Source organism: Hypanus sabinus, chromosome 17 (assembly GCF_030144855.1).
Source record: "Hypanus sabinus isolate sHypSab1 chromosome 17, sHypSab1.hap1, whole genome shotgun sequence".
Taxonomy (NCBI): domain Eukaryota; kingdom Metazoa; phylum Chordata; class Chondrichthyes; order Myliobatiformes; family Dasyatidae; genus Hypanus; species Hypanus sabinus.
The window spans coordinates 53,283,573-53,355,661 of NC_082722.1; the positions used below are offsets into that span (position 1 = coordinate 53,283,573).

Consider the following 72,089-nt stretch of genomic DNA (forward strand, 5'->3'; position numbering starts at 1 on the left):
TGAACCACAATGCAATTGGTCACCATTGGTACAGCTCCTACTCTCATCCTCACAGGAAGCAAGAATCTCAGACCTGTTAGAAAAGCTCAAGGGCTGAGACTCCTCCAGCACCACCTCTTGGATACCCATACCTGCCCAACTCGTAGTCACACCCTAGTGTCCCCGATCACAGACTGAATCAGAAGTAGTTAATCTAAGGAGTATGACTGCCTCCTGAAAGAGTGTACAGATAACTCCCCCCACCCCCCAGCCGGTGCTCAGGTTCTAGGTCATCAGCTTTGAGCCCGGGTTCATCGAGTAACCAAAACATGCTGAAGGTGGGGTCACCAGGAACCACATATATAACAAATATATTATAATAAATATATTTTTATATATAAAAAAAATCTCACCTGTTCTTATCTGGTACTCACCTGTGCCTCCTCACCAGAGCCTCAAATTCCCACTCCTACAATGACCCACTCCCAGACTGGTCACTTCAAAAGGAACTTTAACACAACCTTTCCTGAAATCTGAAACTAGAAGCCAGACGGTAGGTGTTGACCAAAGCACATGTAGGGTAATGCCACTGTCCAAACTGAATATAGTTCGAGTTGTAATTCTGCACAAGTGTTCAAATGGACTGGAAAATATGCACTCTTAAATACAACTAACTGAACAATTACAACCATCGGCAGCTTTTTAAACTTTTATTTAGTAATGTTTAAACATATAATCAACAGAATAATGTACACCATCTACACTTTCTTGTCAAGTTTGACACTAATAAGGCCTTCAAAGCTTCATTTGTCAAGAATAATCAGAATATACTGTAGGAAATCAAATTAATCAATGTATTACAAGGAGAAATCACGCGTAGTCTTATTAAAAGAACTTTTATAATAATTCATTGTTTATTCTCTATTCAGCACTTCCACTCAACAGTAGATGTTAAACAAATGAACCTGCCACCTGACTGTTGGTTAGCTACTCAATGTTTGAAGGCTATTTTACAACCTTGTACACATCAATCATTGATGCATGCATGCACAAATTAACTCTGGAAAATCAGAGTTCATTAATATTTTTGCTTCATCCATTCTATTGGCAGTTATAAGAGACCATTCCAGTTGGAAAGAAAATATACAAGTTAAACAGTCATCATTTCAAACTGGTATGAAGGATGAGTATGTTGCCTGAGAAGAATTTCAATGACTTGATGAACAAAATATGCATGACTGTGCAGGAAGTAGAAAATTTGGGACACAAATTGACAGGTCAAACTTGGAACAATTATCAGTTTATACACAGAGACCATCTCAGCCCACATCATTTATTGGATTTTGCTGTAGTGACCCATTCCAATCATCAATTAGTGGAATTACTGAGAAGTACAGGAGAAAGAAAAAGAGTCTGGGGGTCCAACAGTCACTCTTAAGCTTCTAGAAGGTAATGCATTTTCTTCACCTTATCTTCAGTAATCTTGCTGCATTGCATATTTCTCAATGAAAAAAACAGGCATAGGACAGTGAACTCCCAGTAAGTGTCACCGCTGCCAAAGACAAGTTGCTAATAATGAGTTACTTCACCAAAGATTACCCCACTAAGATTGAGAAACTGATTGTAAAACTGAATGAATATTACATTCTTAGACAAGCCTAGCTGGGGCAGAGGGATAAACCGCTGTAATCTTTCCAGATTTTTTAGCATTGGGTGGCCTCAACAGAAATGTAGTCCACCTTCAGAGCATTAAGTGATGAAGTAATATACATTTTAAGGAATTAACTGATAAGTAAAACAATGACTTGATGGTTTTGTACATTTATTCTATATAGTAGCATAAAAAGAGAATGGCATTTGAATAACTGTTGATAGGTCAGTTATTAGACTTCAGTACTCCACTCAAAATTAGTACATACTCCTGCAGTAAAAGTTTTCTCAGACCAAGGACGATTTAAAGTGACCAAAAAAATATAATCTGTGCAATGTGAATCAGAAAATATATTAGATTTTATTGATTAAGGAAGCTTTATTATGTTCAGAAATGCACTTACTGTTTGTTAAGAATTACTTCATGGACATAAAGTATGATTATTTCAAATGCTGAAAATCCCAAATTCAATTTTTAAAAGGCTGAGATAAAACAAGTGAAAGAACATTTATAATGGATTAAGTTCAAGATAGACTAAATTATACAAGGATTACCCACCCATAAATAGAAACCACATTGTTGGGTTTTTTTTGGAGCACACAAGATACTGCATAAATAACTACATGAAAAGTATTTACAATATTACCAAATGGTACTGACAACTCATTTTGTCAGGATAAGCATTTTGCTTTCTCCAACGCAATTTGACATGACAGGGTCAAATGTCAGCTGTCAATACGATGTACGCTGTTTTCACATGCCCTCAACAGTCCTGCTCAAGTGTATGAGAGAGAGAGAAGCATTCAACCAAGTATAGAAGATGTGAAGCCACAGCCAAAACTGGATTTAAACCATTGCACTCCATTTAGTTTAATAACTCCCCCATAAATACAAACATCATCCGATAGAATAATATCTGAAAGCAGTATTGCATCAACTCAAAAAAAGCCAAAAATGTTTTCAAGGAGTGTTAATATTCCAGCATACACAGCATCTGGTTCCATTATAAAGCTTTCAGGTTCTAGCAGAGAAACATTGGTGAATTTAGAATTAATCTGAAAAGTAAATAATATAATCATCAATACAGTTAGGTTTTTTTCTTCAAGTCCTCAAATCTACGAGAGAGATCATCAAAATCAATGTCTTCTGAAGCTGTAGAGGTGCCACCCACAGATGTTGCAGGTAAGGTGTCCGGCACAGAGGGCAACTCTGGTAGTGTTGAGTTATCAAAAATAAAGTCGCTTGGGCCAGGAGCAGCAGGTCCGTGCATCTTCCGAGGTGCAGCAACTGGTGCTGAAGGACCTAAACAATGGTGACAAAAATATGTAGAATGTAACTTCACCTCTGCTGATGTTAATCACAGAAACATTTCTATTTCAAAAACTATAAAGACAAATATATCTATTGCTTACCAGGAAGCTTGGAAGAAGGCAAATGAGTGTCAGCACTGTTAGCATCACCAATCTATTAAACAAAATCAATTATCACTAATTTTGTCAAGTCAAATTTTAACAGCATTAAAATCACTGCCAATTGCATGCTGTGAGGTAGGCAACAGGGAAGCACATGCCTAGCTAGCAGCTGTGATCTGCATCAGTACGTCTGGAATGAGAAATTAATTTTAACATGACATGCTTTGAGTCTTACTCGAGTGCTCATATTAAGTGGCTGGTGATATTTTAAGCCAAGTTACGTATGATTTTGTTGACAGAAGCACAGATCCAAATCACCTGTTAAATATTTTCTAATCTACCATCCGAAGAAATTAGTCCATAATATTTCACCTTGAATTAATGGTTCTACAGATGGTAGCGGAATCTACATAAAATGCAAGTTGCAAGCCTTGCACACTTCGTAGTTGCAGATGATTGAAGTTCCAACTTCAACAATCATCTTAAGTTTCATCTTCTATTTTAACCTTCAAACAGCATCCCAAAGCCTACATTCTTTAAGAACACATCTCCTCAGACTCTAGCTCATGCACACCTCAGCGTTTCTCATCTACCATCTCATCAGCGAAAGGCCAAGACAGAAGCCAGTGTTCACTGACACAATCCTTCAACTTAAGAAATAGAAAAGGACAGAACCATATCTTTAAAAAAATGAAGAAGCATCAACAAACTTGATTAGGCAAAGGGATTTGGGTCTATGAACAGATTGACTAATCATGGTTTGCAATGTTTTTGAATGTATCCAACTGCTAGAAAAAAAAATCTATTATTTTGGACAGCCTGTTAAACCAAAACCCAGCATGCAAATACAATTCCATTATAATTAGAGGCAAATTTATCCAAGCAATTCACATTGATAGATCTACACAATGAAAGCAAGGACCAAAGTCCTTGGATTGCTGCTGTAACTAAAATACAGACACCATGTTCTCTGTTCAAGCAACTTCAATAACATTCAAAATTCTCCTCAAAGTTAACAAAACAAATGTATTTGCTCTTAATATAAATTGCTCTAGGCATGGTTCTTGTCCAATGAGTTCCAGTGCTGATTTTTCAATATTGTTGTACTCTCCACCCATCTACCAATTCCAAATAAAATAATTAACCTTTAACCAAATATCTTTTAATGGCAACAAAAGCCTTGTAAAATCCTCCTTCTGACCTAGCAAAGCCTCAAAACAATAGCTTTCAACCAAACTTTCACTTACTTCCCTAATACATTTTAACAGGTTTTCCCACATTACTGGCAAGATGTCAAAATCATTAACAAAATTAGCAAATTCCAGGCAACATATGGAATTACGAAGGGTCATTAAACATCCAGTCAACATTTTCCTTCTAACTTCATTTATAAATACAGTGGAATCCGGCTAACTGGGACACATTGGGATCAGTACAATTTTCCCAATTCAGTGGCTGTCTCAATTAGCCAATTTCATGGAAATAGATAAAAAAGGTATAAAAGAGACAAAATGAGTAACAAATTATATATTTAAATGAAACACTACCAATAGTTCTACAGTACTATAAAACGGCACATTAGTTTGATAGCTACTGACAGAGGAATTCACCCAATGTGCACAATGAACAATATCAGCACAGGCACAATAGACATTAGACAATAGGTGCAGGAGTAGGCCATTCGGCCCTTCGAGCCAGCGCCACCATTCAATGTGATCATGGCTGATCATCCACAATCAGTACCCCGTTCCTGCCTTCTCCCCATATCCCTTGACTCCATTATCTTTAAGAGCTCCATCTAACTCTTTCTTGAAAGCATCCAGAGAATTGGCCTCCACTGCCTTCTGAGGCAGAGCATTCCATAAATCCACAACTCCCTGGGTGAAAAACTTTTTCCTGAACTCCATTCTAAATGGCCTACCCCTTATTCTTAAACTGTGGCCTCTGGCTCTGGACTTTGCCAACATCGGGAACATGTTTCCTGCCCCTAGCGTGTCCAATCCCTTAATAATCTTATATGTTTCAATCAGATCCCCTCTCATGCTTCTAAATTCCAGTGTATACAAGCCCAGTTGCACCAATCTTTCAACATATGACAGTCCCGCCATTCCGGAAATTAACCTCGTGAACCTATGCTGCACTCCATCAATAGCAAAAATGTCCTTCCTCAAATTTGGAGGCAAAAACGGAACACAATACTCCAGGTGTAGTCTCACCAGGGCCCTGTACAACTGCAGAAGGACCTCTTTGCTCCTATACTTAACTCCCCTTGTTATGAAGGCCAACGTGCCATTAGCTTTCTTCACTGCCTGCTGTACCTGCATGCTACTTTCAGTGACTGATGAACAAGGACACATAGATCTCATTGTACTTCCCCTTTTCCTAACTTGACACCATTCAGATAGTAATCTGGCCTCCTGTTCTTGCCACCAAAGTGGGTAACCTCACATTTATCTACATTAAACTGTATCTGCCATGCATCTGCCCACTCATCCAACCTGTCCACGTCACCCTGCTTTCTCCTAACATCCTCCTCACATTTCACACTGCCACCCAGCTTTGTGTCATTTGCAAATTTGCTAATGTTACTTTTAATCTCTTCATCTAAATCATTAATGTATATTGTAAATAGCTGCGGTCCCAGCACTGAGCCTTGCAGCACCCCACTAGTCACTGCCTGCCATTCTGAAAAAGACCCGTTAATCCCTACTCTTTGTTTCCTGCCTGCCAATCAATTTTCTATCCATGTTAGTACCCTACCCCCAATACCATGTGCTCTAATTTTGCCCACTAATCTCCTATGTGGGGCCTTATCAAAGGTTTTCTGAAAGTCCAGGTACACTACATCCACTGGCTCTCCCTTGTCCATTTTCATAGTTACATCCTCAAAAAATTCCAGAAGATTAGTCAATAATGACTTCCCCTTCATAAATCCACACTGACTCGGACCGATCCTGTACTGCTCTCCAAATGTGCCGCTATTACATCTTTTTATAATTGACTCCAGCATCTTCCCCACCACCTAGTGAAGATAATGGACTGCCTTCATACAATGCTATTGATGATTGTATCCTACAAATCTTCATTTCATTGTAACATTCAAGATGATTGTTACTGCCTTCAAATTCTTCATAGTTCTTAATTTGTTGAAGTACTGAAATTGTTTCATTTTCAATCCTGGCCATTTCTGGCATCTCCAAGCCTGAATGCTTGAAACCAAAGTGAGCAAAATAGTTCCAAATTGCCTTATTGCTTACTTCTTGCCAACTAGTGACAAAAGTCACTTTTTTTTTAAAAAACACAAGTGAGTGAGACCAATGCTAGTTAAAACCTGTTTGGCAAGACTCCTGCCCCAAGTAAGTGGCATTGTGTCTAGAGTGCCCCAAATAAATGAAGGGAACCCAGCAACTTTCTTGAATAGTTTGGCTCTTTAAAAGTTGTCCCAAATAAACGACTGCCTTGATTAACTAATGGCCCAGTTAACCAGAATCCACTGTATATGAAATTGCTATGATTCAAAAGACAATTCACGTGACAGCAAATTTAAAAAAAAAACTGCCTCACTGAATTCTTCTGCAGTCTTTGCTGTCCCAGACTTCAGCACCTGCGGCATCTTAAGCTCTATGGTACACAACAGTGCCCACACACCAAGCCTCCTCCAATCTCCTCCTAGACAGCTGTTTTGCCTTCATATTCTATCCTCCTGCCAAATTATTTGGTGGGAGGCCAGAACTGAGAGTATTCTACCAATCTCCAAAGCATGCTAATGCAGAAAGCTGACTCATGTCACCATTTACCTACTTCAGTGCTAAGTAACTGTACTTTTTGAATGTTGATGTTAAGAACAGTAAAAATATGAATGTAGCCATATAGATTCCTAAGTTTCACTAGTAAAACAATTTACTTCTGTATAAACATAAGCTTACAGAAAACCTAGAAGTCAAATATTACCAAGAAAACAAAGCTCCAAGATTTTCTTAAATCATTCAAATCAGAAATTTCTATGAATAAAGTACCATTGTTTCTAAGCATTCTGAATGCACAGACATCTCCACGAAATAAATTTATAAATATTACTTTTGATTTATACATGAGGAAATCACCACTTTGAGGCAAAAAAGCAAGCCAGTCTGAGTGGTAAAATGATTCGCAATTTTCAGTTATGTGTATAGGTAAATAATCTAATTTGAAGTACTAGAGAGGCCACTTGCAAACAAATTGTCAGAAATTGAGCGCGGACATGAAGTCATGCTGACAAGCATTTTAAGTTTCTCTTAAGCACAACAGAAAGGGTAATAACGCCGTAACATCATGCAAGGTTAATAGTTCAAACATCATGTATGACAGGCAATGGTTATTAAAAGGGTTAATGCGTGACTGAAAGCACAGGCACAATTGAAACATCTTTCCTGAATATCCACTCTTCCTATTGTCCGCACTGGAGTCTATCCTTGCCAAAGAACCTCAGCAACTTACAGTTTCATATGTTGGTGGCTGTGTTGGAATTGGAGGTGGATTGCCTCCAAAGTTTGTTGGCTGGAAGTTGTTGAATGGCTGATAAGTGTCTACTGGAAGACCATTAAAATTATCCTAGGAGAAACAAAAAGAGAGGATTCACCCAAATGCTAAGCATCTACTGCTAACCTGTTAGACCAACATTTAATGTATCGATCAAGTCAAACAGGATTGCAAATGAGAAAAGCAGTAACCAGAACTAGGCGATCTCACAGCCAATGGAGTTCTCTAACATCCAGTCAGTAATAAGGTGCAAGCAACTAAACAAATGAGAGAAAGAAGAGATGCCAAGAAAATTTGCATTTGGAACTGCAGCACAGCTCAAAAGGAGCACTAAAGAAAAAGAACAGAGACCAGAGTAGGATGTGCTCAGGATCATTCAGGAGGCCGAAGATACTAGAGATGAGACTTTGAAGATGTGGTCACGCCCAGAATACAGGCTTTGGACAGTAGGTGGATAACTACCAAGAGATCGGTGCAGGGTGCACCCGAGGCCACTCCCCTCAGCAACATGTATACCCGTTGGGATACTGCTGGGGGGGGGGGGGGTGGGCAGGGAGGGGAGAATGACCCATCAGATCATGGCAGCAGCTGCCAGGCTGGCTCTAAACCTCGAGAGGAAGGGTAAAATCAGGCAGTGCAGTAGTTACAGGGGACTCAATAGTTAGGGGACAGAAAGGAGATTCAGGTTGGTATGTTGCCTCCCGGGTGCTAGGGTTCATGAAGTATCAGAGAAACTGAAGGATATTCTGCAGAGGGAGCGGAAACAGCCTGAGGTTGTGGTACATAAGGGGAAGTCCTTCACAGTGAGTACAGAGTTAGGAAAGTGACTGAAAAGGTCTTCCAAGGTTGTAATCTCCAGATTACTCCCTGTGCCACAGGCTAATGCAGGCAAGATGGGATGACAGCATGGATAAATGAGTGGCTGTGGAGATGGCACAGGGGACAGGGTTTCAAATTCTTGGATCATTGTAACCTGTTCCAGGGAAAGTTGCACTTGAAATGGAGGGGAACCAACCTCCTGGCCAGAAGTTTGTTAATGCGACTTGAGAGAGGGAAAAGAATGGATGATTAATGTACCAGCTTTTCAAAGTTTTAGAAAAGATAGAGGAGGTAAAAGAGGGGCTAGAAAACTACTAATCAGGGATAATATCACAACCCCAGAGGAGACACAATGGAGGGGTCAGACACTGAGTCAATTTGGGTGGAACTCAGAAACAGGAAGGGTGCAACTACACTGATGGATTGTACTACATACCTCCTAATAACCACTGGGACATTGAGGAACAGATATGTAATCAGATTAAGGAAATGTGTAAAAATAGTAGGATTCCTGTCATGGGGGATTAACTTCCCGAATATAAACTGGGACTTTCTCAGTGTAAGGGGTTTAGATGGGGTTGACTTTGTTAAGTGTATCCAGGAAGGTTTCTGAAATCAATATGTGGATGGTCTAATGATAGGAGGGGCCATATTGAACCCGATGTTGGGTAATGAACCTGGTCAGGTGACTGACCTTTCAATGGGTGAACAGTTAGGGAACAGCGGCCACAACTTCTTATTTTTCAGGATAACTATAGATAGGGATAGGTATGGTCCTTGTGGAAGAGTTTAAAATTGGAGTAGGACAAATTATGAGGTCATTAGACAAGAACTAAGAAGCATTAATTGGGAATACCTTTTCTCTGCTAAGTTCACATCAGACATGTGGAGGGTGTTTAAAGATAATTTGCACAGAGTACAGGAAAGGTAGGTTCCTGTTAGAAGGAAGAACAGGGATGGAAAGATAAGAGAAACTTGGATGTCCAGAGAGGTGATGATCTTAGTCAAGAAGAAAAAGGATAAATAGGTATGTTAGCTTCTGAAGTCAGGATCAAATGAAGCACATGAGGAGTATAAAGAAGCCAGAAAAGAATTAAAGGAGGGAATTAGTAAAATCAGGAGAGGCCATGAAAAGTCCCTGGCAAGTCTGATTAAGGTGAATCCCTAGGCATTCTATACATACATCAAGAACAAGAGGATGACTAGGGAGAAGGGACCACTCGAGGATAAAGAGGGAACATTTGCTTGGGTACAGAGAATGTGAGTGAGGTACTTAATGAGTACTTTGCTTCAGTATGGAAAAGGATATGGAGGACCAGGAGATCAGTGCTGAGTTATAAATATGTTAGGACATTTAGGGATCAAGGAGGAAGAATCGTTGGGCCTCATAAGATTAAGGTGGACATCCCCAGAGCCTGATAGGATTTACCCCAGATTATTGACGGAGGCAAGAGAGGATATTGCTGAGCCCTTGACCAGTGTCTTCAAATCCTCTCTAGCCACAGGCACCCAGAGGACTGGCGAGTGGTTAACGTTGTACCTCTATTTACAAAGGGAACAAAGGAAAATCCTGGGAACTATATACCACCAAATCCCACGTCAATTGTAGCGAAATTGCTGGAGAAAATTCTTAAGGCTAGGCTAGATGAGCATCTGGAAACCCATGGCTTAATTAGGGAGAGACAACGTGGTTTTGAGAGTGGCAGGTCATGCCATACCAGCTTATTTGAGTTTTTTTGACAGTGGATGCTGTCTACATGGATTTTAGTAAGTCATTTGACAAAGTCCCTCATAGGAGGCTAATCCACAGGGTTAAGATGCATGGGATCCGCAACGAATTGACTAGTTGGATTCAGAAATTGCTTGTGCATGGAAGACAGAGGGTAGTGGTTGAAGGTCAAATTATTCAGATTGGAGGCCTGGAATAAGCGGAGTTCTGTAGGGATCTGTACTGGGACCCCTGCTGTTTGTGATGTATATAAATGAACTGGATGAAAATGTAGACGGGTGGGTTAGTAAATTTGCAGATGATACCAAGATTGGTGGAGATGATACTAAGATTGGTGGAGTTGTGGATAGTGTAGAAGACTGGCAAAGATTACAGGACAATACAGATTAGTTGCAGGTATGGGCTGAGAAGTGGCAGGTGGAGCTTATCCCAGATAAATGTGGCAGGGTAAATGCAAGGAGACAGTACACTGCTAGGGGCAAAGTCCTGAACAATGTTGCTGAGCAGGCTGCAAGTACCACTGACCCAACAGAGGTGCCAGGCAGTGAACTACTTCAACAAGAGCAAGTCTTAAAACATATCCTTGACATTCAATGGTATTATCATCACCAAGACTCTTTTAATTAATATAGGGGATTCACTACTGATCAGGATCTTAACTGGACTAATCACAATAACATGGCCACTAGAGCAGATCACAGGCTCAGTATCCCAAGAAAAATTCAGTTCCTCACACTCTCTTCCAACCATCAATATGACACATCCGGGGTGCCTGGATGAGTGGGCACAGCACAAACTCCTGGGAACCCTGGCACAATCAGAGTAAAGTAGTCTACTTGAAAGGCACCGCATCAGTCACACTGAACATCTGTTCCCTCTATCACCAACGTGCTGTGGCTGAGGTTATTGTGAGTAAGTAATGATAGTGCAAAGAGAATACAGCAGAAGGTGCATAGGAAACATGTCAGACACCAATATCACTGGTCCTTTATTTTCACTGGATCCAGATCCTGGAACCAGCTCTGTAATAGCACATCTTCACTGGAATAACTGCAGAAGTTCCAGGAGGCAGCTCACCACCACACCAAAAAAGGAATAGGCAATAACTATTATTGGCCTGGCCTCACCTCAAACTCAGAAATCAATGAAATAACAAGACTTTAATAATTCAACACTGTATACTTCAAAACTAGCTTGGTAAGGGAATTACCTTTCCAGAAAAATGTGCCTCTTCAATTTTCATCAATCCTGTGCCAAAACTGTAGCTCAGAATTTTAAAAAGGCATAAAAATTGCAAGATATGCTTGATAAATATTTTTGATATGCATTTCGGATACTTTCAGCAAATTTAAATTGGATTAAGCTCATTTAAAATTATTACTCTACGTGCCTGATTACCTTGCAGTTTTTTTTTTGCAAGAACTGTGGCATCCAATTTAATTAGAAATTAGACCCAATTTAATTAATTTCTTGGCAACATACACAAAATGCTGAAGGAACTCAGCAGGCCAGACAACATCTATGGAAAAAGAGTAAAATGTTAACATTTCGGGCAGAGACCTTTCATCGGGACTGGGGGAAAAAAAGATAAGAAGTCAGAGTAAGAAGGTGGGGGAGGGGGAGGAAGAAGTACAAGGTGGCAGATGATAAGTGAAACCGGAAGAGGGGAAGGGGTGAAGTAAAGAGCTGGGAAGTTGATTGGTGAAAGAGATAAATGCTAGAAAAGAGTGAATCTGATAGGAGAGGGTAGAAAACCATGGAAGAAAGGGATGGGGGTGAGCACTGGAGGGAGGTGTTGGGCAAGAGCTATGGAGGAAAACTGGAATGGGGAATGGTGAAGGAGAGCGGGGCGTGGGGGGCAAATACCGGAAGTTTGAGAAATCAATATTCATGCCATCTCATTGGAGGCTACCCAGGCGGAATACAAGAAATCTTTACAAGTAATTAGATAGTTATTGTTAATATTCAGCTAACATTTGGGGTCCTTATAATTCATTCTAATCATGCATCGACTCTATCATGAGAACACAACTTGAATCACAAAGAGACAATAGGATGCAATGTTCTGGATTTGTGTGTGTTGCTTGGATTTCCAGCATCTACAGATTTTCTTGTGTTTGTCAATAATTTCTTGTTCATCTAATTCATTCTCATTGTCAAGATAGTGGGAGTTAATGGTATACAATGTCCAGGATAGAAGACAAACAGGTTGGAGATTCAGGAGTTTTAAGCTAATCGCATTTATCAAGTTGTCAGTTTGAGTAACAGAAGCATTAATTCAAGGGAAATTAAAGCTCTAACATGTCAAATGATTAACCTTCATTATCTAGATTTACAACTACAAAACCTAGCTCAGACAAAGTGAAAGAACAAATAGTTCACAACTGTGGAAACAATATCATTTATGAAGCAGTGATGTTTCATTAATTAACAAGAATTCAGAAGCTTACACTTCATCTAAACAAAAGCTCCACAGTGTTCACACCGCCACATGCATCTGAAGAAAATCTTTACAAGCTGTAATTAGATATCCTCCAAGAGGACAACCTTGCCGTAGGGTTTGGAGGTTTGAGTAACTTAATGGCCTTGAGAGCTAAGCTGGCTGGGCCTTGTGCTTTGGCTCGTGGTAAGGTCACCCGTGCAAACAGGTCAAAGGGTAGAGATCAGACTATGAGTGGTCCACTGGTCTTCCAGGTTCAGAGTTCAGCTCAGGGCTAACAACCTTGACTGGTCAAAAAACAGTTGTTACAAGAACATTAATGAAGAATCCTTCCACACAGACTGAGATGGAAGACCTACATTGCTGCCCTAAATGCCAGCTGTATAACAGGCAGTAAGTAATTAGATACAGTTATTGTTAATATTCATCTAAACTCTGGGGTCTTTATAATTCATTCCAAATATGTATCAACCCTATCATTAGAACACAACTTGAAATGGTTTAGAACCACAGAGATAATAGGAGGTAATGTTCTAGATTTGAATGATCAAAATCACAACTGATACCTTGTTGGTTAGTTTTCTACTCTATCTCATGCAAAACTCTGCTGCTGAATATCTTCAATCACAATACGATTTGCTTTTCTAGCCCACGTTGTTAATAAACATAATTCATTTTTCGTAAGTTCTTCATTGTCTTATTTTTTTTTAGCATCTCTGCCTCTTTTTTAACAATGAATGGTCATGTTATCTGTCCAGGTGCTATTTTAATGCACTGCATGCAGTATTGCAGAAATTTAAATGAGGAATTAAAATCTGATATATTCACTGTTTAAAAATAAAATACTTACTGGTCCCTTTCTTGGAGGGTATGAAAATGGTACAGATGGTGTAGGCATTGCCATTGGCATAAAGCCTGGATTGGGCGCTGTAAATCCTCCACCACCACCTTCACCAGGTCCACCCTTCTTGTCTCCATTATCAACATCAATCAAATCTGCTTCAACCCCTACTGGAGCTTCACCCTTGAAATAAAAAAGCACCTTTAAGTGGTGATTCAGTATACAATTTCATTCAAAAAAGGCTTTCTGAAACATTACCAATTTAAAGGTATTGTACCCCAGCAGAGAAAAAAATATAATACTATATTTGTTAGACTGGTGCAATTTGGTACCCATACATCTTGGAAAGCATTCAGAATGCTATCAGAGATAACTGAACAATATCAGACAACCGCAAAGACTTCAGAAGTACTCTGAAAATGAAAAAATACTGGAAACTCAACACCTACTGAAAGTGAAATAAGAGTTACACTTTACATCAAAGACTCTTAATCAGAAGTGGAGAACAGAAAGAGACAGTATAGGGGAGTGACAGCCAATGTGAAAGGGAATATCTCTGATGAGATGAGGCCAGGATTGCCATGGTGATAATTTGTTGGTTAAGACACTGTGCCACACAAAATGCTAAGGTTAATACGAAGTAAACAATTAAAGGGTTAAACTTGATTCAAAAATAAACTACATCACATTGATGACAACTTACTTTTCCAATCATTAATCAACTGGATATATCTAAGCTGAAGCTTCAGTTTTGATTACAGTTTAAGAATACCTGACATGGAGACCCCAACATATGAATGTGCTCCTGTAACATTACTCAACTTAGAAGTCTGTTAAAAAAATCTGTAAAGTGAAGATGCTTTCGAAAGTAAAGAAATGAGAAGCATCTAAATATTAAAATAATTACTATAAAGAGCGGTAAACAGTAAAAACCTAGATCAAATCAGTATTTGGTGTGACCGCCCTTAGCCTTTAAAACTGCCTCAATTCTCTTAGGTACACTGCTGTTTAATTCTTTTCTTTGGAGGCCATACCAGCTGTTGCAGAACTCCTTGTTCTTCTTTTTGCTGAAGAATGTTCTTTATGACCTTGACCGTGTGTCGGGGATCACTGAAGATGGGACCCTCCCTGATGGTATTGCCTAATGGATATAATCTATTTATACCTTGTGTTGAGGATTCCATTAATTCCGACCAGGTCACTAATTCCAATCTCAGAAATGCAGCCCCAAACCTGCAGGGAATCTCCACCTTGTTTCACTGTTGGCCGCAGACACTCATCCTATGACACTCATTCCAGCTCTTCTACAGACAAACTAACTCCTGTTTGAGGCAAAAATTTTAAACTTTTGACTCGTCAGACAGAGCACTTGCTGCCATTGTTCAGCAAGTCCTTGTGTTTTGTGAATGGATGAGTCTCCTGGCTTTGTTTTCACTTCGGGGGACCTGCTTATTGGCAGCAGCACTTCCACAAAGGCCATTTCTGACAAGACATCTCCAGACTGTAAAGAGGTGTACTTGGATTCAGTGATTTCTGAGAGTTCAGAGCTGTTAGCTGTGCTGGACTTCTTCTGATTTAGAAGGGATGTCAGCTTGACGTCTCTCTCATCTGCTGCACTCAGTTTCTGTGGCTGACTACTGTGTTTTTAGTCCTCAGCCTTGCCTGTTTCTTTGTGCTTCTTCAGAAGAGTTTGAAAACTCCTGCCTGCTCTGAAATTTCCACTTGGGAAGAAACCGTGCTGATGCAGAATGACCACCTTGTGTCTTGTTGCTGTGCTCATTCTTTCCATGGTGTTAAAATTGATGATTTGAAGGTTATACTGTCACATCTGCCAAACCCTCACCTTTTAGTTTGGGTTGTCCTTCACCCAGTTTGATTTCTTCTACACCAGTTTCTGTTTCAGTTAATCAGTTTAGTTCATTCAACTATTATCATTGATCATTAGCACCTGTTTGTTGGCTTTTTACAAAGCTATCAAGTTTTTATATGAAAAATGGCCTGTAACTTAATAAGTTACTTTCTTTAATGAAATGCAAAAAATTCTCTAACATTTCATATTTTGGAAAATAACTGTTTGATTTGCTCTCCTCTACTGACACACTAATGCATAAGACAAAAAATATCTAACAAAATTTATTTAAAAATCTATGACGCTTGCATGTGTATGCATAGTACTGTACACACTGCACGTGTACTGTGCACTTTCTCTGTGCACTGGGTGCTGGTCTTTTTTTAAAAATTGGGTTATTCTGGGTTTCTTGCTTTGTGGCTGCCTGTAAGCAAACAAATCTCAAGGCTGGATAATTTAGGCATACTTTGATAATAAATGTACTTTGAACATATACTCATTCCTATGAACTGCAGAATTACCTTACCCTCTATTATTGTTGATTGTTCTCGTCAGTCATTTGATACTAATCAGTGGAATAACTGAGGTGATATGGTTTCCAACTTACAGATAAAAGAATGTCTGTAAAACTGAACCCATAGGGACATCCCAAATGCTTTACAAGAGACAGCATTTGCAGCAGATAAACTTTATATATACATACCATGACAACTGCATCAGGCTCGTAGGGAACATTGTAGTTCTTTGCTATCTCAATTAAATATCTCTCCACTAGGATTTTGGGTGGTGCTTCAACACTTAGTTTGAGCATAAGCTGAAAGGGAATGCAGCTAGTATTAGAAAACCATGCAACGAGAATGAAAGCATAGAAATTACAAATAACTATAACAACACATTAGAAACTACTAACTCAGGACAGAAACTAGTTACTATCCATCATGTAATTCAACTATACACAAACTGGTTGAGTTACTGAGTACTAGAGGGTACAGGTTTGAGATGATGGGGGAGAAATTTGATAGGAACCTGAGGGACAACTTTTCCAGCCAGAGAACAGTCAGTGTATGGAATGAACTGCCAGAGGCAATGGTTGAGACAAGTACATGAACATTTAAAAAGTATTTAGATAAGTAATGGATAGGAAAGATTTCGAGGGTTATCAGCCAAACACGAACAAGTGGGACTAGCTTAATGGGAATGATGGTCTGCACAGACCAGAGTGCCTGGCTTCCGTGCTGTATGACTTTATTTAGGGGCAGCACATTAGTGTAACACTATTACAGCACTAGCAACCCAGGTTCAATTCTGCTGCCATCTGTAAGGAGCTTGTACATTCTACCGGTGACAGCATGGGTTTCTTCCAGGTGTTCTAGTCTCTTCACATACAGGCTAGAAATTTAATTGGTCACAGGTGTGCAACTGGGCAGAGTGGGCTCGCTGGGCCCGAAGGGCCTGCTATTGCCCTTTATCTCTAAATAAAATAAATCTGTGGTGTCTTAATTTTAACTGCTTCTTATTTGTCAGGTTGTAAACAAAGAGAGGACTAAGCATTCTGGTACAATGCTATTTTGGAGTTCCATTCTGTTACACAGATGTATGTTCAGATGCTCCTTCAAGTGGACTCTAAAGATCTCAGGGACCAATATTGAACAATGGCAGAATTCAAGAACAACGTCCTGGTCACTAAAAACTGATTGCTGTATGTGCTCATTTGGGGCATTGTATTTTTTAGGTTGTTGGTGTGAGTAAATTAGTCTTCCTATATTATATCAATGACAATCCAAAACTGTACTGGCAGGTCATGCTCATAAAAGGCATGAATTAGTATTTTCTTCCTATAACATTCTAATTCCAACTTAGAGAGGCTAGTGCTCTTGACACTCCCTTTTTACAGCAATGAAACATTTAAAAAAAAAATCACACTGCATTTACCCTCTCATTCACAGTCCCGATTTGGTTTGTTCTGCAAAGTTTTCCATACTCCTTGCTGTATTTGGCACAGAGCTGATCCGAAACCTACAAGAGAAAAAGCGATTATGAAATATCGCTATGGACCCAAGCTCCAGTAAAGCAGGAAAATGAGGTATCCTGGACTATACAGATCAAGAAGCAAATGGAACAGTAGTTGTTTTCATTTTGAACTATCTATACTTTTGTAAAATATGGAATGATTTTATAATCATAACTTTGTAGAAAATAGTTTATTTACACTAGTTAATTCACATTGGGAGATTGCTTGAGGTTTCCACAGTGAAGATATATTAAAGAGTACAAGGTACAATTTCAAATATTCCAGACATAGGTTGAGATCCCTTTCCAAAAAGATTTAGTAGTATGATCATTATATTTCAATAAAGAGACTTCAGAGTAATAAAGAAATTACAATTTTACATTCTCCTAAAGTCTACCTTCTTCCACAGATAATTCTATCCTGGAATATTTGTATATTTCAGTATGGGAAAAGTTTGAACAATAACCTGCCAAGCTCAAAAGATTTGCTGTAGAAGCCAAGAATGGAAAACTAAAATTTAAAATATTGTTTCTACCTAAAATGCAATAATCAGTATTTGATGAGAAAACATAAATACCACCTTGCAAAGATTTGAGAACCATTCACCAAAGCAGACATATAGTTTTGTGGATAAGTTAAACCATTAGTGAAGAGATATGAGACAGCAAGATATCCGGTTGAAATATTGGTGAGCAACTACTGCACTTCACTTGGAGAGAAATCTGAAATGGAACTAGTTCTTAAACACTGTAATAAGCTGTTGAAAAGTTTTGCGTGGATTGGAATTACAGATTTTGTCAAATAGTAAATATTGGAAGTGTTTTCTACAAAAGCTTAAAATGAGAAGTAAAAGCTATATGCAGCTGAGTTGTATTTGCTAATGCTAATACATTTATCTAGATAAGCTAACATCAATCAAATCTAAAACATCAAATTTAAAAAGAAATTAAGAAGCACAAATCCAGCAGCACAAATATTTCACTCTGAACTCAGGCATGTGAAATACACACAAATACAGAGGACTAAACTGCAGTTGCACTATCTCCATTTGCTGTTACTTACTATTTTCAACTCTATTACATCTGTTGGCAACCTTGGGGCAGCCCAGATTATTGTTGAGACTGCCTCTGCCAGGCCTGCGTCCAGTTCCCTGAATGAAAAAGTGGGTAGACGGAAATTGTAAATCTGTAATCCACTAAGAGAAATAATACTTACAGTTCTGAGTTCAACCACTTCATTCTGAAGCCGTGGGGCAGCCCAAATCAGAGTGGATATTGACTCACTGAGACCTGTGTCAAGTTCTCTAAACACACACACAGAAGAAGAGAATGTAGATTACAAATAAAACATCATGTATTGTATATATTGGGCTCACCAGTTCAGCTAATTAATGCTTCAGATTTTTTTTTCAGTTACAAGTCACAATGTCAGTAAAGTCAATCCTGAGAAAACTACATTTAGATCTCAGTCTGATGAAGCATACACTTACCTCAAATCCACTGAACGAAGGGAATGCTTAGGACCTACTCTTACATCTACAAGTGTATGAACCAGTCTACCTAGAATAACCGTAGGGAGCTATAACAGAACTACTTAATCAACGTGCAATGTTTTTCACTGGGATTCAGGTTGCAAGATCATGGAAATATTAGAATAAAGTAATCCAAGATGTATTTGACAACTAACATTACTGATGCCATTATTGGTGTAGATCATTTGTTTAATTGTTAGTCGTAATAAGCATAGGCATCTAAAATATTTGATATCAAAGTTTGTCACTCCTTCCCTGACTTTGCAATTACATCCACAGAAGAATGCTCGAAGTTTAGGACAATAGGTAATTGCCATTCACCTCAAAAAACCTCTTTCCACTGCATGGACTTCTTTTCTAGCTCTGGATATCACTCCAGCCTAAGCTGCAGAAAATCCAACAACAGTGATATCAGGCATACCAAATTTGAATGCCTCAAAATTCTCATGGGTGTGAGAAACTTTTTTTTAAACTTCTTAGAGTGAAGATGCATTTGGACATGGATGACTTCAGAAAATTGAAATATTATACAAAATGATTTCAATAACCTTATTTCAATATCATGGACATTTCAAAAAGAAAATTCTGATGAAGGAGCCTGTAGTAATATATTTACTGTACTCTTTCCATGAATATTGCCTAATCTGTTGAGTTTTCCCAGCAATTTTCTGTTTATATTCTGAAGGATTTTTTTAAGCTCCACATTCAAAGTGCTACTTACTCAGCTTTTATAGATGAATCAAAAATTGAAATCAGAGATTTCATTTCCTTCTGCAAGTACTTTGATATTGCATCATGAAGCTAGCAGGCTATCACTGGCAACAACTCCTGGATTTCTAATTTCAAAGGGTTTAATTATGGCCGAGCAGACTTCAGAAGTTATTGTCTATTTCTCAGTCTGACAGCAAACCCTGAAGATTTCAATGTTACGCAAATTATGTACTTTAGAAAAAACAGTAGCTCAAAAAGGTGCAGAAAAGATTTACCAGAAAGGATCCATAAATGATGGATTTGACCTAAAAAGTTTAAACTAATTTGGACAGAAATAGTTCATAGTGGAGTGGCATTAATTGTGGTATGAAAATGTTCACTACAATCGTTGTTATGACAACCAGGGGACCCAGGTGGGCAGAAGCTTGTTATTTAATATCATCACAAACAGGAGAAAATTTGCAGATGCTGGAAATCCAAAGCAACAAACACAAAACGCAAGAGGAACTCAGCAGGCCAGGCAGCATCTATGGAAAAGAGTAAACAGTCGCTGCTTCAGCCCAAAATGTCGGCTGTTTACCCTTTTCCATAGATGCTGCCTGGCTTGCTGAGTTCCTCCTGCTTTTTGTGTATGTTATTTAATATCTTGTTTGTTCCCCTCTTACAAATTTAAAGCTGCTGCAATTTTTCTGTTACTCAAGTTCTCCATACTGGCTTTGTAAACTTAATTTCCCATTTCTGGAACACACTCATTACAAACAATAATATGCTAAAATGTGCACAAGACTGAGACAACAAGTGTCATGTTTACATACTTCATCGACTGGATCATGCCAAATCTTGCAAGCAATAAATCACAGTACAGCTCCAGAATTTCCATGGCTTCCACCAAGTAGTCCTCCCGAATGATATGCTCAACACGGATTCGAGCCCGTTCATCCTTCCCAGCTGCAAGATAATCTGCGATTTCCTTCCTGGCTTTTTGAGCTAATTCAGCTAAGAGAATAATTAAACAATATCAAATAGAGCAATGTTTTTAAAGAATGCAACAATTTGCATAATATTTATTATTTTGTATGGTATGTAAGGAACGCACAATATAGTGTTAAAGAGCTGGATAATTATGCAGCAAGTCAGAAACACAAAGGCTTTGATACTCCAGCTCCACCAACTATACAAAACGTTTATTTAAATTAAGTATTATGATTATGAAGATAAAGTTTATTACAAATGAATTCATAAAATTTGTCATAATTTAATTAAAATCACCTACTTTTCTTTTTCTCCAGCAGCTTAAGCCTATTGATAACAAGTCGCAGGTTCACCCGCAAACGTTCAGGTCTAAATCCCGATCGCAGCATGATTCTATCACTAAAATTGAATCAATCTAGCAAAAATATAAAGAGAGGCACAAGTCACAAAAAGTTTCCTAAGTTCCTTTATCTAGTTTTAATCTGAGTTATTTCTATGAAAACAATTTATATTAAATGTAGTTACAACATTCATATAAACACGAGAAATTCTGCTGATGCTGGAAATCCAATGCAACACACAAAATGCTGGAGGAATTCAGTAGGTCAGCAGCATCTATGGAAATGAATGAACAGCGGACATTTTGGGCCAAGACCCTTCATCCGAACTGGAGAGGAAGGGGGAAGATGCTAGAATAAAAAGGTGGGAGTGGGGAAGGAGGACTAGCTAGGTGACAGGTGAAGCCACATGGGTGGGAAAGATAAAGGGCTAGAGAAGAATGAATCTGATACAAGAGGAGAATGGACCATAGGAGAAAGAGAAGGGACATCAGAAGGAGGTGATAGGCCGGTGAGAAGAGGATAGTAGCCAGAGCAATTGATAGAAGAAGAGGAAAAGGGGAGCAATGTTATTCTAATGGAAGCAGAAATCAATATTCATGCCATTGGGTTGGAGGCTACATGGAATATGAGGTGTTGCTCGTCCAACCTGAGAGTGATCTCATGGTGGCACAAGAAGTGGCCATGGATCAATATGTCGGAACAGGAATGAGAATAGGAATTAAAATGACTGGAACCAGGAAATTCTGCTGTTGGCAAATGGAGCAGAGCTGTTCGACAAAGTGATCTCACCAATGTACAGGAGGCAGCACTGGAAGCACAAGACAGCCCCAACAAATTCGCAGGTGGCGTGTTGCCCTGTTTGGTGCCCTGAATGGAGGTGAGGGAGGAGATGATGGACAAGTATAGCACTTGCAGGGATAAGTGCCAGGAGAGAGATTAGTGGAGAGGGAAGAATGAACAATGGAATCACAAAGGAAGTGATTCCTGCAGAAAGTGAAGAGTGGGGGTTGGTGTGGGAGTAAATATGTTTTTGGTGGTAGGATCTCTTTGAAGATGGTGGAAGTTGCAAAGAATGACTTGTTGGATGTGGAGGCTCTTGGGATGGTAGGTTAGGACTCCAAAAATTTTAGCCTCATTGAGACAGCGCGGATGTCCAGGTAACGGAGGAGATTTGAGTGTTGGCAGCATCAATGGCGGAGGAAGGAAAACCCCATTCTTTGAAGAAGGAGAATATTTCTGATGTCCTGGAAAGAAAACCCACATTCTGGGAACAGATGCAGTGGAGACAAAGGAAGTGAGAAAAGGGAATTGCATTTTTACAGGAGACAGGGTGTGAAGAGATATAGTCAAGACAACCATGGGAATCAGTAGGTTTATAAATGATGTCGGTCAACAGTTTGTCTCCAGAGATGGAGAGATATCGAGAAAGGGAAGGGAGGTATCAGAGATGAACCAAGTGAATTTAAGGACAGGGTGGAAGTTGATGAATTTGACGAACTCAGCACGTGTACGTAAAGTAACAGTCCATGATGTGTGAAGGATGAGTTGCAGAACATTACCAAGGAAGGCTTAGAACACAGACTGTTCTACATAGAAAAGTAAAACATTTTTGTTACGTTCCTGTGCTGTTTATTCTATTTCCTTGCTGGAAAAACTAATCAAATACTATGCTGCAAGCATTGCATATGACTAACTTTGTCACCTTTTCTAACTCTGCTGAACCATTTTTGCCTTTAAACATGCTTATTATCACCATCCTCTTCAGTCTTTGCCACATTGCTCTAAGTTTAACAATATTCATAATAGCAGCAAATTCTTCACCCTCCCACGAATTTTACCCACTTTTGGAGGACGAAATGTATGCTACCACCCTTTTAAACATTCTAAAGTACACAGAAAGCACAAAGTTGCAATTATACAGAAAAATACAAAATGGGAGAAGGGAAAAAAAAGTCCATGCACCTTCCCAGATTACAGTGGGGTACAGTTCCTTGAAATGTTACAAGTCTGAGATGAAGCCACAAACGAATTCCTCACACAGACAGGATGCCTACAGTCCCATAGCAGTCAGCAAATCAATCCCACTGGCCTCCACTTATTTACACGGCTGAATAAACTGGGCGTTCATAAGCTGAGGAAGACGTACAATTTTAATCATGCAGGTGTCTATTTTATCTACCTTCATCTTGGGATCCACTTGTATTTCCACAATCTACTGAATCTATTATTAAGCACTAACAATGTCACTATTTCAAACACTAACTCTTATTCTGCATTCAACAATGTTATTGGCATCTGTGCTATTGATTGCATGATTTTAACTACTATTGCCACCAATAATGATTCCAGCTAAGATCCTGTCTGAGCAGCACATTGGACTAGTGGTAGGATACAACTTTTTTAATGATCGCTTTGTCTTTAGTCAATCAAGGTTGATGCAAATTTTCTGCTCGCTGTAATTTAGTAACATCAATGTCTAACCAATAATTTAATACAATTTAAATTCCTTGGAATTACATTGTGAAGTTAGGGCATATGCCAGAAACCAATCTTTGAAAGGCATTTCTATGGCAGGTGGTAAAGGAACTAATAGCAAAGCCTCTGCCACCCAATTTCATCAAATTACTTATCAATTGATTGTTCATATAAATGATAAATGTGCTTGCCATGCAATCCCTTTGAAAACAATAACATGATGATACAACAGCCTATCAAATAATTCCCGAAGAGCTATTACATATACAAGGCAATTTCTGTTTATGATGGCCCATGTTGTGTAGTCACCAGACACACACTGAAGCTAGTGGATACAGAAGTGTTTTATTCAACAAAATCGAGCAGCAAACACTGTTGGAAGAGGAGGCTTGTTCAACCAATATTATATGACATTTTACATGCTAAAGATCAAAGGTAAAAACTGGACAATTCTATATAGTTACAATGTATGTACAATGCTTCTTTTCAGTTTCATATAGTTTTCATACACCTTCTTTACACCCATACTCCAGACACCCAAAATTAATGCTAATCAGCAATGTCTGGTTTTGAATCAACTGGCGTCCACAGCTCCAGGTAAACCATTGTTCAGGGCTGCATTTTAAACTTAATCTACAATCCATGTTCATGTCTGAAGAATGGCTGCCGTTGAACTTAGTATTTGCTTTATACCCTAACTCCAGAAAACAGCCCACAGCTCCACGTGAATGATTAAGGGATTTAGTGCTTTGCTGTCTTCAAGGGACTTCAGTGAGGTCTGGAGCAGTGTGCGAACTGCAGATGGGGCACAACCCCGCAATCAATTCCATTGCTTCTCTTTGATTGAGGCATCAAGCTGACGAGGAGAATGGAGGATGGGTGGATGTTTGGTACTGCCTGCCTGCATTTGGCCAGTCTTCCTCTTGCTCTTGCTGGTTGCTGTCAGGGGAAAGTGCAGGATCCACATTGCGCGGATTTATCAGCGAGGCTATGGTCTTGTTTTGGGAGACTTTGAGCTTCATGTTGCACGTGTTTCTGGATTTTGGTTACCGTTTTTTTTTGCCATTTTCAAATGGTTTGATTGGGGCAACTGACGCAGACTTGGGCGCCTTCAGTGAATGAATGGCCCTGCAGTGCAGCACTCAGTTGAACGAGACAGAATGCTACTGAACTCCTGGTTTGATGTTTGATATTCTGTGTTGCTCGCTTGCTCTTTGCACAATTTGTTCTCTTTTCGCATGTTGGGTGCCTAATGTTTTCTTGAATGGGTTCCATGGCATTTCTTTGTTTCGTGGCCGCCCACAGAGGCACAGAGGGGATGGGGGGGGGGGGAGAGAGACACAAATCTCAGAGTTGCATGCTTGATAAATGCATGCTTGAAAAAATACCCAGTATGGACAGTTAACCATGTGCATCCACATGGCTTAGTGGATGTACATGATATCAGATGTCTACAAGATGCACAGATGACTTCTGACCACTAAACTCTATATCAGAACAAAGTAGCTCTTTCTCTTTATAACTGCATAACCACCATACAACTTTAGCCACTGTTATTACAAAGGTGGGGAAAACAGCAAAGTCCTACAAGCAGGAATGAAATACCTTTCCCGTAAACTAAGATTACAAAAGTAGTTTGTAATCTTCTGATGAAGATTACAAATCTCCTCCTGATGAAGGGTTTCGGCCTGAAATGTCGTCACTACCTCCTCCCACAGATGCTATCTGGCCTGCTGAGTTCTGCCAGCATTTTGTGTTTTTTACAAAAGTAGTTGTAATTTTTGTAATGCTGGCAACTTGAAATACAAAATAAAGACCACCAGATCAGCCACTGTCTGTGGAAGGTTCTGCAGTTAAAACTTTTATTAGAACTGGAGAAGTTTTCAGGTGAAAACAAGTGGGAGAGGTGAAAAGAATACAGGAATATCCGCGATAGAGTGGGAACCAAAATCTGGATGACGTCATCTAAGGTGAACGCTTACTAATGATGACCTTGCATTACAATTGGCATGTTTCAAACAAATAGGATGACTGATTATATCAAAATGCTGAATTCAATATTGAGCTCCAAAAGCTGAAAGCATGCCTGGACAGTGCTACTCCTCACAATATTAGCTTCATCCCCATCTACAACTTTACATCTCATTTTAAAGGCTGTGCCAAGCTATATTTTGTGCTCAGGTCTCTTTGATGAAAGAAACGCGTACACAAAGCTCCCTACCGTTAGAAATTTACCATTATAAGTAAACAATTCTGCGAAGTCTCAACTTAAAACCTCCACTTTAAAGACAATCTCTACTCTAACAAAGGAATGAGAAGTTTCGCAAGCTGAATCGGGACAAACACCAAATCGAGCTTCAAAGTTGGATTGTTTACTCTCGTAAGTTTATCACTTATTCTGGAAGAGTGAAACATCAAACTCGGCGCAATGTTCAAACTTTACACAAAAGCGATAGGCTTCCTTGATTTCCGATGTTAGGCCTCAGAGGCCATGGAAGTACCGAAACACGGAAGTGGGTTCAGAAACATAAACAAACCGCAGTCAATAAAGCCGTCGAAAATGCGCTATCGGGGCCCAGTGCCCTTTTAATCGGGTCAGGGAACGGCATCGTACGCGGGTACTGAGACCCCCGCATCCCCTCACCGCCATGCCAGTCTCACCTCTCCGTCTCGGCGATACGATACCGCCGCCGCCGAAACTCCCGGTGACGTCACCTGTCACAGGCGCACTCAGCGGAAATGACGTCCGGAATCCCGTGACAGCGCCGGATTATTGTTGTTGCTAGGACACCAGCAATTGTCAAAGATCAGCATTTGTGGAGATTCCGCTTTGTTTTTTGTAAGTCTCGACTGGAGCGAACATTGTCGCGTAACAGCATTGATTTGGTCGAGTAGGAGAAGAGCGTGAATGAAATATGATGCACCACACCAAATAACTTCCTAGTTACCCGTTTTACCTTTCGGGCCGAGACCTTTCATCAGGACCGGGGAAAAAAAGATGAGACGATCCTGATGAAGGGTTCCTGCCTGAAACGTCGACTGTTTCCATAGGTGCTGCCTGGTCTGCTGAGTTTCTCCAGCATTTTGTCTGTGTTGCCTTGGATTTTCAACATCCGCAGATTTTCTCTTGTTTGAAATTCTTGAAAACCCCTTGCTGAAATTTTGAAGTGGAATTTAAAGTGGAATCATTTAGTTTTCCTGGTTAAACCGCAAGTCCAGAAATTGTCTACAACCCTGTCACCTTACTTTCATGGGGAAGTTCTCAAGAAACACATGGAGTCAAAATTCACTTACAAAATTCATGTCGAAATCGCTCTAATTGAGCAAAAAGTTCATTGGAATTGAAATTGCACCCCAGCTGAGCTGGTAAGTCCAAATAGTCCACATATTGGTTTGAAATATGGAAATAAATGGGTTTGACTGGGAATCCACGTGGTCTTTCTTTTTCCAATATTTCAACTCCTGCCAAAGTATTCACCCAAATTAACACTTGCCTCACAATAATATTTCAAGAGCAATTAAACATGTACTTGAAGAAGTCAATCTGCAAACTTAAGGGCAGAAAAACTGGGCTCTGGCGCTTATTTGATTGCTCTTTCACAGAGCCTGGACAAACAGAACAGACCAAATAGCTAATATTATTCTACATATTTATATTATTCATTGTGCTGCTCTTAAGATTCCATTCCACTCTCAATTTAACCTTTGCCCTTATGATTTTTATGCTACTTTGAATCTGAAGTAACACTCAATTCATTCTCATTTACATTTGTGTACTAAGGAATGACAAACAACTTTGAATATTGAGGAGGGTGATAGATTTCCAAGTCACACTGATCTACAGCTTGGAGGAAGGAGTACATGAAAGTGGGGGTGGTGCCATGCACCTTCTGTCTGTGTCCCTGGTAGTAGAGGTAGTGAGTTTTGAGCGGTTCAAATAGCATGGGTGAGTAATTGCAATGTGCTTTGTAGATGGTTCACACTGCAGCCACTGTGCTGCAGTTATAGAGAGAATGGATATAGAGAGGGTGGATCATGGGATTACAGTCAACCTGGCTGCCCTGTTGTAAATGTTGAACATCTTGAGAGTTGTTGGTGCTGCACTCACCAAGGCAAAGGGGGAGTTTCAATCAGGTCCTGACTTGTGATTCCAGATGTAGATCATTCATAATAGCATTCCCAACCTCTGACCTGCTCTTGCTGCCACGGTATTTATGAGATGGGTCCAGCTGAGGATGTTGATTGTGGGGTCCCAGTGACAGCAATGCCATTGAATGTCGTGGTCACTACCAGGCAGCTTTCTGTACAAATGTTATTTGTCATTGACTGTTGTCCAGTTTGAGCTGTATGCAGGCAGGGACTGATTCATTTGTCGAGACAATTGAAAATTGTGCCCTCATCAGCAAACGTGCACTTTTAGCCTTATTATAGAATGAACATCATTATATGAAGCAACTGAAGATGATTAGATAGAACTTCTAAAATGTTTTAGGGTTGGCTTAATCCTAATTTACCTTTATGAAAAGGATGATTCCAACTCCTGGAATGGTTTTCCTTTAAAGCACATTGACATGTTTTACATGATGTCATGCTAAATCAATTGTTGCACTTATGTCAAGGTCAGTCACTCACACACTAGCAAACTCCAAAAGGAGCATCAGTGAATATGTTGTTGATGAGTAAGAGCCAGTTGACAGCACTTTAAATGACAGCTTCCATCACTCTGCAGGTGACTGACAGTAGACTGATTCGCAGCACTGGATCTTACTGGGTCTTTCTTTTTTTCTGAACAGGACATGTCTGTGCAAATTTCCACTTTGTGGGTAGATTCAGGTTGTTCATTGTAGTGGAACCAACTTTAGTTTGTTCTGCAATCCAGGTCTTTAGCAATACAGTTGTGATGCTGTCTGTTCTCGTAACCTTTGCAGTATCCGGTTCTGTCAGCCTTGTTTAGATATTATGTGGAGTAAATTGAACTAGCTATGGTGGTGGAGATTTCAAAGAGAAGCTAAACTGCATCACCTCTTTAACACCTATAGAAGAACATGATTGTAAATACTTCGCTCTTCAGCATTTACAGTGCTGGTCCCCACTCACTGAGAAGGAAAATGTTTTTGTACTTACTCCTTCCATTTGATTGTCCATACCATTCTATAGGACTACAGAGCTTTGACCTGATGCATTTCTTTTGAGATCACTTAGCTCTGCCTATGCTTTATCTATTTATCACTCAATAACCCTTTATTGCAGCTTCACTGGGCTGGCAGTTCAGCAAGTTAAGTATGCCTGCTGCACATCTTGGCTTGCCTTTCTGCATTCCTCTTGAAGGATTGATTCCCTAGCTTGACTGTAACGTTGAGATGAGGGCTAAACAGGGGCATGAGGTTACAGATTGCAGTGGCATACTTTTTGTACTGCCAAAAATGATCCATAGAATCTCATACGCAACTTAGAACTGGCAAATTTGTACTCAGCCTATCCCATTTAGCATGTTTGTAGTGCCACACAATGCAATAGAGTGTATCTTCAGTGAGTTCACTTCTGTCAGTGCTATCACGGGCAGACACACTTGCCACAGATAAATTGCTGAAGCTGAATTTAAGCAGGTTCACTCACTACCTGTACAAACTCAGCCTGCTAGCTAGATCCTTCAGGAAATAAGCCAGTTAGATCTATGGTGTTATTAGCAAGCCATTCCTGGTGATGAACATTGAGATCCCTCATCAAAAATACACTCTGTGGCTTTGTTGCTGTCAGTGCATCTTGCAAATGTTATTGAACATCTTGAAGACTAATTGATCAGCAGAGGGAGGACTCTGTGCATAATTATGAGGAGGTCTCATAAATCTAGCAGATCTCTACAGATATATGGTGGTGAAGCATTCTAACTGTTTTGGTATGGATGCTCAAATACACAGGATCGAAAAAGCTATGGAGCCAGCTCCATTATAGGCACTAGCATCCCCACTGCAGACGGCATCTGCAAAGACAATGTCTCCAAAAGGCAGCATCCATCATTAAGGGCCTTCAGCATTCAGGACATATCCTCTTGTCATTACTTCCACCAGGGAGGAAATGGAGGAGACTTGAGACACACATTCAATGTTTTAAGAACAACTTCTTTCCCTCCTCCATCAGATTTCTGAATAGTCCATAAACCTATAGACACTACCTCTCTATTTTGCACTCTTTTCACATTATTTATTTATTTATTGTAATACATAGTATTTTTATATATTGCGTTGTATTGCTACTGCAGAATAGTAAACCCCACAACGTGTTGAAGATAATAAACTTGATCTTGATTAAGATGGATTTGGTCGGATTCCAAATTTGTTCAAGTTCTTGCCTTAGGCCAGTGAAGTGTAGATCAATCTGAGTTTGGTTATTTGATAATAACTGGACCAGCTTAGTCAGTTCAAATTGGTCAAAACATTTCAAAAATATCATGGATTCAAATGCCAATTTGGGTTGTAATCTCGGCTGCCATTGTAATACTGTATAATTATGAGGAGGTCTCATAAAACATAGCAAATTTCTACAGATGTATTGTGGTGAGCATTCTGATTGGTTTCTGCAATGGTGAAATTCAATTTTACTTTTGAACAATTCAAAGATTAGTGAAATACAAAGTTAGGTGGCATCTTCACTGTGAGTGCATCCAACCAATGCCTATTTCATTGGAACAAGTTTTAGCAGGGCCACTCAGCAGACATTTAGGTAATGCGGTTGGGGGGATAGATAACAGGAAATAACTGCAAACAGAATACTGTTAAATTGATCATTTTCAGTTTGGTGGGATGCCACAGTGTTCATTACTGAGCCCTCATCTATTCAATCTATAATAATGACAGCCAAGGAGATCATACATCATATCTATATTTGCTGACAATAGAAACAGAAATGGGAAATGGGGTCATGAGGAGGACTCAATGAGTCTGCGAAAGGATATAAACAAGTTCAAAGTCAAATTAAAATTTATCATCAAAGTACATACATGTCACCACATACAACCCTGAAATTCTTTTTCTGTGGCCAAACTTAACAAATCTAGCTGTAAACAGGATTAATGGACTGCAAACTGTGCAAATGCAGATGTAAATAAATAGCATCTATAATGTATAAATGAGTGTGCAAAGATTTAGCAGATGGGGTATAATACAGGGAAATGTGAGGCTATCCACTTTAATAAAAAGAGTCAAAAACATAAGATTCAGGGGAGAGATGATCATAGTGGATGCTGAGAAGACGTTGACCCTACAGCAGAATCTAAAACAAGGAGGAATTATTTAAAAATAAAGTACTGTATCAATTATCAAAGGTGGAAAGTTGAAAGAATTACTTCTTTCTCAGCATTGTGAATCTTTAGTATTTTCTACACCAGAGAGCAGACTGAGTTATTTAAGGATTTAAGTCATTTATGGCTAAGACAAACAGAGATTTGATTCTCAAGGTCAGGGTGAATCGGGAGCAAAATGTACCTGAGGCCAAGATCAGATCATTTATTATTTTATTAATTGGCGGAGGAGATTTGAAGAGCCCAATGGCCTACGGGGGGGGGGGGGGAATCTTATAGAAACGTATAAAATTCTAAAGGGATTGGACAGGCTAGATGCAGGAAGATTGTTTCCGATGTTGGGGGAGTCCAGAATGAGGGTGACAGTTTAAGGATAAAGGGGAAGCCTTTTAGGACCGAGATGAGGAAAAATCTCTTCACACAGAGAGTGGTGAATCTGTGGAATTCTCTGCCACGGTAAACAGTTGAGGCCAGTTCATTGGCTATATTTAAGAGGAGGTTAGATATGGCCCTTGTGGCTAAAGGGATCGGGGGTATGGAGAGAAAGCAGGTACAGGGTTCTGAGTTGGATGATCAAATACGATCATACTGAATGGCGGTGCAGGCTCGAAGGGCTGAATGGCCTACTCCTGCACCTGTTTTCTATGTTTCTATAATTCAAAACATCTCTAAGAAAGAAAACTTTTTTATTTGTTCCTGTAAGAGTCATGGCCATGCAAGACTCTTCAACGGATCCAACAGTAATTCTTTCCCATTAACCGATGAATATTGTGGTGTAAATTTAAAGATAATAATAACTGCTCAATATTGATTCTGTCTTAATTATAAATTATGTCATAGTTAATGGCTATGAACTTGCAATGGTAACATTATGGTTAAAAGGATGTAATAAATTATTAATACTGAATCACCCCTGTAACTTAATGTTTATATTTGTTTTAGTGGAGGATCATAGGAAGGACTAATATTCAAATCATACATTGAGCAGGTACCTTATTGGAAACAAGTTATAGAAGGAACATTATCACATAATTCAGTATTAGAAAAATCCAGTATGAATTGATATTCAAACCAGGAATGTTTTAATAAAAAATGAGTTTCATCTACAGGTTTGAATGGTACCACATCTAAACTTCAGTGAGTATTTGCTACAAATGACACATCACGTGAAGCAAGTGAGCAATTGGGAACCTGGCCAGCCACATGCATGTCCTTGGGAAGCTGGCTGCAGACAAAATTGGGAAGATAAGAACTGCACCTTGACAAATTCATCCTGTTCATATCTATAGGAGTACTCTAAAATCATATTTCTACACCTCTTCCCTTACTGGCATTAAAAATATTCTTCCAGCTTCAAGTACCACATATACTACAACTACTATACAATTGTTCTATAGATTTTCTAAGTACGCACACAGAAGAAGAATCTCAGAGTTGTATGTGGTGACATGTATGTACTCTGATTATAAATTTTACTTTGAAACTTGAATTGAAACTACATGTAGCTGCACCGAAATGTTTGTGTTTCTGTTAAACATGGTTCTATAATCTTGTTTACTCTTTGGTTAAACTACTGATATGTTGGGATAGTACATCACTTACACAGTTTCTGGTGTGTATGCTAACACTGTTGAAAAAGCCAGAAAATCTCTTTTTCTAGAAGGCAACAGTCTTCAGTGAAAGCAAGTAATTTATTTCTATGTTGTCATTTTGTAATGTTATTAAACATTTAAGTTTCCGGTATAAAAAATTCAACACTTCCATTAATTATTGGTGCTGCAGTAGTTCATAATGTGCTTATATTATTTAAGACATTTGCTCAAATGGAAATTAAACAGTAATCTTCAGTTACGTTAGTGCTACACCAACCAGATTGGCGGTCCAGAATACAGTGGATTCTGGTTAATTGGGACACATCTGGACCAGTACATTTTGGCCCAATTAAGCAACTACCCCAATTAGCTTAAGTTTCATGGAAATAGTTAAATTTTATTTTAAAAAAAGACAAACTACTGTTTAAAGGAGTAACAATTTATGTATTTAATTGAAATACAGAACCAATTAGAACATTACCGATACCTTTACAGTACCATAAAACTGTGTATTAGTTTCTAATAGTTATCAACTGAGGAATTTATCTGTCATGTCCTTTGATTGACTGTAAATGACCAAAATCAATGCAGATACCTGGTGCAGATAATGGACTGCCTTCATACAGTGCTTTAGATGATTGCATCCTCCAAATATTCATTTTCATTCTAACATTCAAGATGATTGTCAATACCTTCATAATTCCTAACTTATTGAAGTAGTAAAATCATTTCATTTTCACTCCTGGCTGGTTATGGCATCTCCAAGCCTCCAAGAATGCTCGAAACTGCAGTAAGCAAAACAGCTCTGAATTGTCTTACTACTTATTTCTCGCCAAGTATCAATGAAAAAAATCACAGCTTTTTGTACAGAACACATGCAATTAATGCTATTTAAAATCTAATCGCTCTAAGCATGGTGTAGTGTCTTAACTGCCACACAAGTGCACATGACAGACGCTAGTTTGAAACTGTTTGGAAGCAGTCTCCTGCTCCAATTAAGCAGCATAGTGTTCCAAATAAACAAAGCGAATCCTGACTATTTTCTTGATTTAGTTTGTGGTCCTTAAAAGTTGTTCAACATAAATGGCTGGCCTGATTAACCAATGATCCAGTTAACCTGAATCCACTGAATATGGTATTAAAATCTATGTTATAACAACTTTCGTAGGATCTTACTGTGTGATCTTATTGGAACTTGTTGGTTTGCATAGTTCCTGCATTACAGCAATGATTGTATTTCAAAAGTATTCAGAACATCCAAAGTTGCAAAAATGGACCATATAAATCCATCTTTTTTTCTTTTTAGTCCTTGGAACACAGGACAAGTATTCCCTTTGGTAAGAGAACTTTCAGTATTTTGTTCCAAAATGGAAACCTGTCAGCTACATATGGAACATAAAACATTAGAGTTACTTGAAAAAAACACTTTGTAGTTATGTGGTAAAAAAGTTTAATATATATTTTAGCTATTATTAAAAATGTAACTTCAAAATTATGCAAATAAATTATGAAGTAAAAGCAAGTTCAGCCTAATTGTGTGCAAGAAGAAAGTGTGATCTCAAGAGCAAATGATTCAGCACCCACAACATAAACTGATCATCCCTTCAATGTTTAGTTGCACTTTGTATGCCATAGGAGTACAGCCAGAGTAAGGGAGGGTGGCAAGATGCATGCTGTTGTAATCAACTGATTTCTCTGTCACATCAAAACCACTTCTGAAAGGCACTACAGTATATTATAAGACCATAGACATAAATACAAAAGTAGGACATTTGGCCCATCGAGTCTGCTCCGCCATTCAATCATTATCCCCTTCTCAGCCCCACTCCCAGCCTTCTTGTAACCTTTGATGCCACGTCCAAACTTATCAAGCTCTACCTTAAATACACCCAATGATCTGGCCTCCATAGCTGCCTGTGGTAATAAATTCCACAAAATCACCACCATCCAGCTAAAAAAAATTCTCCACATCTCTGTTTTAAATGGACACTCCTCAATCCTGAGGCTATGCCACCTTGTACTAAACTCCCCCACCTTGGGAGACATCCTTTCCACATCTATTCTAGGCCTTTCAACATTCGAAAAATTTCAATGACATCTCCCCCATTCTTCTAAATTCCAGTGAATACAGACCCAGAGCCATCAAACATTCCTCATGTGATAACCCCTTCATTCCCAGCATCATCCTTCTGAACCCTCTCCAATACCAGCACATCTTTTCTTAGATAAGAAGCCCAAAACTGTTCATAATAGTCAAGGTGAGGCCTCACTAGCACCTTACAAAGCCTCAGCATCACATCCTTGCTCTTATATTCCAGACCGGTTGAAATGAATGCTAACATTCTATTTGCCTTCCTCACCACCGACTCTACCTGCAAGTTAACCTTATCTAGAAATTCATCTCTAGTTATTAGTGATAAGTTGAAGTTAATAGAATCAACTTTCAGAAGCAGAGTAAAACATGAAGCCACTATCACATACTGCATGTAGCAGTATTGACAAAGGAGGAATATCAGAGTATTTATCATTCATTGGCAGTCTGCTCACTCCTGAGTTGGAAAGTTATCGGACTGAGCTCTATTCCAGGTGATGCCTGTAAGTAAAGATGATAATTTAAAATTTGTCAATACATTAAATCAGATTTTCACATCCAGTCGGAACAAAACCCTCAAACATAAGGCATGAATAGGAGGACAATACTTTCAAACTATGACAATATCTTACAATTCTGGCTGATATCTAAAAGGTACTCACAGTTAATGTGAGTGGAGAGGTGACAACCTATGCCCTTTTGTGTTGTTAGACTTCTCGGTAGTGGGTTATGGTTTAGTCTGAGAAATTTGCCTGAAATATATTATTGAGGGTGTAGATTGATGTGAAGCTATCATGAAAAATTTTTCAAAACTTATCAATTCACTCAATCCTCATCTGCAGCCTAGTCCATTATATTTCATTCATTATATTTTGTTGAATATATGGAATTGATACAGAAGATACAGTGGTTATTCATAAGTAGAAAGAGCTGGACTTGTAACTGTGGAGAGGTAATACAGATGGGGGAGAGTAATAGGAATACTGGACAACACAACTTCTACTTTCTATGCTAGTGGTGCTGAGCTAACTTTTTCAATAAATAAGGTTAGCATCAGGAATCAAAGTATTTCAACATACTGCGTCCTATGTATGGGTGAACATACATATGTATGCCTATGTATGCCTTTTCAACTTGGACTGGCAGCAGTTAGAATCCTCTGAATCTGAATGAAATGTAGAGTTGTTTTAGAGGAATAGAAAGACAACATTTTAATTTTAGATTTCTATTTATTATAAATTATATTTATAATTTATACTTTGATCTCTTACTAGTTGGTCATCTGACTGTGGGCACAGCAGCATACAATTTAAATACTGGAATGGTATCCAGAGATCTGGATCACTAACCCAGAAACATGAGTTGAAATTGCTTGGGGAATTCATTTCAAATAATTTCATAAAATTGGAACTGAGGGATGAAACTATCTGTGGTGCAACACCTTGCAGAACTATTGAAGCCACTGTCTCACAGCGCCAGAGACCCTGCTTCAGGTCGTCAGGTGCTACCCTTGTGGAGTTTAAACATTCTCCCTGTGACAGTGTATGCTTCCTGGAGCAGTTTCATAAACAACCCAGAGGTCATCCAGATCAGTCAAAAGCATCCCTGCCATTTACTCTCAATGTAATGTCTTCCAGCTGCACAACACTCTGAGGTATCCGATTACTACTAAATCTCACTTCTTGAGTTAATTGCCAGCAACACTGGCAGTCGTCTCAACTTTCAAGTCTCTGAGCACTGGAATTCTCTAACAAGATCACTTTATTTCTCCTCTTTTAAAATAATCATTGAAAACATGTTTTCCATGCTCTCAGTTAGCCTGGTGCCAAATCCTATGAAATGCCTTGGGATGTTTTACCAAGATGAGAACCTATATTAATACAAATTATTCTAATTGGCCATTCAATTGGAACGTCTTAGGCTAAAGAACGGCTGTTCTTGTAACTTGTACATAGAAAGTTCCGTGTGCTGCGTCATGAGCTAATATTTCAAGCTGAAGTCCGCAAAATTCAAGTATCAGAATCCCCCAGATTCTGATTCCAAACTGAGCTTAAAAGGACCACTATAACCGGCAAAAGGTAGCCTTCCTTCCATGCCACCTGTCTAGGCTGAAATCATACGCAGATCATGGTGGAAGGGGAAAGGAGTGAAAATAGGCCAAGGTGGGAAATGCCAGGCATGTTACTTTGGTGAAGGCTAGCAGCCCGTCGGGAAAATTGCAACCGAAATAGGAAGCAAAAATCTCCATTCCGCTGAAGGAGGGATGTCCTCACGCTCATTAGTAATCCACATAAAGTAAACAATTTACATCAGGGATCCAAAATGCCTTCTGAGCTATGAATAGGGACTCGATTATGCCGTCAACATCTCGGTTTGTGTTTATTTCATCAAGTTGTCTGGTTCGTATAAATAAAAGTAATCTACCAAACGCAGCACAAAATCGAGGGCTGGTTCCTTAGATAGGATCCCTGACAGTTGCTCTGCCGGCAGCATGAAATATAACGGCAATGAGTAGGCTGAATTATAAAGAACCCATTCAAAGTCTCCACAGAAGACGAGGCGTGACCAAGGTCTACAGGTCATACCACAGAATGCACTAAAAGACTGGGAGAAGGGCGTAGTGTTTAAAAACAATAAACCGGAAAAAAGTCAGTCCGGAAACGTCGGCAACAGATGCATTTGAAAGGCTTTGATCTAATTGGGCTGTACCGCCCGTGCAGTTGATAGGTGGCGACTGATCACGTTAGAGGATGGCAGGAAGAGGGGTGCAGTGAACGGTGCGAGGCATCGCGGCGGGGAAACGGAGTGAACCCCCAGTTCCCGGGCTGACGACAGGAGCGGTGGAACGGGAGAGTGAGTGGATGGCGTTCCCTCTGGTGCTGCCAACCGGCCAACACACACTGACGGCATTATTTTGAGCTGTGCCGGAAGGAAGGAGGTGGGAATTCCCGAGGATTTGGCGTGATTCACTGCGGACTGCCATGGCCGGGCTGCGAACCCCCTGCGCTGGCGCTGATTCGGCGGGCTAAGCCTCCTGCAGGTAAACGTAGGGGCACGAAGAAGTGCGGGGTAACTGCAGTTTGTGTGTGTCCCTTGCCTTCCCGGTTCCCCCTTTCCACTGAATTGACGCAGTAAAAAGTTGTTGCGGAATGGCTGATGTCTGGAAGTTGTGGACAGCCGGCATGAAGAAGGCGCTGCTGCTTGTGGCCATCGTCGGTGGGGTCTACTGCTTGTCGGACTCGAACCAGAGCCATACCACCCCGCCACCCTACTACGTAAACATCGGCGATGGCACTTCGACTCAATTCGACTTCCCCGAAAACACCGACGGTATTATTGTGGTTTCCAGCCGGTATCGAGCGGCCACGGAAAAGGGCTGTACCAGGCTGATAGTTGAGTCTCTGGATCCGGATGTCCTCAAAATAATCAACGTTACCGACGCCGAAACCATTGGCTTGGTGAAAAGTTACATCGTCAGTATTAAATCCCGTCTGGCCGGCACCGCACCACTCTTGATCAGACTGTTGGATGTCGCCAGGGTTAAGCCATTGACCGTGGAAGAGCGAAAAGATTATATCATTAAAGTATCGCCCACTGATGATGTTTTAGGTTACAACGGACTGGCGCATTTCTCTCAAACCCCTATACTTTATTTTCTTTTGCCGTTGATATTTATTAACAAATGTGCTTTTGGTTGTAAGGTGGAGATAGCGGTACTTCGAGGTATTCTGAAGCAGCCACATCCTGTTATTCTCGGGGTGATAGGGCAGTTTGTTGTCATGCCCTTGTATGCATATATTATGTCCAGGATCTTCTCCCTGCCCAAAGCTCTTTCTCTTGGGCTGGCAATTACCTGCTCTGCCCCAGGAGGGGGAGGAGGTTACCTCTACAGTCTTCTTCTCGGAGGGGATGTCACCCTTGCGATTTCCATGACCTTGATCTCCACTCTGGTTGCCACTGGTATGATGCCACTTTCATCCACTATCTATAGCCACATTCTCAATGTTCATGAAACACTCCATGTGCCATTTACCAAGATTTTGGTGACATTACTGTTTATAGCTATTCCCATTTCCACAGGAATGTTAATCAAGTATAAATTGCCACGGGTCAGTAAGTTCTTGCTTTTGTTTATTCGACCCCTCAGTTTACTGTTGATCATTGGAGGACTCTTCATGGCCTATCAAATGGGAGCTACCATACTTCATAATGTGCACAAAGAAATAATCCTTGCTGGAGTTGCTGTTCCTGTCTTTGGACTGTTCATTGGATATCTTATGGCCTATTGTTTGAAATTACCTGTGCCTGTGTGCAAAACAGTCAGTATAGAAATTGGAGTCCAAAATAGTCTGCTAGCTCTTGCCGTGCTCCAGTTGTCCTTCCGCCGCATTGAAGCAGATTTTGCCTCGCAGGCTCCTTTCATAGTGGCCCTGAGTAGCACTTCAGAAATGCTGCTGCTTGTGATTGTTCATTTCCTATACAAAAGTCTCAGGGCCAACCCAGTCTCTGAAGAAAATGGCTTTAAATCCTAAACTTTCTGGATTGGTTCCTCTAAAGCAATGTTGATGCACTGCAAATGTATTTGAAATATTTTTCTACTGACGCATTTTCTAAAATGAGAGTATATAGCTACTGCAGTAAGTTGATTTGTTTACATGGCATTCTGAAATGAGCCACTTTCATGTTTTTGTTGTAAGCACAAAAAGTCTGTATTTGGAAAACTGCTGTCTTAAAATAGGAACTCTGGTATAATCTAGTATCTAATTTCAGTTGAATTGACAACTGTAAGATTTTGTTGCTTTTAGGAAAAGTCTTAAATAATTTTAAATTGTATTGCTTTAAAATAGCTGTGACAATTTCTTTTTAGGCAACAGTTTGTGCTATGTGCAATGACAGTTCTTGTCCCCTGTCAATATCTGAGATGTCAAAGGCATGCAGTATTCAAGCCATTGCCACAGGTATAATGAGAATTCTATGATTTTAGTATTGTCTAGAATGGTACTTGTCAGTGTTTTCTGCTTTGGTAATTGGCAACATTCTCTGAAACATGTGTAAACATACTCCTCAAGTTGGACTGCATAAGTTTTCCAGTGATCAAATTCTCAATGATGGGAGTCTGAGCTTTAATTTGCACTGTGCTATTTTAAAAAATCTTTGATTTTTCTTCTGAAGAAAGTTTTCTCACTTCACCCCACCACCTTTATTGACAGTCTTCCAATCCCATGTTTCTAGGCAGTATTTCAAAAGTTGGTGATTGTGAGGGGTATTAAGCAGCTAGATTTTATTCTGCACACCACTATCTAGTCCAATCATATCCTTGCATGAGAGCTTCCCACTAAAACTTGCTGAACACACAGGACTCCTTTATCACCTCTATCTAAGCACTTCACAAGCCCAAGAGTTCGGGAACTAGTTGTCATTGCCACCGTCACTACTGAGATCAGCACCTTGCCAAAGACTACAAGGGAAGTTACATATCTTTAACTTGAAAAGTTACAATTAGGCTTTTTCTTTAAGTTTAGTTCTGCATTCAAACAAAAAGAAATTTAAAAAATAGATTTAAAATTTGGGCATAGAATTGTAATGATTCAGTATCTGCTGTCAGGTTAACTCATGCAGTCCATTTGATATTGATTTAATTAGCTAGCAATTTGTCATAAATGTTTAGATTGTTACATGGTTGTAGAGAGGTTGAAAAAATTGCTTTTGATTTTTTTTGTGGGGAAACGAAGTATTTTGAAATGGAAGAAAAATCTTGAACACCAGGTATATTATACAAATGCACTTTTACCATTAATAGGAAGAATTACACCTATTCCAGATAGTCTAATTTGGGGTTTTTCAGTATTCTTTCTCTACTGAAGACAGCTTTAAATAGATTGCAATGATTTCTTTTCAGCTGGTATTTAATTTTGAAAACTGCAATTCATAATCTATTTTGTGCAGTCTGCAGTTGCCACGTTCATGCATTGTTACTTAAGTAGTTGTGCTGAGAAACAAGTCTTCTGAAATACATCTGGGATGTTATAAAGATATGCCAGCTACTTTAGCAATTTCAAGATGAAATGAAAAATACTCTGTGGATGTCTGAGTAAACATAAGATAAACTAAAGGTAATTGGCAAAAGAATCAAAAGATGCAAAAGGAGCTTTAAATCATCACGATATGGAGAAAATTTCATAAGAGCGTTCAATGTAAACCATATAACTTCCAATAACTTGAGGGAAAATTTGATTGGCTATGGGAAAAGAGTTGGAAATCATACATTTTTTAAAAGAAATTGACAAAGGCATAATGGTCCGATTGGTCTCTTGTTCTTTGTGTCAGTCTAAATTGGTTTATTAGTAAAATAACTGAATTTTCCTCAATCTGGGTACAAATGCCTTGAGAACACTTCATTTGCCAGGAATGTTTTTACTTTTAATGTGAAAGTCTATAACAGAATACATTGATGCAAATTCTGTGTATGTATTCAGTTTGCTATCAATGAGTTTACATAATAGATGAGCAGAGTTGGCAGATAAAATGGGTTGCTGGAAAAAGGTTACTGTACAATTAACTATCAAGTTGCTCTGCAATATATCATTGTATGTTTTCTACTGTTCAGAGGGATCAGTAATTAAAGTAGGTTTCATACATACAGTCATCATATTTCTATATTTTGTGGGCCATTGCAATTCAGCCAACTAAGACAAAACCCCCATCATTTTATTGAACGACATGAAGGCTTTTCTCAAATTAATTGTTCCACTTCTCTGCAAAGGGTGGTAGAGGTTGATACAATTTAATAAAGCAGTTAAAAAGAACTGCAGAAACACTTTAGCCATGAGTACAGTGTTTGTTGCACCATGACCATTCTTTCTCATTTACTGGAGACCTTTAGCATGAGGGACTTAGTTTACCCAATAGTTTTGATAATCTCATTTTGAGTATGCTATTTCCAGTCAACCTTGAATCATTTAACAAAATAATATTAGTGAAATTACTAATATTTTTTAAAATCAGTATAATTTAACAACTAAATTCATTAGTATTGTCACACAAAAGTCTATCCATTTAGTTGTTTCATTCTGTCTTCATTTAAAAATATGTTGCCTTTCACTGTACTTAATTTAGAAAGAAACATTGAAATAGGCATTTTTAAAATAAATGCATTTTTTGTATATTAGCAGTGAACAAAACTCAGTATTACAGTAACTGAGTTGTGGGTGGGGAAAATACTGTTTGCCAGACCATCAATTTTTGGGGGGTTTACCATTTTTTAGTATTCTACACCACAACTTCCTGTAATAACAAATTCCTTTGCTCTGCAGATTGGAGCATACTATTTTTTAATGTGTTTGTGCTTTCTGCCTTGCCTTGACCGATTCAGTAGCTTTGAAGAATATTGCTTGAGGGAAGAGTGGTTGACAGGATATCTGAAATTCTCTGTGTCTCTGTCCAAGTAGTAGCTGATCTTTTTTAATGTAATTATTAACATAATATGCCAGTTATAACAGCAGATACTGTAAATTCTGACATTTCAAAATAAAATCAGGAAATGCTGAAAACACTGATCAAACTTCTGTCTTCAGAAGCTACCTGACCTGCTGAATATTTCCAGCATTTCCTGATTCATAATGCAAATAATTTGACTAAGACGAAGGCTCATGGGGAAGTACGCCCCAGATAACATATTGTGTATTGACTTATGTTTTTTTTTGCTGAGAAGATTGAATCCATTACCTTCTATAACCAAACTGTTCAAATAAATAAAAGCCTTTGCTTTTGAGTGATTTATGTGAAATTTTGGGAAAACTCCATGTATTTGATTAATAACCATTTAATGCCATCTTTGGAGGTTTTATCTGTGTTCATTTTATGAATGTGATTTGACTACTGGATCAGCTGGGGATGTGTACAATTATTCTAAAACTCAGTGTCTTGTGTTTAGTAAGCATTTAGAGATGTCCCCTGTGTTATGCCTTTTCAGGTTACAGAGATTCACTATTACTGAAATCATAAAACACCACATTAAAATTTGAGATACAGAATAAAAGTCACTCTTAGAAAATTAGTGGTGAAAATGTATTTTTAATCACTTGATACTAGTGCAATCCAATTTGAATATAATGTCACCATATCAATTGGGATGGCAGTCAGAGCCCAGTCCCTTCATGGCCTTGGCTCTCTGCTCCTGGACCATTTAAGTAGGTGTCTCAGTATAGTGCTAGCTACCATCCTCTTCATCTACAAGGTATTTTATCTGATGTACTGTATTATCGGAGGCTGCAGTAGCCATTGGCATTACTACTAAGTTACTGTGTTTTAACCTCTTACTCCCATGATCTCCTTCACCACCTCGCTGAACCCCAATCCTAAAGTACAGATGTATATTCATTTATCACATCTACTTCAAAACATACAGTGAAATGGATTATTTGTATAACAACCACTGCACCCAGAGATGTGCTGAGGGCAGCCTGAAAGTGTCACTGCACTTTCCGGTCCCAACACAAGACAACACAGCAACAGCAAAACAAACATCTTTCCCACCTCATGCACGCAGGCCACCAACCCCAGGATATTGACTTTGGGACTCTAGTCTGTGGTCCAGGCTCCCAGACCTGCAAACATTGGCCTTCAGCCTCCAGTTTCTGGCCTAGTCTTGCCCTCTCCTCTGGACTCCCAGCTTCAGGGTTTTGGGTTTTCTACCTCAGGATACTGAGCTTTGGACTTCAACTTGGGCTTTGCCCTCCAGCCTTCACTGATCTCTGGATATTGACCCTAGGACTCACTGAGCATGGTTTGACCTTCAGATTCCGTTCTTTTCCCTAAAAAATAATCAAGACCCTTTCCTAGTCCACGAGACCCGGATTCCAGAGAAAATGACTCACAGATGAGGGTAGCAGTGCTGCACTCTGAGGTGTCTGTTTGCTTGACCAGAGAGGGCATGCAGTGGAGGAACTCGTCTGATTACCAAGCCAATCAATCGTGTTGCAGCAAATCACAAAGTGAATGGATTTTAGAAATGCAACTCCTTCATAATGTAAGGATTGCTTGTGTGTGATATTGGCACATTGGCAGGGTGGCCCAGTAGTTTAGTGGTTAGCATAGTTGTATTACAGTGCCAGCAACCCAGGTTCAATTCTCCTGCCAGGTCTGATCTAAAGTTCAATATATTTATGGTTTACTAAACTGGAAACTAGTTTCCTGCCTCAAAATCAAAACTTACAAATTGGATGGTGCCAAGTGTGACTCCATTACCTCAAAAGGGAGGGAGAAATCACCAGTGGGAGGTATTTAAGTTTTCAGAAAACTTTTGAGAGTATTGTGTAAAAGTAAAGCATGTTGGACTGGGGTAATATACTAGTATAGATTGAAAATTGGCTGACAGATAGGACACTCAGCAGGGGTAAATGGGACCTACTTGAGTGGCAAGGTTATTGAATGGGTGCTGGGTCTTCTGTTCCACTATAATGTGAGTAAAAGAACTCAACCAGATCCAGCAGTTCCAAAAGCAAAAAAAGTGACTGTAATGGACTCTCTGTAATGACTGGGAGATTCTACAATATTATAACACTAACTGAAATGTAAAGTAGTGATTATAGATAACATGGGCTGTAAAAGTTCCCTTTAATGGCACACACTAGTAAAACAAGGTTTACAAATTTACACCTTCAGCCAGATCAATCTGGTATAATAAGAGCAGGGTAATTTACTTTTGATGTAGAAATCCCACTGTTACTTCATCCATCAGGGATAACGCTGCTTGTACCTGTCCTGATTAAACTTTCAGATTCTTCACCATTTCCATGGCAATAGCGATCTGGCATGCCTTATTGATATGAAGCATTGTCTGTCTAAAAACCTGGAAGTACTCATTTTTAAAATACATCCATGCTTCAATTTATGGTCTGGAAACATCCCATGACTACAGTGCCACAACAAATGCATTACACGAATGATATAATCAGTCACTTCTCCAGGGTTTTGACTGCAGTGAGTGAATTTACCAATGATTGACACTGCAGTACTTTGACAAGCTCATTAAATGAGACAATGATTAGCTGTCATTGAGTGAATCTCCAACACAGGGGCTTCCTGAGTACAAATGATTTAAGAGCAGCTCAATGGCATTCCTGTTAGTATAATGCTATTACAGCACCAGCGACCCAGGTTCAATTCCAACGCGCTCTGTAAGGAGTCCTGCAAAGCAGTGTCATTTGGATTGGCATCACGATCTGAACCAGGTTTAATATCACTGGCCTGTGTTGTGAAATTTGTTAACTTAGTGGCAGCATTACAATGCAATACATTATAAATATAGAAAAAAACTGAATTACTGTAAATGCATACTGAATATTAAATGGTTAAATTTAAAATATAGTGGAAAAACAGCACTAATGAAAAAGGGGAGGTAGTGTTCATGTGTTCAATGTCCAATTAGGAATCGGATGGCAGAGGGGAAGAAGCTGTTCCTGAATTGCTGAGTGTGTGCCTTCAGGCTTCTGTACTTCCTTCCTGACAGTACAATGAGAAGAGGGCATGTCCTGGGTGATGAGGGGAGGGTGGGGTCCCTAATAATGGATGCCATGTTTCTGAGGCGCTGCTCCTTGAAAGTGTCTTCAGTACGTAAGTGGCTTATGCTCACGATGGAGCTAACTGATTTTATAACTTTCTGTAACAACTTTTGATCCTGAGCGGTAGCACCTCACCCCCACCAATACCAGACAGTGATGCAGCCTGTCTGAATGCTCTCCACACTACATCTGTTTTAGGTGACAAAACAAATCTCAAACCCCTAATAAAATATAGCCACTGCTTTGCATTCTTTATAGCTGCATCAATATGTTGGGACTAGGTTAGATCCTCAGAGGCAAAGCGGAGTGAGATGGGACCATTGGAACACAGCAAGGGAAAAGATGTGAAATACATTAAATTGGCAGGGACACGAGTGCCTAGCAATATCCCCTGAATAAGAGGAAGTGTTTAGGCTCTTTATGGTGGGAAGGGAAAAGGCAAAAGGGTAGGTGTTGTATCAGATATATTTGCATGACAGGGAGATATGAGAAGAGGTTGATTATTAGTGGTGACAAGAAGTAAATCACTAATGTGCAGCAAGCATTTGCTTAAAATGTGAAAGGAGAAGGAAAAGGAAGATGTGTCTGGTGGTGATATCACATTGAAGATGGTGGAAATAACTGAGGGTAATCATTGGTAGAAGGCAAAGACAAGGCAAACTCTGTTCTTCTAAGTGAGAAGAAGGGTGACAACAGAAGTACTGGAACTGGAGCAGATATGGTTAACATTCCTGTTAACCACACAGGAAAACCACAGTTGCAAAAGACAGCATCTCGGAACCAAAATGCTGTTATTAAAACAGATACAATAGGGTTCAGTAATGCTGCCTCTTTTATCTTCTTCACTTTCCACACCTTTTCCCTTGCCATATTTCAACTGTCCCATCTCTGATCCCACTCCTCATTTGGGGCCTCAGATTCATCTGTTTATCTCCCCATTTCAATGAATTCCAAGCTCTTGTGGGACTGTCCTGGCAGACCTATTATTTCAACCTGTTTTTCGTCTATAAGATTTGCATCTTGTTTCTCCCCTCACCCAATCTCTTCCATTTTACATCTGCAGCACTTCTGATGCTCTATGATGATTCACGATTTCCAATTTGCTTAATCTAACCAGCTCATCTTCACATCACGACCAGAGGGTTTTACACTTCCTCCTTGAAATAGAGGCCAAGTAAGTCTTCCTCCACCATTACCGTCCTTCACCAATCTAATTATTCAGAGATCGCACAACATTTTCTTGGTCTTTTTCAAATCTGGTTTACTTCGGCAACTTAAAGGGTCCAAGATACACTGTGGGATATCTGCAACCATTATTGTTATAGCACAACTCTAATCCCTTTTTTCTGATACAGTGATGCCTGCTTTCTAACCTCAATACAAAATTCTGTTTTAGTTCTTTTTGCTAGCAACTACCATCCCACTCTTACTTCCACATGGCCCATCTCTGTTCCCTGTCTTGACTGGTCTATCTCTATTTTTGGATAGATTAATAACCAATAGCCATTTAAAAGGTCCATGGACTTCCAGGGTTATTATCAAAAGTCCTTCTCCCTTCTGTATCCTGCAATGAATCCATTCCATTCTCCAATTTTTGCCAGTTTCTGTTTCACTATTCGCAGATAATACAGAACCTGCTGAGTATTTCTGACAACTTCTGCTTTTATTTTTGATTTCCAGTATCTTGTGTTGTTGGTCTCTTGCATAATAGCAGTTTTTTTCCTTCATTCTTTGACGCCTATTTCAACCTCCGATAGGGAAATCATATGTGATTAACAATGCCTTACCAGCCTTTCCCAGCAGACAACACTGCTTCTTGCTCTCCTCTTCCTCACTCTATTGCATAACCTCTCTGGCCTCACCCTCGCACACACATTCCATTTGTTCTCTTCTTTCCTCACCCTTCCCTGAAACCAGTTTGTTTTCTCAGTTCTGCCCTCACAATTCCCTACCCACATAATTTTCAGAGATGCTACCTGCCCTGTGAGATATTTCTGGAATTTCCTGTTTGCCTTTTTCAATCAATGGTAGAAAATGCAACTTACACAGTTTGCATTTTGTTCTGCAGATGGCTTGCTTAAATTGAGAGTCTGCAAACTTATTCTTTGGCATCAAGTTGTATCTGGGTCTCCTCTTTGTTACGGGATGATGTGTTGAACATTCTCACCAAGACTGAGGAAGTTGAATAAACTTGACTGGTTATTTCTCAAGATTGACTTTGGAATTTCCTGCAAACAATGATGCATCTCAAGAGAGCAGTCAACCACCTGAAACTGTCCATAGACAACATAGTCTTGAGAACAAATACTGATTTAAAAGTGTTACAGCTGGAAATAACCACTTTAGATTGAGGGGAAGAGGAAAGGTGGGAGGAGGGTGTGGTGAACTATGTGCCTGTCGGGACACGCCCCTGCTGACTGCTCCTGTGGCTCCTCCCACAGGCCCCTGTATAAAGGAGATCTGCGGCCTGACGCTCGGCCTCAGTCTCCAAGACATTGTATGATAGACACTCACTCCTGGTTCCTTCTTCCAGTCAATAAAAGCCGATATCTCGCCTTACGTCTCAGTGTGAGTTATTGATGGTGCATCAGAGGGGAAGGAGTAGAAGAAGTCAAATAGAGAGTGGAAGAATGGAGAGGTGAAGGAGAGATGAGAGCAGAAGGTAGACCAGGACTGGAGTAAGTGGAGGCGAAGTAGAAATGAATGGTTGAAGTGGGAAAGGGAAGCAGGAAGAGGGATGGTGGAGTGAGCAGGAGAGGGTCAGAAAAGGGTAATGTGGTGAGGTGAGGGTGCTGGGGAGGAAAAGGTTTGGGAAAGAAAGGAAAAGGGGAGAGGGAGATGGGAAAAATGATGGAAAACAGTGTTGGTGAGATTGGAGGAGGTAGCAAAAGAGAAAGAAAGCGAGAGAAGTGGAAAAGGGATGATTAGAGGAAAGAGTTATGGGAAGGACCATGATGGTGTAGCAGTTAAACAGAGGCTACTGCTGCATATAGAGTTGAGGAAATGCATATTTCCTACAGTGAGTCTCTATGCAAGAAACTATACACAACCACCCTAACGTCTGAGCTTTGTCAGCCTAACATTTGTTTTCTCCCTTTTACTTTCAAAGCCCAGGGTTTCCAAATTCGGGAATTGCACAGAAAATGGCAGGGCCCTGGAGAGTGTTGTAGAACATAGAGACAAAAGATACATAGTTCTCTGAAAGTGGTGATGAACAAAGACACTGGTGAAGAATGGTTGCTTTCATCAGCCAAGACATAGAGTGCAAAAGTTGCAGCATCATGTTGCAAGTGTACAGTTGTGCTCATCCAGATATAGGAAGGATATCAATAACCTAGAAAGGGTGTAAGAAAGATTCACCAGGATGTTACTGGGACTGGAGGGCTTGAGTTATAGAGATACTCGCTTCATCACCAGCCACCGGTGGAGTTTCCCCAAGACTTGTTCTGTTGTTTAACAAGGGTAACAAGGGCAAACCAGGGAAGTACAGGCCATTCAGCCTGACATTGTTGGTGGGGAAGTTACAGAAGAGAATTTTGAGGAACTGAAACTACCAACATATGGATAGACAATGTCTAATTAGGAGAAGACATGGTTTTGTGCAGGGGAAGTTACATTTGATAAATCTTCTAGAGATTTTTGAAGACACAGTCAAATTGGTTATTATAAATTGTCCTATGATCAGGTTAGAGTTAATTGGGGTTGTGGGGTTATTGGGGTGGTGTGGCTCGAAGGGTCAGAAGGCTCCTTGCTGTATTGCTAAATGAGCCAGGAGTTATGTCATCTGCTGAAGGCTAGAATTGTGGCATTCAAATCTGGTGATCCAGGCCTGGACCCAGAAAACCAGGTATGATCTGTGAGGGCTATTTCAAGGGCGAAGAGACAATTTCAAATGAGGTTGGAGGCAACATCAGATGCATGACAACTTTGGCAGGGGTTACAAGACATTATTTCCTACAAAGTGAAACCCAACAGCATGAATAGCAGTGATACTTCACTACCACATGAACTCGATGCCTTCTATGCCCTGTTTGAAAGGGAGAATACAATTACAGCTGTGAAGATCCCTGCTACACCTGATGACCCTGTGATCTCTGTCTCAGAGGCTGATGTTAGACTGTCTTTAAAGAGTGTGAACCCTCACATGGCAGAAGGTTTCAATGGAATACCTGGCAAGGCTCTGAAAACCTGTGCCAACCAGCTGGCAGGAGTATTCAAGGACATTTTCAACCTCTCATTGCCTACTTGCTTCAAAAAGGCAACAATTATACCAGTGCCAAAGAAAAATTACGTGAGTTGCCTTAATGACTATTACCCAGTAGCATTCACATCTACAGTGATGAAAAGCTTTGAGAGGTTGGTTATGACTAGATTGAACTCCTGCCTCAGCAAGGACCTGGAACATTGCAATTCACTTATCACCACAATAGGTCAACAGCAGATGAAATCTCAATGGCTCTCCACATGGGTTTAGACCAGTTGGACAACACAAACACCTATGTCAAGAAGTTCATTGACTGTAGCTCAGCATTTAATACTATCATTCCCACAATCCTGACTGAGAAGTTGCAGAACCTGGGCCTCTGTACCTCCCTCTGTGATTGGATCCTCATCATCCTGAATGGAAGACCACAATCTGTGCGGATTGGTGATAACATCTCCACCTCACTGATGATCAACATTGGTGCACCTCAGGGGTGTGTGCTTAGCCCACTGCTCTACTTTCTATATACCCAAGACTGTGTGGCTAGGCATAGCTCAAATACCATCTATAAATTTGCTGATGATACAACCATTGTTGGTAGAATCTCAGTTGGTGATGAAAGGGCATACAGGAGTGAGATATGCCAACTAGTGGAATGGTGCTACAGCAACAACCTGGCACTCAACATCAGTAAGATGAAAAAGATGATTGTGGACTTCAGAAAAGGTAAGACGAAGGAACACATACCAGTACTCATAGAGGGATCAGAAGTGGAGAGAGTGAGCAGTTTCAAGTTCCTGGGTGTCAAGATCTCTGAGTATCTAATCTGGTCCCAACATATTAGATATGCAATTATAAAGAAGACAAGACAGTGTTTATACTTTATTGAGATGTTTGAAGAGATTTGCTATGTCGACAAATACACTCAAAAACTTCGATAGATGTACCATGGAGAGTGTTCTGACAAGCTACATCACTGTCTGGTATGGGGGTGGGGGTTACTGCACAGGACCGAAAGAAGCAGCAGAGGGTTGTAAATTTAGTCAGCTTCACCTTGGGTACTAGCCTTCAAAATACCCAGGATGTCTGCAAGGAGTGATGTCTCAGAAAGGCAATGTCCATTATTAAGGCACCCCTAGCATCCAGGGCATGCCCTATTCTCATTGTTACTATCAGGTAGGAGGTACAAGCCTGAAGCACACACTCAGCAATTCAGGAACAGCTTCTTCTCCTCAGCCATCTGATTCCTAAATGGACATTGAACCCTTGGACACTACCTCACTTTCTTAACATATCGTATTTATGTTTTTTGCATGATTTTAATCTGTTCAATGTACATACACTGTATAAAGTATACTGAATAAGATTTACTTATTTATTTTTTTCTTCTATATTATGTATTGATTTGAACTGCTGCTATGAACTTAACAAATTTCACATCACTTGCCAGTGATAATAAACTTGATTTGATTCTGATTAAATAAATGGATAGATAGATAAATAAGGATATGACAGTGGATATTGTCCATATAAACTTAAGCAAGGCTTTTAAATGCAACATAGCAGGCTGGTCTGGAAGGGTAAGTCCCGTGGAATCCAGGGAGAGCTAGTTTGATAGATTGAAAGACACATACAAAATGCTGGAGGAACTCAGCAAGTCAGGCAGCATCTATGAAGGGGAATAAACAGTTGATATTTGGGGGAGACCCTTTATCGGGGCTGGAAGGAGACACAAGCCAGAATAAGAAGTGGGGAGGGGAAGGAGTACATGCTGGCAGGTGAGGAAGGAGGTGCATGAGAGGGGGAGGGTGAAGAAGGAAGAAGCTGGGAGGTGATAGGTGGAAGAGATGCGGGACTGAAGAAGAAGAATGTCAACTGTTTATTCCCCTGCTGCCTGACTTGCTGAGTTTCTCCAAAATTTTGTGTGTTTTTCAAGATTACCAGCATCTGCAGAATTTCTTGTGTTTATGTTATAGATGGTTTCAAAATTAGGTCAAAGGCAGGAAGCAGAAGGTGGTGATCGAAGATTGTTTCTCGGAATGGTGGTGCCACAGAGGTTGATGATGGGATCTTTGTTATTCATTATTTCTATAAATGATTTGGATGTGAATTCATAAGACTTAATCAGCAAGTTTGCTGATGACACAAAATTAAGAAGTGTTGTTGATAGTAAGAAGGGTTATTGTTGATTACAGAGGTATCTTGATCAGTTAAGGAAAGTCAAACCAGCGTAGGACACACAGAATCATAGGACATTAAAGAACATAATGGAACAGAGAGACTAGGGGTACATAGTTCATTGAAAGTGACATCACAAATAGGACATGAAAAAGGTATTTAGTGTGCTGGTTTTCAGTCAGGGCACTGATTATAGGAGCTGGGACATTTTATAACAGTTGTGTATATTGTTGGTTAGGCTGTACTTACAGAACTTGGTCACCCTGTTATGGGAAAGCTGTAGTCAAACTGGAAAGAGTCAATGAAGATTAACATGAGTCTTGCCAGGGCTAGATGGCCTGAGTTATAGGGAGAGGTTGGTCAGACTAGATTTTTATTCTTCGGAACATAAGAGAATGAGGGGGTAAACTTATAGAAGTGTTTCAAATTATCAGAGATATAGATAGGGTGGATGGTAAGAGTCTTTTCCCCAACATAGGGTAGTCCTAAACCAGAGGGCATAGATTAGGTGAGAGGGGAAAATTTAAAAGGTGTGACAATATGTAATGAACTGCCAAAGTGGGTGGTTGAGGCAGGTACAACAGTATAACTTAAGAAGCACTTGGATAGGTACATGGAGCAGCAGGGCTTGGGGGGATATGGTCCAAATGTAGGAAATTAGGATTAGCTGTTGGGCGCTGTCATCGACCTAGACTGGTGTTGAGGCCCAGGCAAAAGTACACACTTGAGACAACAACTACTTTTTCGGGTTTTAATTCCTTTATCTGTTTTAGATGTTTAAGTGCCAGAAGAGAGTCTTAAAACAAAATGAACAACTTTACAATCAGGCCTTGCCATTAAAATCTCCATTTAACCTTTAATCCACACACTTGTGTCTCGACCAATTGTGTATGCAGTATAAAAATACAAAGAAAACTGCACAAAACTAATACAGTACTGGCAGTTCTGAAGGAACACAATACAAACAACATTAGAATCCCCCCAACCCTGTACCTTATACAAAGCAGCAAAAAATGTAAGCAAATACATCTCATCTAAGATGTCTATTACTTTTGAGTACATGCGCTGAACGCCCGAACAGAGACTAAACATTCACTTTACGCTGTTACATGCACATGATACAATAAAGTTAGACAAAAGGTACACTTTGGCACAACTCTTACAAGATATTGCCTGGTAGTTAAATTACAGGAAGACTGACCTACTTAGCCGGTGAGGAACTTTGCAAGCCGCGCTATCCTGCATCGAGTTCTTTACTCATGAAAATCTGAAGCATCCACATGTAAAACGTCAAATTACCAATATTCTCGATTCGCCAGCAAGCATAAATTATTTCACATGGATATTGTAAATTAATGCTCACCTCTCCTCACCATGCCTAGCATCCCTGGGAGGAACTCAGTTCCAAAGCCCCACCAGCTTCTGCAGCAGAAAACAAAATGGTCTCCCCACTATCCCGTGCATGTGAAATGACATCACCATCTCCACTTGAAGGCACAGACAACCATTTGAGCATTACCCGGATGAATGCCTAAGAACGCTTTTAACAGTACTGAATAAGATTCGACAGTCGCCCAGTTACACTGGTTGGGCCAAAGGGTCTGTGATACTGGGAGATTGGATGGGTTGACACTTTTTTTTCTTAGAAGATCTTACAGAGGTATATAAAAGGTATAGTTGAAGTGAATGGTCATTGTCTTTTTCCTCGGGTAAAGAAGTCTACAACTAGAGGATATAAATTTAAGATGAGATGGGAAATAATTAAATGGGACCTGAAGATCAATTTTCATACAGAAAATGGGGTATAATGGAACAAGCTGCCAGAGCTCTACCCAGGCCATGCTCTTTTCTCGCTGCTGCCATCAGGTGGAAGGTACAAGAGCCTCAGGATTTGCACCACCAGGTTCAAGAACAATTTCTACCCCTCAACCATCAAGCTTTTGAACAAAAAGGAGATAACTACACTCACTTAAGGACTCTGTTATATTGCTATCTCATGCTCATTATTTATTGCTATTTATTTATACCAGTATTTGCACAGTTGGTTACAATGAACGGTTCCTGATGTTTACAGTTACTGTTCTACAAATTTGCTAAGTGTGTCCGCAGAAAAAGAATCTCAGGGTTGTATGTGGTGACATGTACGTACTCTGATAATAAATTTTACTTTGATCTTTGAGGAAGCTATAGAGGGCGGTACAATTATAAAGTTTAAAGAACATTTGGACAGGTAATTAGATAGAAAATGTTTAGAGGCCAAGTGCAGATATATAGGACTATCTTGGATAAGTATCTGGGTTGGCATGGACTAGATGGGTAAAAGGCCTGTTTCATGCCATGTAACTGTGACTCTGCATATGTTTGAATGTCTGAGTGTAATTAATTGAAATTAAATGATTAAAAGTTTAAAAATATACTGATATTATAGGTTGCTAGGATTGGGCACGTTGTCATAGTCAAACGTGATTGATCTTGAGAGGGCATTGCTTTTGAGTACATGGCTCAGACTTAGTTGTTTTTTTAGGTTCATTGGGATGGTTTTGAGGACAGCACAGGGAGTTTAGGGTCAGGTTAGGGCTTAGGAACCGGGATAATGGGGAGTTAGAGGTCAGGGGCAGTAAATGTAAAGTCTGGGCAGGAGCTCAAGTCCAGTTCGAAATGCTCCATGCTACTGCTTCAGACAATCTTTGCACTATTCCATTCCTGTCATTGGATTTAATAGTATTTACAATTACCATATTTCTTCTGAGTTTCACGCGGACAGGGAATTTTACTGCAACCTAAGATATAAGACGTATCGACTGCCACAACATGTGGAATCCCTGTGAGCACCAGAAGAGGGCAGAGCACATAAAGTACTGGATGCACTTTCAATAGTACCTTGAATTTAAGGAAGCCAACAATCAAACAAATCCTCACGCTTGTTTAGCCAGACTAACCAAGCAATAGAGACTCATTTGACAGAAAACTGAGTAATTAATGCCTCTTTCCAATGTTTTAAGAAACTACTTGCATGTAAGTTGGTCGATGGTTACAACAGCAATAATGGCAACATAAAAATTGCTTGAGCTAATCAGCAAGTCAGGCAGCATTTTACAACTCATTGCAAACAGTACTTAAAAAGTAGAAGATTTGATACTAACAAATGAATGAAATAAGTTCAAGATTCAATATTGTTCGTCATCATTCATCAGTATGCAAGTGTGAAGGAGAACAATTGTTACTCCAGATCCAATGCAGCATCAAAAAACAACAGACATAAAGAACACAGAATACATAAGATTAGCTTATATGCATAAATTGATTAAATGTACATAAAGTGACACTTGGTACAGGAGACAGGAGAGGTACTGCAGATGCTGGAAATCTACAGCAATACTGAAACATCGACTGTTTATTTCCATCCATATATGCATGGAATTTTCATGGATGCTGCCTGAGCTGCTGAATTTCTCCAGCACATTGTTGGTATTCCATTAGGTAAAGGAGTATCTGTACATGAGGTGTATCTAACAGGAAATGGTAAAGTAGTGGTGGTGTGGTGGGTTAACGGTTTTTATTTGAATCTGGTAGTCCTGAAGTGGATGCTGGATAGCCTCTTCCTTGATGGGGGTGGCACAAACAGCCCATGAGTAGGTTGGATGTGATCCTTCATGATATTACAGACCTTTTTCCACCACCTTTCTGTATACATGTCCTTGATGGTGCTAGGTAGACTGGTACTGGTGGTGTTGGGCAGATTTAACTGTGAAATGGGGACACCTCTTTTTTCCCTTATTAGGGAGAGAGAGAGAGAGAGAGAGAGCCTGTGGTATGTTGAATTACCAGGTGAACGAGTAGTCTTTGGGGTACTGCAAGTCTGTGTCTTTATTGATGCTTTGCTGCACACTTGAGTGTTCTGTGGCGGGCACCAATGCTTTTTTTTCTGGTGGGGGAGGGGTGATTGATGCTTTGCTACTGCTTACGGGTGGGAAGGAGGAGCTGGGGGGGGGCTTTGGGGTTCTAACATTTAACTGTCATTCATTCTTTAGGGCACTCCTCTGATTTGTGAATGGTTGTGAAGAAAAATAATTTCAGGATGTATATTGTATACATTTCTCTGACATTAAATGCACCTTTGAAACCATTGTGGCGCCCCCTGTCTGCCACAGTGTCGTTACCAAATAAATTGGAATAAAATGGTACTACTAAATAAATTGTTAATACCACTGACACTCTTCCTGTATTCAGCACAACTAAAACTTTTCTTACTTTTGATTATTTTTTTCTCTGATGTGCCTACCCAAGCCTTTTATTAATTAGTTTTTGAGAGTTTTCAACTATTATGGTTGTTATGATGTGTCTAGTGTGGTAGTGTAGCGGCAAGTGCTTGTCGCTCTCACTCTCAACTTCCACCGCTGGCTAGTAGCCTCATGTAGCAGCGTCCTCGCTGGTGATACAAGAAACTGAACTCCTTTCGGACTCAGGCTGAACTGTAGAGGATGGGGAGGAGGTCTTGTCCCTGCACATTTAGCATGCAGGCCTACTGGCATGTGGACATGCCCCGATGTTCTTGAACCAGATCCTCAGCTATGGGTGAATAGCCCCACTGCCCTATGGGCAGCCTTGGGAGAGACGAGGGCTGTGGGAGTAAACCGAGACAGCAAATCCGGAGTGGAGCCGTTAAGGCGCCTGGAACATCCTTCCGGCAGTTCCTGCAGCCAAGCTGGTGCCAAAAGTATTGCTTCATAAGCTTTCCTTTGGACTACACTGGTGAGGCAGAGAGGGGGATCTTGACGACTGGGATCTCCAAACCTTCCATCCAGTTGTCATCCAGATGTTTATCACCCTACGAGACAGACAGATGCCAACCACCAGTTCTTAAATTATATCTCCTCAGGGATTTATTTCCTTCTAGCCCAAAGACAGACAGCTTGGAAAATTAAATTCTCAAAACTACAGATCACTTCAAACAAAACAGTTGATGACAGTATCATGGCATAGAAAGAATTATTCATTCCATAGTCACAAAATGACTTGAAAAGCCCAGAGGCAGGCAAATCAGATTAGCTTGGCTGAGTCAAACAGCTAGTGCAATGGTGTAATAAATAATGGAAAGTTTTTCAGACAAAGGGAACTTTTGTTGCTAAAATTGCAAGGTAGAAATGGCTTATGGCACATATTTTAATCTTTAAAAGTGCGAGGGCTAAAAGTTATTTTAAAATGATTTACTAAATGAAATGGTAATGTACTGGAAGAAATGTAAAAGGTATGACATAATTTTAAATAAAAAGGCAAAACTTCTGAAAACCTTCAAAATAGAACATACTCTCCATATCATACTGCCCTGGCTTGCGTATCACTGACAGACAGCTGGGTCACAACATCTATGGTCGATCCCAATTTGGCCTCAAAAGTACATACAGATAAAAGTCAAACAGGTTAGTCAGCAACCTTGGAGACGGCAAGATGATCGAAGTAATACAATTCAGAGGCTGAGGGTAAACTTAATGTAAGTTTATGAGAATAACAGAGGCATAGAATAGGGTAGATAGAATCTTTTTTTCAAGCTAGAATCAGACTGTTTACTATCACTGGCATAGGTTGTAAAATTTGTGGTCTTGTGGCAGCAAGACATAGAAGTTACTATAAATTACAAAAAAATAAATAGTGCAAAGGAGGGATGACGAGGTAGTGTTCATGGACCATTCAGAAATCTGATTGTGAAGAGGAAGAAGTTGTTCCTAAAAGGTAAGGGTCTTCAGACTCCTTGATGGTAGTCATGAGAAAAGGGAAGTTCTGTTGGTGAGGGTCCTTAATGATGGATGTCCTTTATTGTGGGGAGGGATGTGCCTGTGACGGAGTTGGTTGATCTTGATTTCAATCTTGCTTATTGGAACCTCCACACCAAATAGTGATGCAGTCAGTCAGAGTACTTCCCCCATACATCTGTGGAAATTTTCTAGAGTCTTTGATGACATACCAAATCTCCTCAAACTCCTAATGAAATATAGCTGCTGGCTATATTACATCAACCTATTGGCCTCAGGATAGATCCTCTGAGATGTTGATGCTCAGGAACTTGAAACTGCTCGCCTTTCCACTGCTGACCCCTGAGGACAGCACAGTGTTGTAGTGGTCAGCATAACACTTTACAATGCCAGCAATCAGAAGATTGGGGTTCAATTCTCATCGCTGCCCATAAAGAGTTTGTATGTTCTCCCTGTGACCATGTGGGTTTCCTCCAGATGCTCTGGTTTCCTTCCACATTCCAAAAGACATAGGAGTTAGGGTTAGTAAGTTGTGTGAATATCATGTTAGTGCCAATAGCATGGCAACCCTTGCAGGCTGCCACCGGCACATGCCTGTACTGTATTGGTTGTTGATGCAAGCAACACAGTTCACTGTATGTTTCAATGTACGTGTGACATAACAAGCTAATCTTTATCTTCAGTTTCTTAAATGAGGACTGGTGTGTGTTCTGACTTCCCCTTCTTGAAGTCTACATTCAATTCTTTGGTCTTGCTGACTTGAGTGCAAGTTTGTTGTTGCGACATCACTTAACCAGCTGATCTGATCTCATTCCTGTACGCCTCCTCATCACCACCTGAGATTCTGCCTACACTACAACAGTGGTGTCATGAGTGTAGAGAGAGGAGAGCTGTGAGCTAAGCATGCATTCTGGCGTGCCTGGGCTAATCGTCATTGAGGAGAAGATGTTATTACCGATCTGCACTGACTGTGGTCTCCCAATGAGGAAGTCAAGGATCCAAGTACTAGAGTATGGGATTTTAAGGTGAGAGGGAGAAAGTTCAAAGACTATGTACAGGACAAGTTTTTATATAGCAGCCATTGGTGCTTGGAATGGGTTGCCAGGGAAACAGATGCAGTAGTAGTGTTTAAGAGGCCGTAGATAGATGCAGGACTATACAAGGATGGAGGGATACGGATAATGCGCATACAGAGGGCAATTAGTTTAAACAAACATCATGTTTCACAGAAGCACCCTTACCTGTGCTGTGCTGTTCTCTGTTCTAGTTCATGCATCACTTGCAACATCTGTACTTCTCCCAAAGCCGGACAAAATATGTAATCTCTATTCATTTATTTTCTCCCACACACAATTATTGAATTGACTTTATTTCTTACACCTTTCACATACGTGAGGAGTAAAAATCTTTACATCTCTGTCTGAATGTGCAATGTACAGATTATAGTAATTTATAATAAATTGTATATACAACAGAACAGTCAATATAGATTAGAAATATAGTTGTGTCAGCGTGAATTAATCAGCCTGATGGCTTTGTGAAAGAAGCTGTCCTGGAGCCTGTTGGTCTTAGCTTTAATGCTGTGGTACTGCTTTTTGGATGGTAGCAGCTGGAACAGTTTGTGGTTGGGGTGACTCAGGTCCCCAATAATCCTTCAGGCCCTTTTTTTTTGCACCTGTCACTGTAAACATCCTGAATTGTGGGAAGTTCACTTCCACAGATGCATTATAGGTAAAATAGCATGTATTTTCAACCAAGAGCACTGTATTCATCTCTCACCACTGCACTGGGTACAGGAAACATACACTGAGTAATCAGTTTACCACAATTCAATAGTCTATCACTAGAACATTTAAGGATTCGTTATTATTATGTATTTTCAAGGATATCAGTTTTGATGGAGCATGTTCAAAACCACTGTATATACTTATGGAATATATATTATATTCATTGCCCAATGATATTGATATTGCTATGAGCAATTTACTATACTGTATGTTTACAACATAACAAGTTAATCATAGAATCATACAATAGAGAGGACCAATCTGACTCTTGAGCTAATACTTTTTTTAATATCATAAATATTTATCTTCAAATGTTGAGCAAATTCTCTTAAACACTAATGAAACTATATTCACTGTACTTTTAGGGAGAGTCTGTATTGTGCATCTTCTATTTTAGAACTTGGAACATAGAATAGAGAACAATATAGCACAGTACAGGCCCTTCAGCCCACTATGTTGTGCCAACCTTTTAACCTGTTCTAACATCAATCTAAACCTTCCCTCCTCTATTTTCTTTTCATCCATGTGTCTGTCCAGGAGATGTATTGGTCATGCTGATAACATTAACAAATGAGCTGGTATGTAAAGTTCAAATACATTGTCAAATTATGTATAGGTCACCATATACTACCCTGAGATTAATTTCCCTGTGAGCATTCACAGTAGACATAAAGAAATACAATAGAATGAATGAAAAACTACACATAAATGAAGATGGACAAACAGCCAATCTGCAAAATGCTAACATGCAAATACAAAATAAATACATAACATTGAGAACGCAAGTCGTAGAGTCCTTAAAAGTGAGTCCATATATCGTTGAATAAGTTCGGTGTCAAGGTGCAAGAAGTTATCCACACTAGTTCAGGAACCTGATGGTTGAAGGGTAATAACTGTTCCTGAACCTGGTGGTGTGGGACCGAAGACTCCTGTACTTCCTCCCTGATTGCAACAGCGAGAAGAGAGCAAGATGGTGGGGATCCTTGATGATGGATGCTGTTTTTTTTTGCCAGCACTCATGGATGTGCTCAATGGTGAGGGGGACTTTCCTGCTGATGGATTGGGCTGTTTCCATTCCTTTTTCTGGGCCTTTCCATTACCAAGCAAGGGGATGCAGAGCAGTACTAAATGAAGAGCATCCTTACATGTGTATCTCCACTGTCCAGATGTTCCAGAACGGAGTGAAAAGCCAATTAAATGACATCTGTTGTGACAGCAGGCAAACTGGAGTGGATCTAAGTCACTCCTCAGGCAAGAGTTGATATGTTTCATGACCAATCTCTCAAATGTATGCAGAAAGTACATTTGTTGCTATGCATCTTAATATCCACGAGTCTCTTGAATGTCTGTAGTGTATCAGCCTCTGGCAGCATGCTCCATGTACCTACCACTCTCTGTGTATCAGACCTACCTTTGACATCCCCCAATACTTTTCTCCAAAGTTCTGTCCTCTTGTATAGGGAAGTATGTTAGAAAAAGGCACTAGCTGTCGACTCTATCAATGCTTCTTATCATCTTATACACCTACATCGTCACTTCTCATTCTTCACTCCAGGGAGAAAAGCCTTAGCTTGCTCAACTTATCCTTGTAAGACATGCTCTCTAATCTGGGCAGGATCTTGGTAAATTTTCTCCGCACCCTCTCTGGAGCTTCCACATCGTTCCTATAATGAGGAGACTAGAACTGAATACACCGTTCCAAGTGCAGTCTAACTAGAGTTCCATAGAGTTGCCACATCACCTGACAAATGAAGGGCAACACACCACATGCCTTCTTACCCACCCTATCAACTTGAGCTGCAACTTTAAGAGATATTCGGACATGGACCCCAAGATCCCTCTGCTCCTCCTCATGTTAAAAATCCTGCCATTAGCCTTGTATTCTGCCCTCAAATTCAACCTTCTAAATTGCATCACTTAACACTTTTCCTATTGAACCTCATTTGCCACGTCTCAGCCCAGCTATCCAACCTAACAATGTCCCATTGTAACCTACGACAATTTTCATCACTGTCCATAACACCACCAACCTTTATGTCATCTGCAAATTTACTAATACACCCTTCCACTTCCTTATCCAAGTCATTTATAAAAATCACAAAGAGCAGGAGTCCCAGAACAGATCCTTGCAGAACACCACTGATCACTGACCTCCATACAGAATGTGCTCCATCTACTACCACCCTGTGTTACAAGGACATTGGAAATGAACCCAAGTGCATGTAGGTAGTAGTAACAGAAGTGTATTTATTAATAGTTGCAAGGAAGACCAGGGAGCGAGGATTAGGCCAAGGGGAGCCAAGGAGTGAGCGAAGGTGGACCGGGGATCGAACCCGGGTCACTACAGCAAGACTCTGGCGTTTAATGGCGGGACTTAGGCAGAGCAGGGATATGGACCAGGGGATGAGTGTGGCCAGGAAAGAATAGAGGGCAGAATGCCCTACTCTTATTAACACGGGGGGAAATTAACACATGCAACTGGCGTGAGAACGGAACTTAGAATACAGAACACTCAGCAGTCGAGAGACAGCATAAGCACAGGCAAACAGTGCCAGTGGACAGAGGAGCAGTAGGTGGACCAATCTCTTCTTGACCCCGGGCATTGGTGGAGCTGGACTCATAACTGTAGACAGGCAGCAGGTGACTCTCCTCTTGCCATGGAGCATCAACTGGAAAGGTAAATGGCTAACAATCCTTATTTCGATACAGAATAACACAGACAAACAGCAGGCAATTCTTATCTTGACACGAAGTAGCACTTAGCTGAACACGAAACGACAAAACCAAACAACGGCAGACAATTGATATCTTGACTCAGAGTAGCACATGAAGCAGCAAACAGCCGGCAATACTCAGCTGGACACGAAGAGACAGAATTCCCAAAGCAACCCCAGGCACCAAAGCTGCTTAGAATCCACCATTCTCGGCAGCCGGAACGTGCATTGCCGCAATGGCTGAGATGACAGTCCAGCCCTGAAAAGATCCCCCTCCCCTCTGACCTTCACAGCCGGAGCCTTTATGCTGCCGGTTTGGATGAGAATCAGGAGCCCGGTAAAACACTGGGAAAAGGGAATTAACAGAAAATGAGGAGTCAACGGACCTGACCATGACACTCTGCCTTTTGTGGGCAGGTCAATTCTGAATATACACAGCCAGTATCCCTGGATCCCATGCCTCCTGACTTTCTGAATGAACCTGCCATTGGACAACCTTGTTGAACGCCTTAGAGAACCATATACACCACATCCATTGCTGTGCCTTCGGAGATAAGTTTTATCAGATCCTCAAATAATACAATCAGGCTTAAGCAGCACAACTTTCCTGCCCCTCACAAAACCATGTTCACGATCCCTAATCAGGTTATGCTTTGTAAATTTGTCACTAATAATTCTCTCCAATATTTTGCCTGTTGATATAAGAATTGCTGGCCTGTAATTCCCAAGATTATCCCTACTCCCTTTCTTGAACAAAGGAATAACATTTGTCACCCTCCAATCTTTACACTATTCCTGCGGCTAGTGAGGATGCAAAGACTATTGCCAAAGGTAATCTCTTCATTTGCTTCCCATATTAACCTGTGGTATATCCTGACCATCCCCAGGAACTTATCTATCCTAATGTTTTTCAAAACTTCCAACACGTGCTCTTTCTTAATGTTAATGTGTTCAACCTGTTTTACCATGACCTCACATTCTTTAAAGTTCCTCTCACTGGTGAATACTAAAGGCAAGTATTCATTAAGGACATCCCCTACCTTCTCCAACTCCAGACATGCTCCCTGTTTTATCTCTGGTTGGTCCTACCCTCTTTCTAGTCATCCTTGTGTTATTCACATGCATGTAGATAGCCTTGGGATTTTCATTAATCCTACTTGCCAAGACCTTCCCATACCCCTTCTAACTTTCGTAAATCAATTCCTAAGTTCTTCTCTGACTACCTTGTAACTCTCAAAACCCTATCTGATCCTTGCTTCCTAAACCTTAAGTCAGCTTCTTTCTTCCTCTTGACCTGGTGTTCCACATATCTTGACAACTATGATTACTTCACCCTAATATCCTTCCCTCTAGCTCAAAGGGAGAAACCTATCTAAAACCCCTATGCACTACTCCCTAAACAACTTCCACATTTCCATTATGTATTTCCCTAAGCACATCTTTTCCCAGTTTGTCCAAGTTCTTGCCTATTAACATCATTATACACCCTTCCCCCAATTAAATACTTTCCCATGCTGTCTGCTCCTATCCCTATCCAAGCTGATAGTAAAAGTCAGGGATCTGTAGTCACTGTTTCCAAATTACACACCCACTGAAAGATTTGTCTCCTGACCAGATTCCTACAAGCTGAATTTAGGGAGCTAGGAGATAAATAAAAGAGTAGGACAATCTCAGGATTATTACCATGTGCTAGCCAGAGTTGGAATAGCAGGTTAGCTAGAATAAATATGTGGCTTGAGCGGTGGTGCAGGAAGGAGGGTTTCAGATTCTTGGGGCATTGGAACCACTTCTGGGGGAGGTGGGACAAGTACTGTCTGGATGGTCTACATCTGGGCAGGGCCCGGATCAATGTCCTATGGCAGGGGTCGGCAACGTTTACCACTGAAAGAGCCAATATGGGCCCATTTCCCACAGAAAAGAAAACACTGGGAGCCACAAAACCCGTTTGACATTTAAAATGAAATAACACTGCATACAACGGTTTTTTTTTGCCTTTATGTTATGTATAAACAAACTATAATGTGTTGCATTTATGAAATTGATGAACTCTTGCAGAGAAAACGAAATTACATTTCTGCATGCAACAAAAACATTTTGAACTCCGAAAAAAAGACGTTGGGTTGAAGGTTACTCCATAGTTAGCCTACCTTGGATTGAAGAATTAAAAGAAAGCGTGCACTGACGGGTGTCAGGCATTGGCAGTGGTGATGTATATTAATAGCGATAAAAAAACACGTTGTAGCGGTGTGCTACACGCAGCGCTAAAATAACAAGACTGCAGTCAAAGAAAACTTTATTCGAACTGAACAGCCTTGCTTTAAAGCCTCCCTCAACCCGTCCCCGTGGGCGCGGATGCTCCAGAAGACACATACTCACAAACCCCCGTAGGCTATCTCCCTTAGCCGGAACGGTGGCTAATTGTGAGCCGGTTCGGATGTGCCAGGAAATGGGGTCTCCACAGTGTTTTATTTAGATTGTACAAGATCACCATAATCTTCAAATTTCGAATTACATTTCAAAAACTAACAAACCACGGGGAGCCGCAGCACAGAGATGAAAGAGTCGCATGCGGCTCCAGAGCCGCGGGTTGCCGACCCCTGTCCTAGGGAGATTGTTTGCTAGTGCCGTTGGGGAGGTTTTGAACTAGTATGGCAGGAGGATGGAAACCCATACAGAAAAGAAGAGGGAAGTGATGCAGAGACCAAAGCTAGAGTTAGTGAAGAAAAAAGTAAGAGTAGAGTGCATAAAAGTAAAAAGCAAAAATGGCATAGGTCACTTGATTCTAAAAGGACAACGAGTATAAAGGCACTTTATCTAAATGCCCGTAGTATTAGAAACAAGGTTAGTGAACTTGTGGCACAGATTAGTGCCAAGGCATATGATTTAGTGACCATTACAGAAACCTGGTTGCAAGGTGGAGATGACTGGGAATGAAATATTCAAGGGTATCAGGTAATACGGAAGATAGGCAGGAAGGCAAAGGAGGGGGGGTGGTGCTCTTAATTAAGGATGAGATCAGGGGAATTGTGCGAGACGATATAAGATCTACAGAGCAGAATATTGAGTCCATCTGAGTAGAGGTTAGAAATAGTAAAAGGGAAAAAATTACTGGTGGGAGTTGTCTATAGGCCACCTAATAAAAATATTGCAGTGGCAGAGCTGATTAACCAAGAAATAACTAAGGCTTGTAAGAATGGAATCGCAGTTGTCCTAGGGGATTTTAACTTCCACATAGATTGGGTGAATCAAATTGATCAAGGAGGTCTTGAGGAGGACTTATCGGAATGCATCCATAATGGCTTTCTTGAGCAGCATGTTTGTGAACCTACAAGGGAAAATGCTATCTTAGAACTAGTCCTGTGTAATGAGACAGGTAAGATTAACAATTTTGTAGTCAGGGATCCTCTTGGAAAGAGTGATCATAGTATGATTGAATTCACATTCAGATGGAGGATGAAATAGATCTAAAACTAGTGTATTATGCTTGAATAAGGGAGACTACAACAGGATGAGGGAGGAGTTGGCTAATGTGGATTGGGACCACAAGCTATTTGGTAGGACAGTTGAGGAACAGTGGAATGCTTTCAAAGAGATTTTTCACAGTGCTCAATAGAAGTATATTCCAGTCAAAAGTAAGGACAGTAAATGAGGGGAGAGCCAGCCTTGGATAACTAAGGAAATAAAAGATAGTATCAAACTAAAAGCTCATGTACAAAGTCGCAAAGAGTAGTGGGAGACTGGAGGAATGGGAAAACTTTAAAAAGCAACACAGAACAACTAAACAAGAAATAAGGAAAGGAAAGATAGAGTATGAAAGTAAATTAGCACAAAATATAAAAACAGATAGCAAAAATTTTTATAAATATATAAAACAGAAAAGGGTGGCTAAAGTCAAAGTAGGTCCCTTGGAAGACAAGAAGGGGCAATTGCTTTCAGTGATAAAGAACTGGCTGAGGCATTGAACGACTATTTTGTGTCGGTCTTCACAGTGGAGGACATGTCTAATACGCCAAAGAAGGATGTTATAGACGAAATGGGAGGAGAGGACCTCGATAAAATCACTGTCACTAAAGAGATAGTGATGAGCAAACTAGAGGGCCTGAAGATAGACAAGTCCCCCGGTCCTGATAAGATGCATCCCAGGGTGCTGAGTGAATTGGCGGACGTTATAGTAGACACGTTGGTAATCATTTATCAAAACTTTTTAGACTCTGGGCAGGTCCTGGCAGACTTGCAGACAGCAAATGTCACGCCACTTTTTAAAAAAGGATGTAGGCAAACTATATGCCAGTTAGCTTAACATCTGTAGTCGGGAAAATGCTTGAAGCTGTCATTAAGGAAGAAATAACAAAACATTTAGAAAGGAGTGGTTCCATTAGACAGACGCAGCATGAATTCAGAAAGGGCAGGTCCTGTTTGACAAACGTACTGGAGTCCTTTGAGGACATAATGAGTGCAGTGGATAGAAGGGAACAGGTAGATGTCGTATACTTGGATTTCCAGAAGGTGCCGCACAAGAAACTTATAAATAAGATACAGATGCATGGACTCAGAGGAAGTGTATTGGCATGGATAGTGGATTGATTAACCAATAGAAGGCAGAAAAATGTGTGTCTCTCCAGTTGGTAGTCAGTGGTTAATTGGGTGCCGCAGAGGTCGGTGCGGGGCCCACAGCTGTTTACCATTTACATCGATGATTTAGAAGAGAGGACTGAGTGTAGTGTAGCAAAATTTGCTGATGACACTAAACTGAGTGGAAAAGCAAATTGTACAGAGGAGGTGGAGAGTCTGTAGAGGGATATAGATAGGTTAAGTGAGTGGGCCAAGGTCTGGCAGATGGGATACAATGTTGGTAAATGTGAGATCATCTACTTTGGAAGGAATAATAGAAGAGCAGATTATTATTTAAATGGTGAAAGATTGCAGCATGCTGTTGTGCAGAGGGACTTGGGAGTGCTTGTTCATGATTCACAAAAAGTTGGCTTGCAGGTACAACAGGATTTTAAGAAGGCAAATGGAATGTTGGCCTCCATTGCTAGAGGGATTGAATTCAAGAGCAGGGAGGTCATGCTGCAATTATACAGGGTACTGGTGAGGCCGCACCCGGTGTACTGTGTGCATTTCTGGTCTCCATACTTGAGGAAGGATATACTGGCTTTGGAGGCAGTGCAGAGGAGGTTCACCAGGTTGATTCCAGGGATGAAGAGGTTAACCTATGAGGAGTGATTGAGTCGCCTGGGACTATACTCTCTGGAATTCAGAAGAATGAGAGGGAATCTTATAGAAACATACAAAATTTTGAAAGGGGTAGATAAGATAGAAGTAGGAAAGTTGTTTCCATTGGTAAGTGAGACTAGAACAAGGGAGCACTACCTCAAGATTCAGGGGAGAAGCTTTAAGATGGAGATGAGGAGAAACTGTTTTTCCCAGAGAGTGGTGGATCTGTGGAATTCTCTGCCCAGGGAAGCAGTTGAGGCTTCTTCATTAAATATATTTAAGGTACAGTTAGATAGGCTTTTACATATTAAGGGAACTAAGGGTTATGGGGAAAAGGCAGGTAGATGGAGTTGAGTTTATGGGCAGATCAGCCATGATCTTATTGAATAGCAGGGCAGGCTCGATGGGCCGGATGGCCTACTCCTGCTCCTATTTCTTATGTTCATTGCCTAGTACCAGATCTAGTATGGCCTCTTCTCTCATTGATGTGCCTACATATTTTGTCAGGAATCCTTCCTGTTCACACCTTACAAATTCTGTCCCATCTAAACCTTTTGCACTCAGGCAGCGCCAATCAATATTAAAGGAAGTTGAAGTTACCCATGACAACCATCCTGTTATTTTTGCACCTTTTAAAAATCTGCCCCACCCCCATCTGTTGCTAATAGCAACAGAGATTAGTATTTCTGTTGCTATTAGTAGTAGTCACCAACCTTTATAAGCCCAAGATCCCCTATCTCGGCCTTAGAGAAAGACAAGATCGATATACTAAATCTTTTAGAGAAAAAACAGCTCAGTTTTTACTTCCAACTTGAGGCCATTTATTTGGGCTAATTGTATTTTAATTACATAAAATGCTTTCGTCAAACTTTCAAATTAATTCAACCGAGAAAAAACTGCTACTAGCATATCAAACAGGCCATAGCGGCATCGTGCTCATCCAGAAATGCCTTGAACAAGCGATGCTGAAGCACTTTTGCTCAAATCAAGTTTATCAGTCTGACCACCAGTGTCATTACATGAGAAAAGTCCACGACCTTCCCAGCCAAGACCTGCTGATGAATCCAGGAAGTCGGGAAATTCAGGGTCATTACGGCACAGTGCTATACAACCAATGCGCACACCACACATTGCTGGGGCCCCATCAGTAGTAATTGCCACCAGTTTATGAATAGGGATGTAATTTTCATGGACATTTTTTTTAACTCATTGTAAATATCCTCACCTCTCGTTGTCTGCTCTAAATGCAAAAGAGAGAGGAAGTCCTCCTTTATTGTAAAATCCTGGAAAGCCATTCTGATAACTATAACAAGCTGAGCTGTTTGCATTACATCCAGGGATTCATCGAACTGTCGTGAAAAATATTCACAGAGTGACAAGTCCTTTAACACTTGTCGATCCACGTCCTCTGAGTAGCATATTTGCTGGGCCTTCAACCCCAGTTTCAGCTCCTCAACTTTCGTGGTATTGGTAAACTGTTACTGAGACACTAGTATAAGTTTCAGGGGTGTGGTGAACTACATATACCTGTCTGGACACCCCCCACCCAGCCCCCGCTGACTGCTCCTGTGGCTCTTCCCACGGACCCTGGTATAAAGGTGATTAGGGACTCCGCCCTGCCCTCAGTCTCCAGGATGCAGTGTGGTGGTCAATTGCTGCTTGTTCTTTCTTCCAGCCAATAAAAGCCGATCTCTCGCCTCACGTCTCAGAGAGTTATTGATGGTGCATCAAGGGGTACGTAAGCTATTGACACCACTGTTTTTGTTTCCCATTTCTTTTACATTTGGGGAATGTTGGAATTTAAAGGGGGAGAAGTGTTGTAACATGAGCATTATAAAGATAAGTTAATACCAATTACGATCATGGTAATATAGCAATACTCCCACAACGGAAAGCTGTTTGTAAAGGGAGATTGTTTTGGGGTTGTGGGATTTTCCTTCCAGTCTTTTCAGCCCGGTGCGCAGTAGTGCAAATATCCTCTGTATGCAAATATCATTTTACCATCCTAGATAATGTTGTTCCTTTTGGGCATGAAGTTGTTGAGTGGTCCTTTTTCAAAGTAGAAGTTACTAAATATTTGCATCAAAAGGTTTATCAGGCATAATGTATTTGTGTCTTTATTTTTCTTTTCTTTCATGATATACTGGGAAAGTCTCAAAGATCGACTGGTTGGTGACCATATATATATATATATATAGACACCATATAGGGTGTCAATAGAATACTCTCAATAGAGTGATCGCTCCTTTTCTTTTTCTGACTCCACCCATTCTGACTCAGTAGGTGATCCCTCCATGACATCCTCTCGTTCTGTAGCTGTGATGTTGTCCCTGATTAGCAATGCCACTCCCCCACCTCTTTTCCCTCCCTCCCAGTCCCTTTTGAAACATCTAAGCACAGGAACATCCAGCAGCCATGTCTCTGTAATGGCCACAATGTCATAGTTCAGAATCAGAATCAGATTTATTATCACCGGCATGTGATGTGAAATTTCTTAACTTAACTCAGCAGATTCAAAGCAGTACATAATCTAGCAGAGAGAAAAATAATAATAATAAAATAAAATAATAATAATAAGTAAATCAATTATGTATATTGAATAGATTTTAATGCACAAAAACAGAAATACTGTATATTAAAAAAAAGTGAGGTAGTGTCCAAAGGTTCAATGTCTATTTAGGCATTGGATGGCACAGGGGAAGAAGCTGTTCCTGAATCACTGAGTGTGTGCCTTCAGGCTTCTGTACCTCCTACCTGATGGTAACAGTGAGAAAAGGGCATGCCCTGGGTGCTGGAGGTCTTTAATAATGGACGCTGCCTTTCTGAGACACTGCTCCCTAAAGATGTCCTGGGTATTTTGTAGGCTAGTACCCAAGATGGAGCGGACTAGATTTAAAACCTTCTGCAGCTTCTTTCGGTCCTGTGCAGTAGCCCCTCCATACCAGACAGTGACGCAGCCTGTCAGAATGCTTTCCATGGTACAACCATAGAAGTTTTGAAGTGTATTTGTTGACATGCCAAATCTCTTAAAACTCCTAATAAAACATAGCCGCTGTCGTTACCAACTAAGATTCTACCAACAATGGCTGTATCATCAGCAAATTTATAGATGGTATTTGAGCTATTCCTAGCCACACAGTCATGTGTATATTGAGAGCACAGCAGTGGGCTAAGCACACACCCCTGAGGTGCACCAGTGTTGATCACCAGCGAGAAGGATATGTTATCACCAGTCCGCACAGACTGTGGCCTTCTGGTTAGAAAGTCTAGGATCCCATTGCAGAGAGAGGTACAGAGGCCCAGGTTCTGCAACTTCTCAATCAGGATTGTGGCAATATTGGTATTAGAGGCTGAGCTATAGTTGATGAACAGCATCCTGACGAAGGTGTTTGTGTTGTCCAGGTAGTCTAAAGCTGTGTGGAGAGCCATTGAGGTTGCATCTGCTGTTGACCTATTGTTGCGATAGGCAAATTGCAATGGGTCCAGGTCCTTGCTGAGGCAGGAGTTCAGTCTAGCCATGACCAACCTCTCAAAGCATTTCATCACTGTCGATGTGAGTGCTACCGGACAATAGTCATTAAGGCAGCCCACATTATTCTTCTAAGGCACATGGTATAATTGTTGCCTTTTTGAAGCAAGTGGGAACTTCCACCCATAGCAGTGAGAGGTTGAAAATGTCCTTGAATACTCCCACTAGTTGGCTGGCACAGGTTTTCAGAGCCTTACCAGGTACTACATCGGGACCTTCTGCCTTGTGATGGTTCACTCTCTTTAAAGACAGCCTAACATCGTCTTCTGAGACAGAGATCACAGGGTCATCAGGTGCAGCAGGGATCTTAACAGCTGTAGTTGTGTTTCCCTTTCAAAGTGTGCATAGAAGGCATTGAGCTCATCTGGTAGATGCCATTCATACTATTGGATTTTGCTTTGTAGGAAGTAATGTCTTGCAGACCCTGCCGGAGTTGCCGTGCATCTGGCATCACCTCCAACCTCATTCATAATTGCTCCTTCGCCCCTGAAATAGCTCTCCACAGATCATACCTGGTTTTCTGGTACAGGCCTGGGTTGCTAGACCTGAATGCCACAGATCCAGCCTTCAGCAGACGACGTACCTCCTGGTTCAACCACGGCTTTTGCTTTGGGAAGTAAGTCCTTGTGGGCACACACTCATCCACACAGGTTTTAATGAAGTCGGTAACAACTGCAGCATACTCATCCAGATTCGAAGATGAATCCCTGAGTACAGTCCAGTCCACCGATTCAAAGCAGTCTTGTAGGTGCTCCTGTCCTTCCCTTGTCCATATCTTCTTGGTCCTCACTACTGGTGCTGCAGTCTTCAGGCTCTGCCTACACTCGGGGAGTAGAAGTACAGCTAGGTGATCAGACTTCCCGAAGTGGGGGTGTGGAATAGCACGGTAGGCATTGTTGATGGTGGGGTGGCAATGGTCCAGTGTGTTGTTTCCTCTAGTATTGCAAGTGATCTGTTAATGGTAGTTGCTTAGTGATTTTTTCAGACTGGCATTATTAAAATCTCCCAAGACGATGGTGAAGGCATAAGGGTGTACTGTTTCGTGCATGTTGATCCCATTGCTCAGATCATCTAAAGCTTGCTCGACATTGGCCTGAGGTGGAATGTAAACTGCTACCAGAATGACCCCAGAAAACTCCCGTGGTAGGTAAAAAGGACAACACTTTACTGATCCATGCTTTAAATTCATTTCCCTTGTTTCTGATACTTCTTGCATTAAAATAGACTCATTTCAACCCTTCCAATGACTACATTTCTGCCCATTTGCCTGCCTATCCTTCCTCAAAGTCTCTCTCTACATACTGCATCTATCTTTACACCAAATGCTTCACCTTCTGACCTCTCATTCTAGTTCCCAACCCCTACCAAACTAGCTTAAATTCTCCCCAACAGCCCTAGCAAACCTCCTGCAAACCTCTCTTTTGTACAGTTCATACTTTCCCCAGAATACATCGCAATAATCAACAAATTTGAAAACCTACCCCCTATACCAATTCTTCAGCTGCACATTCATCTGCCAAATCATCCTGTTCTTACCCTCACTGGTGCATAGCAGAAGAGATTTCTAGCCTTGAGGGCCCGCTTTGCAGCTTCTTACCTATATTCTCTTAAGGACTTCATTTTTGTTCCTATCCATGTAGTTGGTATCAATATGTACCACAACTTCTGGCTGCTCACCCTGTTCCTTGAGAATTCTGTGGACCCAATCCTGAGACATCTGATCCTGCACCTGGGAGTCTCTCTCACATCCACAAAATCTCCTGTCTGTTCCTCTAACTATTGAATCCCCTATCACTGCTGCTCTCGTCATCTTCCCCTCTACCGACAGAGCCAGAGACTTGGTCACTGAGGCTTTCCCTGGTAGGTCATTCCTTCCACCAACAATATC

General features: G+C 40.4%; 2 protein-coding genes across 5 annotated transcripts; one reads left to right on the forward strand and one right to left on the reverse strand.

Annotated features, from left to right (window-relative positions):
* Window positions 1-672: 672 nt before the first annotated feature.
* On the reverse strand, window positions 673-26,017 carry ist1 (IST1 factor associated with ESCRT-III). 4 transcript variants are annotated; one of them, XM_059993090.1, is made up of 10 exons: window positions 25,941-26,017; window positions 20,765-20,878; window positions 20,307-20,487; window positions 18,312-18,399; window positions 17,171-17,254; window positions 15,942-16,052; window positions 13,399-13,572; window positions 7,519-7,632; window positions 3,043-3,094; window positions 673-2,932 (listed from the first exon to the last, which is right to left on the reverse strand). In XM_059993090.1, the coding sequence occupies exons 2-10, from the start codon at window positions 20,850-20,852 to the stop codon at window positions 2,718-2,720; spliced, it is 1,107 nt and encodes a 368-aa protein (XP_059849073.1). In that variant the 5' UTR covers window positions 20,853-20,878; window positions 25,941-26,017; the 3' UTR covers window positions 673-2,717. The 4 variants fall into 4 exon arrangements, with proteins under 4 accessions (XP_059849073.1, XP_059849072.1, XP_059849074.1 ...); XM_059993089.1 differs by lacking the exon at window positions 18,312-18,399 and adding an exon at window positions 18,465-18,552; XM_059993091.1 differs by lacking the exons at window positions 18,312-18,399; window positions 25,941-26,017 and adding exons at window positions 18,465-18,552; window positions 25,817-25,835.
* An 11,276-nt stretch (window positions 26,018-37,293) lies between these two features.
* Window positions 37,294-39,218, forward strand: slc10a3 (solute carrier family 10 member 3). The gene has a single exon (XM_059993093.1). The coding sequence runs from the start codon at window positions 37,410-37,412 to the stop codon at window positions 38,790-38,792; it is 1,383 nt and encodes a 460-aa protein (XP_059849076.1). The 5' UTR covers window positions 37,294-37,409; the 3' UTR covers window positions 38,793-39,218.
* The last annotated feature ends 32,871 nt before the right edge of the window (window positions 39,219-72,089 follow it).

Bases quoted from the DNA above. Each gene is read 5' to 3' on its own strand.
- ist1 (XM_059993090.1), bottom strand. From the start codon at position 20,852: ATGCTGCGATCGGGATTTAGACCTGAACGTTTGCGGGTGAACCTGCGA. The intron at 18,400-20,306 runs GTATGTAAACAT...TTTTTCATTCAG, and splicing joins GGCATGATCCAGTCGATGAA to GGAACTGGACGCAGGCCTGG. The intron at 2,933-3,042 runs GTAAGCAATAGA...ACCATTGTTTAG, and splicing joins GCCTTCTTCCAAGCTTCCTG to GTCCTTCAGCACCAGTTGCT.
- slc10a3 (XM_059993093.1), top strand. From the start codon at position 37,410: ATGGCTGATGTCTGGAAGTTGTGGACAGCCGGCATGAAGAAGGCGCTG.